The sequence below is a fragment of the Microcebus murinus genome, chromosome 2 (assembly GCF_040939455.1).
Source record: "Microcebus murinus isolate Inina chromosome 2, M.murinus_Inina_mat1.0, whole genome shotgun sequence".
Lineage (NCBI taxonomy): Eukaryota > Metazoa > Chordata > Mammalia > Primates > Cheirogaleidae > Microcebus > Microcebus murinus.
In genome coordinates, this window is record NC_134105.1 from 94,157,775 (window position 1) to 94,229,455 (window position 71,681).

The following is a 71,681-nucleotide window of genomic DNA, read 5'->3' on the forward strand; positions in this document are numbered from 1 at the left end:
CCAGCTAAGAGTAAGGAGAATTACTCAACATACACTAAAAAAGGCTCTTTCTCCTCATTGAATAAAATGGAGTATAGCTTATAAAGGCAAATATTTACTGAGATCATATCATGTGCAAAATACTATGCCAAGTTCTATGCCAAGTACTATGCTAAGTTCTTTTATAGCAGGCCTTTCTATAAAAGAAGATAGTAATTTAAGTGGTCACAGTACATGGATGTAATTAAATTTATAAAGTGATTTTGTGCATCTTAAAATATTTTATTTATTAGAATATCACCAAAATGTTTAATGCAGTCATATAAATATCTGATAATATCTATTGAGGCTCATTTATGTGTTAGGTTCCGAGGCTTCCCTGGAGGTACAGCATAGACGTGGTCCCTGCCTTGGATTGTTCACTCTCATGGGCTGAATCACATCACAGATGATTATTTCTGTCTGCTCAAATCTGAGTTGTCAGATTTGAGTCATCCCAGGATTAAAGGAAATCTTTGAGTCAGCCCTTTGTAACCCTGGCAAACTTTAACACATTTGCATATTTAAGATTGATTTGGATCAAGCTAACCTTTTTCCTTCTTAGGATGAAATCTTGGTTGCTAAGTAAATCAGTAACAAACACTTCTGCTGAGAAACGAGGGCAAGTGTTGTCATATCTTTCCAGGACTTCTCATATTGATGGTTGAGGGTTTTGAACACCTTGTTAAATTGACTTTAAAACATAAGCTCTTAGTTCTCACAACAGAAATTGAGCCAAAGCTAGCTTATGTTTTCATGCTTGCATTTGGCGGAAGTCATGAGAAATGAGGACATTTATTTCCGGAGGAAGGAGGAGAATCTGAATTAACTTTGAATTTACCTGGTGGCCCTGCATAGTGCCTTAGGCATACTATTACTCAGTGCATTTTTAGTAATCCAATATCTAATGAGTCAGAGATCTATATCTACAAAGAAAGCTTATCTTCATCCATCTGTCAGGTAGGAACTGTCAGAAGGCCTGTGTTTGTGGGACTGCTCTATATTCCAGAACCTTTGCTCAGAAAGAACTATTAATATATCACTGAGTAAGGAATTAGCTTGTGTTCATACAACACCTCTCGTTTCCTGGATGGGGCATCCTGGTAAAATCAGACCGTAGTAGCTGCCCTGGGCATATGCTTCCCGTTCTTCTTCTCCCAGGATTCTCAGTTGGCCCTGTGGCTTGTTTCTGTATGTGGCAGGCATCCCTGGGTCTTAGGGCAAGCAAAGATTCTAGTTATGACATTTTGATCAGCTGCAGTCTGGTGCAACCAAGACAGGGCAGCAACAGGAGCAAAAATGATGAAAGTTTATTGCCTCTGCTGACGGGAGTCTGGGATAACCCTAGAGCATTAGGAAAGGCGTTACCAGCAGAAGGGGACTCCTGAGTTAATGATTATAGTGAAAGCAGAAGTAAGGACAAAAACAAGAGCCTGTGGGAGGAACAACAGGAGGACTTCGATGAAGTTGAAAAGGAGGTGGAGAGAGAATTCTGAATCGCCAAGTTCAGAGGAAGACGCTCTTGTTCTGTCTGTGCAAAACTAATAGTTTGGCACCACTGACAGTGGTAAGAGAAGCCAAGGGAATAAGATTCTGAAATATTTGGGAGCATTTGCTATAAAAAGAAGATTTCAAATTACATAAAGAAGCAAATTGAAAATCAAGGGAGTTTTGAGGGGGGATATCAGAGGGCCATTGGAGAGGATGTAGCTTTACAATGTTTATGTCGGGCTGTGGATTTGGAGGAGTCTGTAGAAGCTAGAGTGAAAGCCAGGACTAATGAGGCAGGCGGAGCCATCGATGTGGCTTTCGCATCAAAAGATATGCAAATGCTGGGGCCACAGAACGCAGTGGCTGCTGCCAAGGTGGGTTTGGAAGGACACATGCCTTTAGAACATTGCTCAAAAGTGAGCTGTGCTCGCAGAAGGACTGTGATTTCTCTAGATTATCTGATAGCAGACTCGGTGATGTTTACCAGCTTCAGGGAGATCAGGCCATTGTGAAATTTTTTTCTGTAGTAAAACTAGCCCAAGCCAGCCAGACTGGGAATTTACTGCCTGAGTTGTTTTCCAATGTGAGTTTTGCTGGCAAAACCAGACGTGAGTGTTCCCTCGACTCTCAAGAGGCCTGTTTACACTGACTTTATTTTTACTGCCAGCTTTCAAGTGGGAAGAGGGAAATTACATTTAAAGGTCAGCAGGTGAGCAGAAGGATCCCTGCCCTGCCGCGTGTATGTGCCTGTGTGCATGCGTGCCTGTCCCTGAGTGTGTACACGTGTGTGCCTGTGCCTGTGTGTGTGTGTGTGTGTGTGTGTGTGTGTATTCCTGCTTTTCCAAGTGCCAGCTGCGTGCCCTGCTCTGGTTGACAAGACCTGATCACTTGTTTGTATGCATAATGATGGGTGCCGGGCTGGTTGTTTGGCAGTTTCCTATTTGTTTATTGTAAAGAAGGTAAATCAATCTGCAGGATTTTCTGGACTAGAGAGCAAGGGATATTTACTGTCAACAGGATGAGGACAAGGAGATATAAGATACTGAGCTCCAGGGTGCATCTACTGTCAGGACTAGAGCATAAAAGGGTGGGGAGAAGCCAACTACAGGGTATTTCTGTCTTGTATGGAGCTTTAAGTCTCTGGGTGGGAAATACAGCTTGGAAAATTGCCCTCTGGTCAAAGCACCAGTCAATAGAACTAATAGGGTAAAATTAGGTTGGACTCAAATGTACTTTCATCAACTTTCCTCTTTAAAATTCTTCTTTTTTTTAATTTCCAAAAAGATAACAGAAGGATTCTCACAGTTCTTTTCATTTGAGTGAAGAATTGAGAAGGCAACTCTGTGGTCCATGTACACATTTCCAGAGAAAGTTAGCAACCAGACACTAACAGCACTGGGAAGGCTACCCACAAGTGTTGTGCTCCACCGAGAAAAAAAACAAGAAGTTGCTGTTCTACTCGGGATTAACCAAGAAGCCATGAAATCCCTTCCTGCGGGGAACTTAGAAGAAGATTGCCTGCTGAGTAAGGTAAGTTACCACAAATCCTGGTCTCTCCCATGCATCCCTCCTCACCTCCACCCTTCCCAACCAACCTTGATCCAGAAAGGATTCCAGAAACCAAAGGCTGCCAGCCCAGAGAGCGTCTAGGGACTTGCATTTCAGTCTTCTCTTTGAGGTTCTAGTGCCCAGAGGCGTGTTGGGTACTAACTTGAGTATAGATTGGAGAACTGGAATCTGGGTTGCAATTCCAGCTCTGCCACTAATCCTTGTGTGGTCATAAGTCACTTAACCTGCCTGGGCCTCAGCTTTCTTTGTAAAATGGGAGTGATAATAGGACCTTAATGGGGTCATTGAAAAAGAACAAACAAATGAAATTAAGGTAAAGCTTTTTAAAAATTGAAACTGCTAGGTTTTTTAAATCATATTTTTAGTACCCATCAATTAAGAATGAATTTAATTTCTTCTAGGTAGAGTCATAGGCTCTCAGAATGTTAGAACATAAACTGACCTTAAATATTATCTAAATTAAGTCTTTTCATTTACAGATGAAGCTACTAAGACATGATGTTAATGTTAAAACTAAAACATTGAAACTAAGAGGTAGGAACTAGTGTGTGGTTTTCATGCCTTGACAAGTAAACAAAGCAGAGATCATGATGATAGTTTTAAATAAAGTGTATTTCTTAGGCAAACCATTAAGAGAGATAAATAAGGAAAACCTATGATGATAAAAATTATAGTAAACAAAGTGATTTCCTATTATCCCTCCTGTTGGGTGCTCTAAATGGAACGGTGTTGGCTGGCAACTTCCTATAGGTCCTGTATTTTTGGTAAGAAAAACTTCCAAACTTTTTAGGCTGGCATTTGAGTAACTTTAACTGTTCTATTTTTCTACCCTCTGCTTTCCCTGCATTTCCAGTAGCAGAGATTCTAAACAGTGCTTCACATGCTGACTGCAGCCTGTCACATGTCTTGTTTGGCCTGAAGAGTATTTTTTGAGTTTTTCCAATTTCTTTATAAACATTTCAAAATAGTGAGATTTTTACATAGAAATCTAGTTTACTGTCTTCTCTGGAAAAAAAAAATCAGGATGTCTGGCAACCCAAGGTCCTGATTTTTGCCTGGAAATCACAGGCTGGAGCTGAGTGTCCGTTAGGCAGAGCACGTGCTGCCCAGTCCTCAGGACTGCTGCAGCCCCCTGGGTCTGAAACCTGTCCGCTGCCTCCCACCCCCACCCCACCCATAGCCTTCCCTCTCTTATGTGTCTGCTACCCCATCCCTGTAGGGGGTCGAGTCTCCCACTCATCTCCCATAAGAGCCTGAGCAGGTCTGAGGCCTGAGCTCTCCTCTCCACTTTTTGGGCTCCTATTCATCCTTCAGACTCAATACAGAGTCCACTTTCTCAAGGAAGTTTCCCCTGACGCCCCAGCACAAAACGTTTTTGCCCTCCCATAAACTCTCATCATAATTATTACAAATACTGTTTTTTTGGCAATCAATTGTATGTTGACTCCTGACACCTGTCCTATTATTGTCTTATTTCGTGAATTCAATATTACATCATTTCATTCTTTATACATTTCTGGAGGGAAGATGGTATCTACTGCTAAATCGTGAAGGTCCTGAGGTTTCAGCCTAGTCTTTTTCAGTCCAACAGCCACATTTCTTCTGTTAAATATCTCTATGTCTTTGCAAACACATTTTGAGCACTTGCTTTGTGCAAAACACTGTGCATGGTTTGAGGGGAGACCAAGGTATAAGATGTGGTCTGCTGGCCTGGCACAGTGGCTCACGCCTGTAATCCTAGCACTCAGGGAGCCGAGGCAGTCAGATTGCTTGAGGTCAGGACTTCGAAACCAGCCTGAGCAAGAGCAAGACCCTGTCACCACTATAAATAGAAAGAAATTAATTGGCCAGCTAATATATTGGCCGGGCATGGTGGCGCATGCCTGTAGTCCCAGCTACTCGGGAGGCTGAGGCAGGAGGATTGCTTGAGCCCAGGAGTTTGAGGTTGCTGTGAGCTAGGCTGACGCCACGGTACTCACTCTAGCCTGGGCAACAAAGTGAGACTCTGTCTCAAAAAAAAAAAAAAAAAAAAAAAGATGTGGTCTGCTAACTGAGAAAGAAATTCTGTGCTTTATGTCTTAAGAATAGCGCTGTCCCACTTGCACATAACTCCAAAGGAAAAAGGAGGAAGTTCCACGAACAGACAGGGAAATGCATAGTGTAATGTATGGCAGACACAAGGGCTGCACCAGAGATTTCAACAGAGGAAAACAGAGGAGCATTAGCTCTGATGGGAGAGGTGTCTTACAGAAAGAGGAGTGAAGACGAATGTTTGAGGATGTGTAGGGTTTTCATACGTGGAGAAGTACAGGAAAGGTCTTCTAGGCTAATGGAACCCCATTCAAACATATGAGGTGGATTTCATTCCCAGGCATCTTTTTTTTTTTTTTTTTTTTTTTTTTTTTTTTGTGGGGTAGGCAGAACAGTGCAATGGTTACAAATATGGGCTTTGGAATGACAGTGCCTGGGTGTGTGACTTACTAACTCTGGCACCCTGGGCAAATTATTTAACTTGCTGAACTTCAGTTTTCTCATCTGTGAAATGGGAATAATGATAGCATTCACCTTAAAGGATTATTGGGGGCTTCGAATGAGCCCACCCTCATAAAGTGCCCTGGACACAGGGAGGACTCAGTAGACTTCACTCCATTGGGGTGCTGCTACAGCTTCTGCTCCATCTGGGTCTGCAAATGTCTTGTGTGGCTCAAGCATTTGATGCATTTGGGTCATAGAAGAATTAGTCTGAAAAGAAGGGATATGATGGTGGAAAACTATGGTCTCATCTATACCTATCACTGAACTTCAGTCTCCATCCCTTTACATTATTAGCACCTGGAAGACAGAGATCTTTCTGGCTTTTGTTTTGTTGTGTGTGTGTTTTTTGTTTTTTTAAAAAACTGATTATTGGATCTAATGCAATTCCAGAATTAAAGGTCTGACTTCTTGTTTTCTGGAAGGAAGTCCTCAGCCTTTTTCCCCTAGCGGCACCCATCACAGGTGACAGACACCCAGGCCACATGCCCACGGGGGTAAGCAGGCCTGTGTGACGTTCCTGGCTATTACCACCGCTGTGATCTCCTTTGTCTCAAGGAAGCGTGTCGGAATGCAAGTGAGTCAGAACAGTGTTATTACAGGGAATAACCTTGAATTCCCAATAATTTATATTTGAAACAGTAAATTATTCACGAACTTGAGCTATTAATAGTAGCAAATGACTTGTGGGACAACAATGAGCCAGACGCTGAGGCTGGGGAGGAGGAGGGAAGAGTAGCCCAGGCTGGGATGTGTGCATGTGTACAGGCGTGTAGACACGCCTGGAGAGAGGGAGGCCCACGCAAAAACATGGCCCTCTTAAAAAGTGCCCCACATGACTACTTTTTGCATAAACTCTGCTTAATTAGCATAACTGAACCTGCATGCTAATAAGTATGGCGTAGCTTTCCTGGGTTCGGTACAGCAGAAGGGTTGGACTAGGTAACCTAACCACACCCAGCATTGTGTGGCTCACTGGTTTAATACAATTCATTTCTGCTTTTGCTCTGTCACATCTATAAATGCAGCCTTTTAAAAAGAAAAACTGCACCTTTGTTCATTGATTTAATCAGCAAAGGAGGTGAGTGAAACTTGAACAAACCACTGAGGTCAAGTTTTGATTATTAATAAACGTACTTTTGATTCCATATTCTTAAATTATCCTATTTCCCCCTTAAATTTGTTTCCAAGTTTTGGCATGAAATACATTTGGTGACAAAGCTACCTCAAGGCTGCAGCTGGATCTTGCTTGCTTCCCGAAGTATGAGAGGCTATCGGGGGATTCCGGGTTGGGCTGGCAGTGAGTCTCTGCTTGAGGTTGAGCCTCTCTCTTTTATTGAGATCACTCTCTGTAACACTGCCTCAGGCCACCCACCTGCTTTTCTGCACCCAGAATTGGAATCTTCTCCCCACATCTTTCTAGGCTGTGGTCAGGATAGGTGGAGGGAAATAGTCCAGGGGTTCTGGCTTGTCATACCATGAGAGGGACAGGAACTACATGAGACTAAGCCTGGAAAACCCCCAGCACAAACCACTTCTGGGGCTACTGAGTAGCACAGTGACTCTGTAAAGGTAAGAGCCTATTGTGGGAAGCGTGGCCAGAGATGTAATGTGCCCATTACCTGATGAGAAAGAGGCTTCCACCCAGCCTCTGAGGCTTGGGCACTGTGGGAACAGGCTTGTCCCAGGCCGGGCTCTCTCCCCACAGCTCTGGTCCAAGTGTGGCATCACTGTCCGGCCCTTGCCGTGTTCCCTTTCTGTGCTGGTGGGATGCCAGAACAGGTGGTGATGCCCAAATTAATGGAGACTTTGGACTTTTTACTTTATGAGCCTTAACTCCAAATTGAGGGCGTTTTCAAGTTCAGAGAAGGATAAAGGTAAATATTATTTCTGGTACTTCTATATGCAAGGGTGTGGCACAGCGCAATGGAAGGAAGAGTTGGGGAACCTGGACACTCAGTCTAGTTCCACTTACAACTGCCAGGGTTAAGAAAGCCACCTTGTCACTCTGATGCCAGACAAGACGATTTCTGAACAGTCTTCCATTTCTAAGATCCTGAGTCTAAATTACAGCAGAAGTGGTGGAGGAAGAAAAGCAAAACCAGAATTTGTAGTTCTAGGTCATGGAAAGCATTCTCTTATTCTGACTTTCAACTTTGGAATGGAAAATGGATATTAAAGATGGGTTAATAGTCCTGTGTAATGAGTGAGAGATTATAGTTCTCTTTTGGGAAGTGTGTGATCTTGTCTTGCCCAGTAAGACAATTTCACCATCAAATGGGGCACAAATTATAGAAGAGATTTACAATAAAGAACTTTCCAACAGGCTACTCATCACATGTGTTATATGCATGTATATGTACATGTTCATATATGTACACATGCACACAGTCTCTTTATCAGTTAAATCTGAATTGATGGTGTTTATATAGTGATGAATCTTTTGGTTGCTTATTATCTCAGGAAACAATACATACATACTACATACAATATATATGTATGTAGTCACCACTATGTTATTAACATTCCAGTTTTGTGGAATCACACGAGAGGACGTGGAAAATTAGGAGGTTAGTCTTGGTGCTCAACACATTCTGAGAACCTAACTGTTGGCGAATACCGTTTCCCAACCACTCTGACTGCAATGTTCTATCTAGTTAGCTCTTGTATTATTTTTTCCCACTGCATCTGATCAGACTTCTGGTCCCTGAACTTGCCCAATGTTCCCTAATCTACAAAACTTGCTTTATCCATCCCTATTGAGGCTGGAAAATAGAGCCCACCAGCCTACCACTGAAACCCTCCCTTGCTCTTTCACCTTTCTCCAGCTCTCACCTGCCCAACTCCAATCTTAGCATCTTGTATCTTGCCTCTGGAGGGCTGGGAGCTGCTTAGGAACATCTCACAACTGAGCCTGCTGCATCCCATAGCCTCACAGACTCTACCACAGCTAAGTCTTGGTGCTGCCTGGCCATCTTTACCCATGTCCCGAAACAGTCCCTCATTCCTTAGAGGAGCCATTTCAACAGTTTATCTCCTGAAGTCTCCCACTTTCCAGCCCACTCCCAGCACACTGCCTTGTCTCTTATTCCATAAATAAAACAGATACCAGACAGGAAGTTGCTCCGATTCCTACCATCCCTGCCCTTTCTATGTCTGCACCCCTTTTCCTTTCTTTCTTTCCGACACACAAGGTGAATTCCTCACTTAAGTCTCTGGATTTGCATGACTCCTCTGGCTGGGAAATCCTTGCACAATGGTTTTGTTCTCTGCTGCCTCTTTCTTCTCCATAGACTCTTCCCTCAGCAGGGAAACATGTTCAGGCCTGTGTGTCATTTTGGAAAAACCTGTTGGCGTCCCTGTTGCATTGTCTTGTTTTTTTCCATAATCCAACTTCTTGGAGGAGTTGCTTACCTCTGTCCTCACTTGCGAGTCTCCCATTCTCTCTGAATCCACCGCTTAATGCCTTCCACTCCCCCACTGCCAATGCTATTGCCTGCTGCCCCTGAAACACACCGATCCCATTCTAGCTGCCAAACTCTATGGACATTTTTTGGCCTTATCTCACTTAGCCACTTACCATTAATTTTGTTCTTGAAATTCTTCTTCCTTTGTTTGTAAGACTTCTCGCTGTTTATTTTCCCAACTCACTATCCTCCTCTAAGGCAACTGCTGCTCCAACAGTATCATAGGAACAGTTGGGATTCTCTCTGTGTTCCTTGTGCCTAACTGGATACCTGCCGTTTTCTCTTTCTAGAATAATCTCCATGCCATTTTCTTCCGAACTAACTCCTGCTAATCTTTTAATATACAACTCTAACACATTACACCCCCAAAATGGTCCCCCAACCTTCAGGCTACATGAAGTGTCCTTTTTCTGTGTATCCATAGTCTCCTGTGCAAACGTCCACCTCGCATTCGATTGCAGTGATTTCAATTCCCAGTTTATTTGTCTTGCCTTGTCAATTTATCTATAAACCTCTTGACAACATGTGTGCAGAGAGCCTGGCACAAAGTGGATGTTCAACAAAAATCAGTCGCATGGAGTTGAACCACAGCACATAGGGAAGCCATACCCTGGGGAGGACTGTTAATTATAAGCTTAATTATAAGCATCTAAAACCATCTTCCTTATTTTTTTGTTGTGGCAAATGACCTGCCCCTCTGTGACCTTCTACTTGCATACTCTGAAAGACACAGAGCCTCTGGAGTTTATGAATGTTCAAGAAGGGTACCCTTGGTCCCTTCTCCCGTGGCGGATATAGTGGGGTTGTCATTAAAGGTATTGAGAGCAGTGTGTGGCTGCTGGTGGCAAAAAGATGTTAAAAGCTGGTATAGACATGATCACCATATGCAAAGTTAGGAAAGACATGGAGATTTTGAAAAGACCGATTCATGCATATCATGTATTTCCAGTGAGACTGTAAGCTCCTTGAGATCAAGAGCCTCATCTGATGTTTCTTTTGACTCATTGCAATGTTAGCATCTAGAAGTTATTAACTTATTTTTCAAAGACAGTCCTCTGTGTGAGGCTATATACTTATAAAACAGGAGTCAGCCTGCAGACTGGGTCAGCTGTCCCTGTTGTTCCCAGTGGCACCCCACACTTCCCCATGGTGACATCTCCACACTTGTATTCTATATTTATGTCTGCTGTCCCTACTACTGTGAGTACATAGCTATGTCTGTCTTACCCATCGCTGTACCCCAGCAAGTAACAATACCCAGCACAGAGCAAGTGCTAAGTAAATATTTATTAATGAAATGACTCCATATGTGATATACAACATATGTGCAAATAGATGCACTCTCACATTTGTATTCCATGTGCATATGAGGTTGGCGTGTTGGTTGATGGGAGGTATGAAGGAGATCTCAGATGACTGGACAAGTTGATGACTTAGCTTAGGAAAACCCTAGAAATAGAAATCTCTCTTTTCTTTTCTTTTCTTTTTTTTTTTTTTGAGACAGAGTCTCACTCTGTTGCCCAGGCTAGAGTGCATGGCATCAGCCTAGCTCACAGCAACCTCAAACTCCTGGGCTCCAGCGATCCTCCTGCCTCAGCCTCCTGAGTATCTGGGACTACAGGCAAGCGCCACCATGCCCAGCTAATTATTTTTTCTATATATTTTTAGTTGGCCAATTAATTTCTTTCTATTTTTAGTAGAGATGGGGTCTCACTCTTGCTCAGGCTGGTTTCAAACTCCTGACCTTGAGCGATCCGCCCACCTCGGCCTCCCAGAGTGCTAGGATTACAGGCATGAGCCACCGCGCCTGGCCTAGAAATCTCTTTAAACCATAGAAATCTCTTTAACTTGTGCTTTTTTTCTCTAGTTATCTTGACCAGTTTATGGGTGTCTCAAAACTACTGTGGAATATGTAGAAACAGCCGACTCAGAAATAATATAAAGATCTGTGGATGGGCGTTGGATGTAGATGTATCAAATATTGCTTAAAAATCAGCCCCTGGCTGAGGGAGACTGTGCAGGAGACTCTTGTAATGGCACCAGCCTGCAGGTGCCTCCTGCACAAGGTGACAAAGAGCCACCTCCGTTTCAGAAAAAACTTTTCCCACTTCTCCTTTCATTTGGAGTTTTCTGTCTCTCCTGGAGTTTACTAAATTTCTGTTGTGTTTCCCACAAACATCTATTTCCTTGAAGTTTAAGTATCTTATTGGTGCTCAGTTTTCTATGGGAACTTTCCAGTTCTCAGTGACTCGCTGTGCAGCGGCAGCAGGACCATAAATGCGCACCTTTTCTTGCAGATGTAGTAGCAGAAGAGGGTTGAGCACAGAAGCAAAGGGAGCCAGCACTTGTTGGCACGTGGGAAGCAACCTGCTGGGTGTTGACACACGTTAACCCATTGAATAGCCACTGACCTGGGCAGCAGGTGTTGTTATAGCACCATATAGTCTCACCAAGGCTCACAAACCCTCCGTGACCATCCTGCCTCTGCTTCCCTTCCCAAACTCCTCTCCAATCAATTTCCTTTTCCCTTCCCAGGCTCCAGCCACTGTGGCCCTTGAGCACTGCCAAGCACTCTCTGCCTTTAAGGGCCTTGGAATCTGTCACCTTTTTAGGGAAGCCCCTTTAGTCTCTAGACCCATATCCTATTTTATTTTTCTTCACCGGACTTATCACACCTCATGTTACACACACATACACACACGTATCCTGTATTTTTTACTAAAGGGTAAGTATCTATATTGTTTGCTGTTGTTTTAATCACTGTTGTGTCCCCAGCACCTGGACAGACACCTGCCACATAGTAGGTACTAAATAAACACTGAACAAATCCATCTAGTTGAATAGAGAACATTGAGGCATTGAGTGTTATCTCGGTCAAAGTCAGACCTAAGTCCATCTCCTCTGGAGTGTCGGGAAGGCAGGATTTTTGAGCTGAGCTCCTCCAGTCATGGCCACCCCGCAGCTGTGCCTTTGTCCGGTCACTTCCTCATGCCAGTGTCCCGGGGTCCATGCAGGAAGTAACCACCTTTGCTGATCGTTTCATGCCCAGGTGGACTCGAGGCGCCAGCGGATCTCCCAGACTGTGGAGGAGGTGCAGAAGGTCATTCATCAGTTGACCACAGAAATCAGCCACCAAGACATTAGATTTCAAGCCGTGCCACACTCTGACACATACAACAGGAACATTAAGGTAAGCAGGTCTCACCTGTCTCCAGGTGCCCAGCAGCCCACTCGGGACACGTGAGAGGGCAGAACTCGGTCTGTGATGGTGCTCGCTCCGCCAAGCGGACTCACGACATCTCGTGTTTCTGCGTGTACTCTTAGCCTTTGCCATTTCCAATCTCATGTCACAGATGTTATCTCATTTGAGTCCCCACATTCCTCGATGATAAAAACTGCCCTTTGAGAAGTCAGATGACTTGATCAAGTCACATTAGGCATGAAGGCCAGAACTCCCCCCGAGGCTTCCGATTCCAAAGTGCGTTCCACTGGGATGATGAAGTTCAGTCAAGCACATGTCCATTTATCAAGCAACTACGTGATAGACTGGGGACTGGGTAGGGAAACCGAGGGCATTGGTAAGAAAATAGATGAAAGTGATAGTCGGTGGGCAGCAGGTGGTAGAAGGAGGAAAGCGGCAAGTGGCCCTTAGGGACTACAGGGCGGCCTCGCGCTCCCCCTACCAAGGAACCCCACAGAGCATAAGCCACAGGGCCAGCATGTGACAGCCAGCATTCGAGTGACATTGCAGTGTGGACAGAGCTGTTCTCACAGAAGTTACGTCACTGGAACCTGTAAACAACCTTGTGGAAAAGACAGTACAGTCATCTCTAGAATCCGAACGTTCTTTTTTGTCGTTGTTGTTTTAGACAGTGTCATTGTTACTCAATCAGAGTGCACTGGCGTCATGGTAGCTCACTGCAACCTCAAACTCCCAGGCTCAAGTGACCCTCCTGCCTCAACCTCCTGCATGGACTATAGGCTCGCACCATGCCTTCTAATTTTTCTATTTTTTGTAGAGACAGGGTCTCGCTCTCGCTCAGGTTGGTCTTGAACTCCTGAGCTCAAGGGATCCTCCCGCCTCGGCCTCCCAGAGTGCTAGGATTACATGCGTGAGCTATTACTACACCTGGCCACCCCATCATTATTTATCTCAATTTTTCTTACGCCACCTAAGAATCTGTTTTGCCTTGTATTACATTTATATGTATTCTTGGCCTAGCTCTCACAGCAGACTGTAAGTTTCTTGATTGTAAGGATCATGTTTACCAATTGTTTTATTCCTATCACCCAGCATGCTGTGCGGCACATGGTAGACACTCAGCTTCTGTTGAATGAATGAATAAATGAATAAGCAAAACAATTAGTCCTGAGCAAAAGACCATTGCTGACTTAGTACATCTCAAGGTTGATGGACATAAGAACCACCCATGAGACTCTAGGATTTGTGGATTTTTAGACAGTCATATTTTAGAAAATTCATTCCAGGATGAAAATTGTAAAACTAGACTGAATCCTGGAATGTAACATGAGAATATCACCTGCCCACCTCTACCGCCCCAGGCCAAACTAAATTGGACAAATACAGACCAGTGATTAGGAATAGAGACATTACATCACTTTCCTTAGCACTATACCTGAGGAAACTTCCTTCTGTGCTCCCACTTAGAATTCACAGCTTAAAATATGTCTTGCATTTATATATGCCATGTCTTACAGATTAAGTTTTGAAAATACTTACAGTGTAGCATTTAAAAATTGCTTTTATCTTGAATCAAATTAAACAAGTATTTATTAGGCACCATTTATATGCCTAGCAATATGATAGTAATGCTTTTGAATTCACATGCAAGCAGAGTATAGATGCATAGATGTATATAGAGTATGGATGCATAGTATAATGTATAGATTTTGAATTCTATAGTTTAGATGTATTTCCCTCTTTCTACATCCAGTCACCTTTCTATGAACACCATAAGTCATGTGGACCCACGATCTGAAACATCAAACTGTTTGAGTCTGAGAATGAGAGTCAGTTGAAGCTGAATTGGTGTTCATCCCTGAATGAGCCAATGGCTAGGCCGTGGGTGAGGGCTGACCGAGTTAGCATGGTCAGGATTTCCATGAAGAGGAGGTAGCGGACTTACGGGCGGTGCGGCGTGCAGTGGATGGCCACAGACACAGCCAAGGACCCCCTCTGTCAGTGCTGCAGTCTCAGCCACCCGAGCTACCCCTGAGATCACTGGCCTGATTGATTTCCCCGAGTGCTGCTCAGCTAGTTCCTAGAGAAAGGGAATAGGTGGATTCTGATTGTTTGCTTTTCTCTGTTAAACATTGAGCCATTTCAACAGCTCTCATTATCTAAACAAACAGGCTTCTATCTCACCTTTGACTTTGTAAGGAGAGCTACCATGAGTCATCAGGGGAAAAGAAAGGGAGCCAATTTGCTAAATTGTTTCATCTCTTCCCCCAACCCTTCCCACCCTTTATTCACATGAGAACTTTCACCACCCCACGTCATTCTTGACCGAGAGCCAGCCCAGAATGGAAAAATATTCATTGAAGGAGCTAGCAAAAGACTTACAGTCTGGCTCTTCTATTTACAGGCCCTGGGGGGGGGGTGGTGTCTCTGAGCCCCTCTGAGTCTCGGGTTCCTTATCTGGGAAGTGGCAGCAAAGCCCACCTCACTGTGTGTTGTGGAGATCAAATGGGCAAGTGCATGAGAACCACAGTGCTTCCTGTGCTTGGAACTTAATGAACTTGTTGGATTCATGAAACCAAAAACTCAGAAAGTGAATGCACCTGCCTGAAGCAATACAGTGAGTGGGTCAGTGGCAGAACAAAGATGTGACCCCCTTGCAACAACACCCAGGTATAGGTCTCTGTCTACCTTGTCACACTGCTGAGGGTAGAGTGGCTAAGTGAGCTGCCTGGCTCCACAGGTTGGCTCTTCAGGACTTCTGTTACCTCCCACGTCTATGAACTCACACTTTCTCTCTCTCCTTTCCTGACCCCAGGTTTTGGCCCCCGGTCAGTTCCTCGTCACAGTCCCAATAAAAGGCCTGGCTGGGTACAGGGAGGCCAGCGAGCAGCGCTGGCGGTACTACACCCTGCAGGGTGCCAGGCTGCCCTGCCCCCTGCCGGCCCCCGAGGGCCTGCAGCAGTGGCTGGAAGTGGAGCAGTTTGTGAAGAGCCTGTGGCAGTGGCATGAGGCAGACGTGAACATCGAGGGGGACATCGTGCCCGCCAAGGTCCTCCAGGTGTTCCGGAAACTGGTGGAAAATGCAATTAGAACCTGTCACCTCTCAGGTGAGCTGATCAGGGGGGAAAAGTGCAAGGGAAACTGGTGGCACTTCTCTTTTGCTCTATAAAACCTCTGCTTGGGTGTCACTTGAACCCCTCACCCCTAATTTGACACAATAATCATGCACTCTTCACATCTGTTCCATCTTCATGATATGAATTAGCTTTTTTTTCCTGCAGTGACACACAGAAGGTTGGAATTCATTCTCACAAAACACTCTCATGGGTTTAAGTAGATTACTGTTCTGACATAGATATGACAGGCTGTGGATTAGGCACCCTTTCCAGGATGTTAGCTTAAAAACTTTAGTGTACTTTTTGAAAACAAATCATTCACAAACCCCAGATCTTCAATATTAGCACCATAGCCCGTCTGCCTGCAATACCACAGTATGCTGAGGTGCCATTTTTGGAAACTACAACTTGTACCAAAATACAAAATCCAGAAGCAATAAAGAACTGATTAAGTTTATAACCCCAAAATCTTGAGCTACTGTACTATGCAGCATACCTGTGTGCTGTGTGTGTGCGTGCATGTGAGCATGCATGTACCTTTTTTGTTCACACCAAGTGAGAAGGTGAATTTCAAATGAGGAAAAAAATTGATAATTTTGTTCATTATAAAAGAGTACTTAGAAACCAATAAGAAAAAAGATGGGCCGTGCGCGGTGGCTCACGCCTGTAATCTTAGCTCTCTGGGAGGCCGAGGCGGGCAGATAGTTTGAGTTCAGGAGTTCGAAACCAACCTGAGCAAGAGCGAGACCCCGTCTCTACTATAAATAGAAAGAAATCAATTGGCCAACTAATATATATACAAAAAAATTAGCCGGGCATGGTGGTGCATGCCTGTAGTCCCAGCTACTCGGGAGGCTGAGGCAGCAGGATCACTTGAGCCCAGGAGTTTGAGGTTGCTGTGAGCTAGGCTGACGCCATGGCACTCACTCTAGCCTGGGCAACAAAGTGAGACTCTGTCTCAAAAAAAAAAAGAAAAAAGATGAGCTGACAAATAGAAATAATGACCAAAAACAAAAAACAAATGAATCACAGAAAAATAATATAAATGGCTGGTCAAAATAAGAAAAGACATTCCCTCTAATGTGTATTCCAAGACACATTAGAATGTACTAATGTTAGGTACGTTAAAATACCCAACAGGTTAAAAGAGATGAACAGTGTGACTGTGCTCAGTGGAGGGCTGGGCAGGGTGAGACGGGTGTTTTTGTAAATTGTTCTTGAAAGTGTAAATCGGTGCCTCCTTTTTAAAGGACAACTTGGCCATTTTTAATTTTTATCATGTGCTTACTTGAGAATTCCACAATTCCAGTTCTGGAAATACGGTTTTACAAGTACACAAAGAAACATGCTCTAGGATAGCCTCTGCCGTAGGTTTTATAACAGTAAATAACTAGAAGTAATCCCAATGACCAACAGAGCAAAACTGGGTAAACTAAGTTGCGTTACCTCTACCTAGTCGACTACTGAGCACCCTTTAAAAAGAACGAGGCGACGGGCATCAGCACACATGTACACAGGGTCATGACGAAATGCACGTGCCTGATAAGTAAATGAAAAACCGCCAAACAATATGAGATTGCATTTGCGTAGAAATAGAAGGATGCGTTTGTGTGTACACTTGCTTGTCTAGGCAGAATGGTTCTGGAAGTTTCCATGATGGCAATAGTTCATGTTTAATGGCGTTTTAGTAAATTGAGGATGCTTAGCTGAATCATTTAATTTAATCTTCTTAACAACCCTACAAAGTAAGAATTCTCTCTCTCCCTGTTTCACAGATGAAGAAACTGAGATTAAGGAACTTGCTTAGATTAAGGAACTTGCCAGGGGTCACTATCCAGTGAGCAAAGCAAGCTGCAGAAACAGGCCGTGGGCTGGTCCAGTCCCAGCTCACCTCTTACGCTGCGACGTTATCAACAGTGAAAGTGCAAAGCAGACATTCAGACCTGGCCAGGCTGATGAGGTGCTTTCAGTAAATAATGCCAAAGTACCAGACATCATTGTGTTCCTGTCTGGGCAGCTCTGATGAGATGCAGACAATGAGCCCTTTATCATACCCTGGCCAAGGAGAGGCATGTTGCCCTTTGAACAGCTTCACACAGTTAATGAGCTTCCATTTTCTTCTCTGAGCAAGGGAAAGCAAAATAATAGATCCCAATTCAAGACAGCTCATCCTTATCTGTAACGAAGGCAAACAGACAAACAAAAAAAACTAGTGTATCTTCCGAGAGAAGTGGGAGCAAATTAGAAATGAGGGAATTCTAGTGTGTGACCTGGAAAACTTTGCCAGATACATTAGTTTTCTTTCCCTGTCTTTGCCTGGTTGGAAAATGAGGCCGTGGGGGCTTCTTCCCACTCACTTGACCCTTTAAAAAAGATGTTGTGATGTGGCTTGAAGTCTGTTACAATTATACCGGCTTATAATGATGATAGCTACACCTGAGGCTGGGCTGGATGGGTGGATGGGTAGAAACAAATATTATCTAAGACACTGCGACTGAGATAAAAGACAGGTGAAGCCGAACTCCACCAAAGGCATCTAAACGATAAGGGGCTGACACTGTCCCTAACCAGCAATAGAACATCTGAGCAAAGACCGTATATTCGCATTACTGCAAAACCAACATTTAGGTGTTTGGGTGGAATGGAGAAGAATAGAGAAGAATGGTTAGATTTTATTTTATAGTAGCAAATATAGACGATCCCTTACTTATGATAGTTTCACTAAGATTTTTTGACTTTATGATCATGCAAAAGCCATACACATTCAGTAGAAACTGTACTTTGACTACTCATACAACCATTCAATAAATGACAGGAGATACCCAATACTTTATTACAAAATAAGCTCTGTGTTAGATGATTTTTCCCAACTGCAGGCTGATGTAAGTGTTCTGAGCACATTTAAGGTAGGCTAGGCTAAACTGCAGTGTTCAGTAGGTTAAGTGCATTAAATGCCTTTTCAACTTATGATATTTTTGACTTATGATGGGTGAATCAGGACGTACCCCCGTTGTAAGCTGGGGAGCATCTGTACTGTACTTTTTCTTTTTATTCTATGGCTCTTTCTTCTAATTGAGGCTTCTGAAAAGAATCTATTGATTTAAAGAAAAGGGAGGGTGGGAGGGGAGCAAGGGATAAAAACTTATGTATCCGGTACAATGTACACTACTCTGGTGACAGGCACACCAAAAGCCCTGACTTCAGCATTATACAATTCATCCATGTAGCAAAAACACTTGTACCTCCTTAATATTTTAAAATAAATTATAAAAGGAAAAGAAAAGGTGCGATAAAAACTTTGGGATTTGGGGAGAAAGAAAAAAGAGAAACTCACCAACAATAAACCTTTCTCGTAACGCTGTAAAACCCGGGTTAGTTGACTAATGGTCTGGTGTTGATGTAAATGCCCTGCCCTTGATGTGCCACCGACATTGGGAAAGTTACCCCACCGGTTGCAGAGAGCTGGTCAGAGCAACTGCTCACAGATTGCTTCTTTGAACACTTGTATTGAGCAAGCCTTTCTCTTCTCATTGTCCACTTGGTCTTTTCCCGTCAGGTAAGGTGAGCATGCTAGCAAACCGCGCTGCAGTTTGGGTTGCCGTGGAAACATCCGGAGGTCAGGTGGAGCTAGAGCTGGCCCCCGCGGTGGAGATCCCCACCACCTGGTCGCAGAAAGCCCGGTGGCCTCGATGTCTGCAGCGCTGGCCTTCCCCAGAGAGGGTGAAGTGCATCAAGGTATCCGTGTCCGGGACCCCAGCTCCCTGGGCCAGTGTTACCGGCAGCTTACCCAGTCCCGGCGTTACTGACTGCCCACCAGCTCCCCAAGGACAGTGGAGGTGTCACTAGATCAGCAGTTCTCAAAGTGGGGCCCTGGACCAGCAGAGCGTCACCTCAGAACTTGTTTGAAATGCAGATTCCCGGCCCCCCTTTGGACCTGCCGAACGAGAGCCTCTGAGCAGGGCCCGGCAATCTGTGTTAATGAGCCCTCCGGGTGAGTGGCTCTGAGGCCGGCTCAGCCTTCTCCTGCGAACTGCCCACGTCCAAGGTGGCGTGTGTTCTCCCCGGGTCCCCTCTTGCCCCATGTACGATGTGCTGCCTGCCCAGTGACAGGGTCCCCAGGCTAGTGGACTGCCTCGGAATTGGCTTTCCACTTCAGCAAGCGTTGCTCATCTCCTTTCCCAATATTTTTCTCTTTTCCCAGTCATTTGGGTTTAACCTGCTGGCCCGTTCGAATTACCACTGGGAGCTGAGCTTCCTGCAGGCCGAGCAGGTGCTGCTGGAGCAGCTGGACGAGGACGGGGGCTGCCGCAGGAAGTGCCTCCAGGTCATGAGGCAGCTGAAGGAGGATGTCTGGTGCCCAGGGAAGAGGCCCGTCCTCACGTCCCACCACCTGCAGGTGAGCGTGGGGCCCAGCCAGAGCCACGCAGAAGGGGGGCGGGTATAAATGCAGGATGGGCTCTAATATCTATCTTTGCTGCCCCACAAATTATTGCTCATTATGGAAACAGATGAACTCAGGCTGTGTGTCCACAACACCCCTGCCCAGGGTAAGATCTCCTCTGCCTCCCGCCCTTCCCTTTTCCACTTTCCTCTCCTCCCTCCCCTCCCCCCCATCCATCCCCTCTCCATTTTATTATTTTACTCAACAAAGCAAGGTGTGCCCACTGTGGGCCAGGAACCCTGCTGGGATTCAGAAATAAATTACAGAATGTGGTTTCTGTCTCACACCTCTAATGAAGTCATGTTTTCCCGGATGTTATGACCCACTCGATTCCCGTTCTAGCCCAAGTGCAGCCACTCATACACACACAGACGCACTACACACGGGGCGGGGGGTGGGACCAGGAAATGGTGAGGTTATCACATAAACATTGCCACAGACCTATTCCAGGCTTTGGACTTCCAGGTTCCAAATCATCAGGCAGGGATTTTCCCTTGCTCTGCCAGCTCCTGCCTCCCCTTGCCCCAAACCCGACATCATGCATTCACCAGTGTGTTCACTCACTCACTCACTCACTCATTCAGCAAATGTTCCGGGAGATTCCTCTGGGCTGGAGGCGTCTGGGCCAGCACCTGCTGTGTGCTCAGTACCTGGAGGTACAAGGTGAACACACAGATGTGGCTCCTGCTCTTGTGGAGCTTCTGGTCTGGCAGGGAGGGGAGACATTGGGTCACATGCCATTAGGTGTGTGGACATATCATCGAGGGGAGCACAGGAGGGGACAGTCACGTCGATCTGCAAGGGCTCAGAGCAGCAGAACCTGACCTGGCCCACGGAACTGGGGGGCTTCCTGGAGAGGTGGCCTTTGGTCACCCAACTCCCTCTTTCTCACACTGTGGTCCACACAGAGCAAAGGGGACTGTCCTGTAACAGCTGTGTGTGGCATGCTGGGGTTGGGAGGGGTCTTACTCTCGCAGGACGTCACAGCCCAGCCTAGCTAGGCCTGCCCAGGAGCCCCATTCCTTCTCCCCGCCCCTATTGGGGCAGCCACCTGTCTGTGTGTTGCCTTGCCCCATACACCTACCTGTTCCTCCCTGCAATTGATGGACAAAACCATCTTATGGCCCCATGTTACTCTTTCTGCTCTAAAGTGACCTGTTGAGGGGCAAGTACAGGTCAGTCTAGTTCACCGAGCACACTGGCCTCACCCAATGGTCTTGATCACGGGGAGAAGGATGAGAGTTACCTCCAGTCCCTGTACCACAGCTTTGCACACAGTGGCTCAGCAAACATTTGTTGAGCGCATGAAAGAGCGGCTTCACATCTTATTCAACATTTCTTTTTTTTTTTTTTTTGCACAAAATCACTAGTGTTTGTTTTGTGCTCTTATCTTTCCCGATAACCTGTCTTTCTTGACCTGCCAAAGAATCTCTTAAGATCTCGTCTGTCTAGGCACACTGGAGGCTTTCTCTGCAGTTTCAACATCCTCAGCACATCCCCAGACACAGTCCCCTAAACACACACCAGATAGTCTCCTGGGTCAAGGGCACGTTCTTTCAGAAGATACTCAGATGTGTTTTGTGGATTTAGCTTGCCTTTCTATAAGCCACACTCGGAAGAGGCAGAGCTGAGAAGCATGCACTAAAAAGTCTGTCTCATGTCAAAACCGCATAATCTTAACAATTAACTTCTTTGTCCCTCAATTAAGATGGACAGACACACCATTAGGTGGCACGAAAATTTCAGGAAAGATTGAATAGAGCCACTACAGGCCTCCCAGCCCATGACGGCTCTCAAAACTGCATCCCACCCAGGGGTGTGCTTCTATTCTGATAGCTCCTGCATCACCCAGAGGATTTTAAGGCAACTCATTAAAGGTTTTGTGTTTCAGTCCTCCCTGACCCACCTACATGGCATAATAGAATTGTGCATTCTAAAGGATGGGTAACTTTAAAAGGAGGGTTATTTGTGGTTAAAAGTAGGATAAATAGAACAGTGCCAACTGCCTTTTCTTCTAGTCTTCCGTCCTTGGTCCCTGGGCTGAATTGTCTCATATTTAGGTGCTCACTCCTGGGAATGGATGTGTCTGGTGTCAATGTGGTTGGACACCATCCTGGATGACGGCTGAGTGTGCTGGATCCTTACCACGTCTTCAGCCTGGGGAAAGTGGAAGAGGTTGGCTTATAAAACAGCATTAGGAAGCATGTGACATTAGTAAGCATCTCACCTTAGGTCTGAGGCTGTCTTGTCAGGCCCTACTGCCCAAAGAGGCTGCTCCTCAAGACTGTTTCATGTGAAGCAGAGCTTATCTTTCATTGGCTTATGTATCCCTAAAACCCACCCAAAGGCGCAAGGCTTTATTATAATTGGCTTAACCATTTCAGTTTGCTTAGAGAGATAGAAGCTTAACTAACAAGAAGAATAGCATAAAATTATCTCTGACTCATTTATTTAGAATAATATAATCTAAATCAAAACATACTCAACATTTAGCTGTGAATCAATAACTGCTCTAAAGGATAAAGACTATATAAAAATACTCAATATGTATACCATAATGTTAATTAATTAATTCACTTATTTGATAAACATTTATTGACTGCTTCTTATGGGTACTAGTGGCATAATAGTGAATAAGTGTAGTCCACTGCTGTCATGAAGTTTATAATCTAGTAGGGGAGATGAGAAAATCAAATAATCATATAAATGTAAAAACTACTGTCATCATTGCTTCTTATGAGAAGTCCATGGCTAAGAGAATGTGTAATGGATATACTAGGAAAATCTGGTCTGATGGATGAGTTTTCTGGACAAAAAAGGAAGGAAGTTTGTTCTTGGCAGAAGAAGGAGGATGTGCAAATGCCCTGGGGTAGGAGAGAGCATGAAATGAGGTCAGAGGGAGAGAACCAGGGAGAACATGGGGCGTGGAAAGGAAGGCAAGGGCCAAACCTTACAAACCAAACCACGTTAAGGATTGTGTTTTTAGCTAACAAACCAGGGGCAAGATTTGTATTATAGACAAGAACGAATGTAGATTTACATTTTAAAAAGATCGTGTTGGCTGCAGTGTGGATGATGACAGGTGGGTGTGACAAGAATAGCTGCAGGCTGGTGAGACAGCTATTGCAGAGGTCTGGTGAGATGTGGACGGGTGTGGACGAGGATGGCAAGACTGGAGATGAAGATAAGTGGGAAGATTTGAGAAATACTGAGGCAGGAGGATGGCAGGACTTGGTTGGGGTGGTTCGGGAGAGGTGCCTGCTGGGTCTGTGTCTTGCAGAACTGGCTGGGGAAGCAGCTCTGGTGGTGGATTGGGTTTGTGCGAGAAGCCATGAGTTCAGTCTGGACATGCTGAGACTGAGGCAACTCAGATATTCAAGAGACACGGAGGTCAGAGGAGAAGCCTGGGCTTGGAGAGAAAAATTGCAAGTCACTGTGGTAGAAGAAACAGAGATGAGGAACGAGTGCAGGATTAGAGGAGAAGAGGGCCTAGAACAGCACCTCTAGAAACTACACCTTGCAGAGGCAGGCACAGAGCGAGAGCCTGCCCAGGAGTAGCTATAGTTCGGGGAGAAGGTCTCGAGCATACACCGGCTTGGAAACCAAGTGAAGGATGGCTCGAGAGAGACTCAGGTCAGCTGAAAGCTCGGGTGAGCTGCAGGCTGCTGAAGGTCTGCTGGCTTTAGAAACGTGGAGAGCATTGGGTCTTAACGAGAGCAGCCTCTGAAGATTAATGGCAGCAGAATCCACATGGGGGTGGCGATTGGAAGCAGAGATGGGGAAGTGGACATGACAACAAATCATAGAGCTGACTCTGGAGCTGCCTGGGTGTGCAGAGAGGTAAGAGTTAGGGCAGGAGGGGGATGTGGGATGGGGGGAGCAGGGGAGCTTGGAACAGGCTGCAAAGCTGCCAGCATCACATGCAGTTCCCGGAAGGCAGGCTCCCGAGCCCTGTGGAGGGACCGCCCTGCTAGGGGGAGGGGCGGGTGCAGAGAGGAAGAGGGGAGGATGCCACAGCAGGTGAGAACTGTCTGGTTTGGAGGGTGAGGGCTTCCATTTTCCCTGTAAGGTAGGAGGCAAAGGCATCTGCCAGGAGTGCTGTATTGCAGGTTCAAGGAGAGCCATGGTCATTGGAATATCGGAGGAGAGTGAGGGAGTGAATTAAGGAGGAGGCGAGGGAGGCCAGCTGGTGAGACTCAGCCCCACCTGAGACTGGCTCAGGCATTCACGGCAGACCCAGGCCACGCTGGGTGGCTCCTTGCTCCCTCCTTCCAAGGCCACATAAGCTCAATCATTGTTTCTGAAGATACACTCCCCAGTTGCCCAAAACCATGGCTGACACCACCTCTTCCTTCCACAGACGGTGCTCTTTTGGACCTGTGAGAAATACCCGCACTTTAAAGACTGGCAGGTCTTCAGCAAAGCATTCCTGCGCCTGGTGAGGAAGTTGCACAAGTGTGTGAGCCAGCACTTTCTGAAACACTATTTCGTCCGAAACAGTAACCTCCTTCGGTGCGCGAACTCGGGCGAACTGGACGCAGTGGCCCAAAAGCTGGCCTTCTTCCTGAAGAACCCCCAGATCAGCCTGCCCTGAGTGCTGCCCTGGCCTGGGTGGCCCTTGCACATTTCATTCAGGCTTGACCTCATTTTCTGGATGGTTCCTAAGCCAGGTGCCAGGATCCTGCCCAGGAGAGCGGAAGCACATGCACAGGAAATCACGTCCGAGCAGCAGCACTTAAGAGGGGAAGCTGTGCCCACGATGTCTGACCCAGGCCTCCCTGGAGCCAAGCGAGCATTTCAGCCCTAGCTACCTCTCTTGGGGACACCTGTCATCAAACTTCCCCAAGCTGCAGATTCCGAACTGATGACAGTTCTGAATTTATTTTCCCTTGCTCAGGCTCGAGCGTCTGACAGGGAGGATGGAGACAGAATCCCTGGAAGGCTAGACATTAGCCTGCTGCCCAGGAGTGCTCTCCAGCTCACTGGACATGGGCTCACCATGCCTCCCACGGAGCAGGCTGTGAGCCTATGGCACTGTGCTGGTGCCTTTCCAAGGGATGGCCTTGGATCAACACTAGGTGTCGCTGGCTGGCTGGGTGGCTGGTGATTGCGTGGGCCAGCGCCTGCAGCACTGATGGAGCGATTGCACCTGGTGTGTAAGCGCAGGTGCTTCCTGCAGCCCTGCAGCTTTCCTGGGCCGTGGGTCGTCGGCTTCCTGGTGTTCTCTGAGCAGAGAAGGAATGATTTTGATGGTAAGAGTAAGTCAGAGATGACAGCGCAGATCTGTCTGCCGCCTGAACCCAGCCACAGCCCTCTCTTTGCTTCCCATGCCATGGCGGGACTTCCTGATATTTATGCAAGGAACTCAGTACTGTGGTCTGCGTGGAATGACCTTGGCGTGGCTCATCTCCCAATACATTCCTTTACCCGCTTCATTCACTCACTCATTCATTGGTAAATAAATGTTCATTCGGGCACTTGGAATACGGCAAAGATGGACAAAGACTTCCCATGGTGGGGATAACACCCAATGGTGGAGACGAGCAATGAACAGCAGATTTGTAAACATGATGTTACAGGTGGAAGAGAATGCTCTGAAAGAAACAATGTTGAAATAGAGTCACAGAAAGGTCCAGGCAGGATGAAAATGCAAACAGTTAAAAGGGAAGGAAAGGTGACCGAGGGCAGGCCTGGAGGGGCTGGCAGGAGTCGGGTCACTTGGCCTTGTAAAGCCCGTGAGGAATCAGTATTTTATTCTAAGATCAAAGGTGTGACATTTGGCCTCTCCTGAAGCAGAGGGGTATCATGGTCTGACTTGCATTTTAAATGAACGTTCTTATAACTGCATAAAGAGCGTTGGGGCTCACACGAGAGCCAGGGGCACTGCAGTCCCTGGAGCCTCCCATCTGCAATCCCGCCCAGCCCCAGAAAGCAACGCATCCTGTGCAGCACAAGTGACCAGGAACTCCCAGAGGTCCTGGTGACACCTTGGTTTCTTCTGGCATTTTCTTAACTGCTTCTCAACTCAAGGGGCTCCTTTATGACTTTTGAATATTTCCCCCCAAATGTATATAACAAAGTGAAATTTCTAAAGCATGAACTACTGATTTTGTTTTGATGGAAATCCACATTTGGAAATGAAAATAATTATTTTTCAAAACTACTGTCACCGAATGGTGGGGGCCCTAGGTTATCACATAGGAAATCACCGTTTTAAAATGTTAGGGGGGGAAAAAGGTCTTTCCAAACATACAATAATGAACAAACTAGTGTTTTGTTAAATCATCAAAAAACTTGCATTCTCATTCTCATATTCTTGTATCTTGGGAAACATCATTTTTGAGAGGGTGGCAAATGTTTTTTTTTTTTTCTTTTTATGATGAAAACATCTTTTGTTTTCAACTCCTGACCTCCAGCAATCCGCCTGCCTCGGCCTCCTGGAGTGCTAGGATTACTGGCGTGAGCCACCTCCGGGCCTGATGAAAACATTTTAAGCAAGTTTTAAAACAGCTATGTCGGCCGCGCGGTGGCTCACGCCTGTAATCCTAGCTCTTGGGAGGCCGAGGCGGGCGGATTGCTCAAGGTCAGGAGTTCAAAACCAGCCTGAGCAAGAGCGAGACCCCGTCTCTACTATAAATAGAAAGAAATTAATTGGCCAACTGATATATATATAAAAAATTAGCCGGGCATGGTGGCTCATGCCTGTAGTCCCAGCTACTCGGGAGGCTGAGGCAGAAGGATCGCTGGAGCCCAGGAGTTTGAGGTTGCTGTGAGCTAGGCTGACGCCACGGCACTCACTCTAGCCTGGACAACAAAGCGAGACTCTGTCTCAAAAAAAAAACCAAAAAAAAACAGCTATGTGGCCACAAAATGTCAAAAAGTGAAAGTGATTGTACCATTGATTCAGCGTGTGTGTGTGTGTGTGTGTGTGTGTGTGTGTGTGTGTGTGTGTGTGTGTGTGTGTGTGTGTAGAAAGAGGGAGTGACATTCGCCACAATTCGCCACAGTCAGATTCCGGAGACTCTTAACCTTTTCCCCAGGAGATCTGGGGGTCTCCGAGGAGGTAGGGCCGTCTGCAGATTCCTGCGCGTTCCCACTTATGGCCAGCAGAGGACAGCAGAGACCACATATGAAAAGATCCGGGTTCCACCCATACTTGTCCGCAGAGCCCGGCAGGTGTCACTCGTCTCAGCCCAGCGCTTACACCTGGCTCCTCCAAAACAGGGAACTAGGGACAGTGGATTCCAGCTGACGCTAAATTGTTGATTTTTCCTGCCATCTCAGCCCAAAACTAGCCTTAATGAAAAAAGTTCAGATATAAAAAGGGAGCTTATGAGGAGACAGTCCATTCTGGGGCCTGGAGCATTCCGCTTCATTGTTTGCGGGGACAGACTGCACAGCTCTGAGAAGTCTGATAACATGACTCCTTTATTCTAGTCAGTTTTTTTTTTAATTCTCCAGAAGAGCTTTTCCAACCTTCTGCCCTCTTCCAGGCACAGGACTAGCTTTACAGAGGAGTGGTTGGTACTCAGCCACTGCAGTTGACCTGCCAGCGTTTGCGTCCCTGTTCCGACACTGTGCTGTCCCCCTTCTCTCAGTCTTCCTTCTCTCCAGAACAAGCACTTTTATGGCCTGAGTCACTGGTAACTCCCCTGAATTCGTATGTTGAAGCCCTAACCCCCAGAACCTCAGAATGTGACTGTTTTTAAAGAAGTGATTAAGCTAAAATGAGGCCTTCGGGGTGGGCCCTGACCAATCTCACTGGCGTCGCCATGAGGAGAGCAGAGTGCGCGCACAGAGGGCGCGGGCCGCGCGTGCGCAATGGCGGCGCCCACAAGCCCCCGAGGGAGGTTAGCCAAGCCGCGACCCTGGACTGCCGGGATCCAGGACTGTGAGGAATAAATTTCTGCAGTTCAAGCCTCCCAGTCTGTGGTCGTTTGTTATTTTCCTGTGGCCCCGGGAAACTATACACAGGTATCATGAGAGAACGCGTGTCCCATTGCCCTGGTGAAAGGAAGAAATGGAATCATGGATGTAAAAGGCTCTTAGTTTGGTGTCTGGCACCGGCCAACTGCTGAATCATCGTTTATCATTTTAGATGCCTGTCCCTCGTGGCCGTTTGCCCACCTCTGCTGTTCCTGATAACCGTGCCCTTCCACATATAAATTCCTTATAGAGGAAATAGAAATGATCACAAGGAAAATGTGCAGAAAATTCCACTGCAAATTCCATATACCCATTTTCCCTTCCTCCCTCTTGCTATAATAGAGGAAGCACCTCTCCTGAAAGGCCAATTTCTCCATATGCACATGCTCGGACGCCCCCCAGCTCAGCCTCTCACAGTTATTCCCCGTGGTGTCGTCCACACCCTCCTGCAACTGCCGCCTGACTCTCTTCTCCCCCTTACTGTCCGGCTTCCCGAGCTATTATACCTCCGTCCCCACTTACTCATCACGTTCACACTTTTTTTGGTTGTGAAGGATATTCATACCTGTGAGAGTCTAACCTGTTTCAAGAATAATAATAAAACTAATATACCATACCTAGGTGAAAAGAATAGCACATTGCCAGTTCTTTAGAATTCTGATAGGTACCTCTTCCCTCCGCTAGCCTCCTCCCTCTCAGACATTGATGATCACAGGTACCCCAAATTTTGTGATCATCATTCTGCTGCTTTTCTTTATAGTTTTACCACCCACCATATTTCATTGAACTTAAGCTCCCAACGTTGTGAGATGCAGCATTATTTCACATCTAAGGTAGAGTACTGCTAATATAATTGTAAGACATCACCAGCTATAAGATGCATCCCAATTTTGAAGAGATTAAAATGTCAAAAAAAAAAAAGTATGTCTTAGAATGAACAAAGTATGACCTGCATTCATCCCAAACTGTTTTCAGTTTTGCCCATTTCTGAGCTATATATGAATGGAATCATACTGTATGGAGTCTTCTGTGATTGCTTCTTATGTCCACGGTATGTTTTTGAGCTTTCCATGTATATGCATGTGACAGTGGTTTGTTGCTTTCATTGCTGCATACTATACCACTGTAGGACTCAGCCACACTTTATATGTTACTGTAATTGGGCATTTGGGTTGTTTCTACGCTTAGTGATTTGAACTATGTTTTTGTGCACATTCTTATACATGTCTTCTGATGCACACAAGTCTGTTATGGGTATATACATAAGAATATTGGGTTCACAGAACATATGCATGTTTAAATTTACTATGGAATGTCAAAATATTTTCCAAAGTGATTACACCAATATAAGTTCTCTATTTTAATGTAAGAGAATTTTCAGAGACTTTCTCCATTAGATTGGAGCATATTTTGCATCTTGTTTAAGAATTCCTTCCCTTTTTTAAGGTCATAGGGATGTGTTCCTATATTGTTCTCTAGAATTTTATAGTTGTGCCTTTCACCTGAGTTAGGAACTCCTATTCTATTTCAGTAATATTGGTAAAATCTCTTTGCTTGAAAGTTTTGATATAATTCACCTAAAAAACTGGCTAGGCCTTGTATTTTCCCTGGCAGATGGTTTTAAACTATTAATTCATTTTCTTTTAGGGATAGAGATGTTCAGGTTTTCTATTTCTTCATTAGCAGGTGTTGTCAATTTGTATTTTACTAGGAATTTCTTCATTTCGTCTGTTTCCAAATTTACTAGCATTTACTAGCATCATCATATTTTATTATCTAAATTGTGATGATCTGTATTTATCTTTTTTGATAAATCTGTTAGACATTTATCAAAGAATAATTGTTGGTTTTGTTGATCCTATACATACTATGTTTTCCATTTCATTAATTTCTACTCATATCTTTGTTTTTTTTCCCTCTACTTTCTATAGGTTTATTCTTATGTTCTTTTTAATAACCTCTTCAACTAGGTGCTTAGCTTAGAAATTCTCAGCCTTTCATCCTTTCTAAGTATATAAATTTCCTGTTAATTCCATCTTAGTGAAATTCCATAGGTTGTGGTGTATTTTATTTTCATCTTACTTCAGTTCTATTATATTTATTGTTTAATTTCTACAATTGTTTTAAAAATTATTGTTTCCAAACGTTGAGTTTTCTAGTTATAATCTTGTTATTACTGATTTCTCACTAAATTGCAATTATAATCCTAGAAAATGACCTGAAAGACTTCAATCTCTTGACATTTATTGAGTCCAGCTTTTTAGCTTAGCAAATGCCTCATTGTTCTATGTGCATATGAGGAAGGCATACAATTAAAAGGGTTTTTTCCCTCATTCCTTTTTCCTCTCACTGGTTTGGCAAGTCCATACCCTATATTTGTTTCTTATATATCTATATGTGTAGTTACCAAGGCTATCTACATATATAGACTAAATTCTGTAGATTAAAGTAAGAAGTTAATCAATATCTTTATTCTCCTTCCTAACAAGGACCCTGGAAGGCTTTGGCTCCTTTCACTTTCCACCCCCATTATCTACTGTTGTCATCTAGGATTTGGGTTCCAGCCTGTTTGCCATACCACTACACATACACATAAATAAGAGAGATATTTTACCACTATTAACTTATAAAATTTTATTTTTTATCTTATTCACCACTATCTTCACTCACTACTTTTTCCTGCCTCTCAGACTTTCTATTAGGGATCATTTTCCATCCCCCTGGAGTACATGCTCTAGCATTTCCTACAGTGACAGTATGCCAGAGTAAATGGCTTTTATTTGTCTGAAATTGTCCTTACTAACTTTAATTCTTGAAAGATAGTTTCAACTTTAGGTTCACACAATTTTTGTCAGTATATTTAAGATTTTTTTCACTGTCTTTTGGCTTCCGTTGTTGCTACTTACAACTCAGTCATTATACTATTTGTTGTTTCTTTGCAGAGTATCTGGCTTTTCTTTCTAGCTGCTTTTAATATCCTTTCTCTTGCTGTCTCTGTCTCTTTTTCTATTTTTCTTGAGATTTGTTAGGCTTCCTGAATCTGAAGAATTATTTCCAGCAATTATGGGAAATTATCAGCACTTAACTCTGAATATGTGTCTTCCCCATTCTCCCAATATTCCATTATAGAAGGAAATCCAAAGATATATCATAAATGCTATCATTCTACCCTCTATATCTCTTAACTTCTCTTTTTATAATTTGCTGCTTTGTATCTTTCAGAACTACATTCTCAATAATGTCTTTCTTTCTTTCTTTTTTTTTGAGACAGGGTCTTACTCTGTTGCCAGGGCTAGAGTGCCATGGTGTCATCCTAGCTCACAGCAACCTCAAACTCATGGACTCAAGCTATCCTTCTGCCTCAGCCTCCCAAGTAGCTGGGACTACAGGCATGTGCCACCATGCCTGGCTAATTTTCTCTCTCTCTCTCTCTCTATATATATATATATATATATACATATATATATATATTTTTTTTAGTTGTCCAGCTAATTTCTTTCAATTTTTTTCTTTTTAGTAGAGACAGGGTCTCACTCTTGCTCAGGCTGGTCTGGAACTCCTAAGCTCAAATGATCCTCCTGCCTCAGCCTCCCAGAGTGCTAGGATTATAGGCATATAGCCATGGTGCCTGGCCTCAATAATTTCTTTAAATCTATCTCCCAGTTGACTAATTCTCTCTTCAGCTGTGTCTAATCTAATGTTCAATATGTCTATTGAATGTTAAATTTGTAATGTTTCAGTTCTTATTTTTAGGAAGTCTATTTGGTTATTTCTCAAATCTGCCTGTTTGCTCTTTAAGGTCTCTTATTTCTGCTCTTGTTTTTCAGCTTCTCTTTTATTTGTTTAAACATAATTATTTTATATTCCATGTCTAAAGATTCTAATATCTGAAATCTTTGATGGATTGTTTCTGCTGTCTATTTTTTGTTTGTTTTTAATTGATTGTCAATAATAGTGCTTGTTTCTTTGTGTGTTTTGTAAATTTTTAATATTAACTGTTTATTTTCCTTAAAACTTTATCTGTGGGAATTTGTTTGAGGTCTGGCTTAAAGTTGAGGTACCTAAAAGAATTTTCTTTTAATTCTGCCAGCTACTCAAGAGCATAACAAAGCAAGACCATTTAAATTAAATTTTATGTTTGTGGTTTTTCAGGCCAACAGATAGATGAATCCAGGCAGAAAAAAATTTGAGGCCATCTTGTAGTTACAAATCCTTGGAGAATTTTTTTCCCTCTACCCAGTGCCAAAGTCAAGGTAAGCAAATTGCCTTCTTAATAGTGAGCTTATTCTTCATTCACCCTTATTCTGAGAATATGACCATCTGAGCCAAATTTATGCAGGGGAATCCTACTAGATTCCCCACCTTGGGCAGGCTATGGATGTTAGACTAGTACAGCTGCCAATGTAAAGTTCCAGATCTCTAGAGTTCAGTAAACCCCTCAGGGCAAAAGCCAGCTTTGCTCTTCACTCACTTGCCAGGGTTCTTAGTATCATTTCATTTCTGGAGTTTGTGTATTTCTTACTTTCCTTCTACCTGAGGGATGTATTTATAAAGGTTTTAGAATACAGATGTCCAGACTCGCATCTTAGCTTTCAGTTGAGAGCTCTTTCAGTTTAGTATATCCTAATCTGCTATACTGCTGGGCACATAGCCTGACCCAAACCAGCCAGAAACTTCCTTTGCACGTAATCTCTGCCCCACCTATATACTAAATCTAACGCCACTTCTCAGTTCTCATTCTACACAACTTCTCAGAAACATCCAGCAGTGGACCTCTCCTCCCTGCATCACTCTTCTCTGGGCCCCTGTGACACCACTTTCTGCTTCTCCTTCAGCTCCTTCTGGGTCTCCTTTATGACTCCTTCTCTGCTACCCCTAAATGTTGTCATTCCCCCCTCAAGGGCTTGGTCCTGGGCCCGCTTCTTCTCAGACTCTACATACTCAGCCTAGCAATTCTGCCCACTCCTTTGGTTCCAAATTCCATCCATAATCCAAGGGTGCTCAACGGCACAGCTCTGTGTGGCCAGGTAGTTTCTGAGGACCACCTCCACCTGATGTGTCACAGGCAGCTCCAACTTTACAAGGGTCTGCCTTTTCCCCAAAGGTGAGCACCCTGGATTTGCTCAGGCAGAATCACGTAATTCTTATAGAAACCTCCTCAAGCTGATGCTTCATGGGCCATTAGTGGATTTATACATAAAGGCTACATTTCTAATTTTCCCCCGATTGTACAAAGGGAGGGCTTTTATCAGAAAAGAAGATAAAAGCCCCGCAGCTCCCCACCACCGCAGAGTGCGGACAGAAAGGAAAGAGACAGATTGGTTAAATGTGGGGGAAGGACAAATAAAATGAAAGGAAAACTAAAAAAAAAAATGTTAAGATGAAAAATAGGGTGGCAAATATAGCCTAAAGAGAATTTTTTAAAGGTCAAATATAGCAGATAATGTCTTTGCTCTCATGACGGGCTGCAAATGTCCTGCAGGCAGTACCAACAATGCAATGATTCTGCTGATGCGGTGATAGGGGGGAGAGAAAATCAAATACAAAATGTGATTTTATGATATCTCTGTAACCTGACAAAGGCTCAGGGACATCACTGAGAGTCTATGTGAGGGGGTGGAGAGAACACGCGTGGACTGTGACGTGCCATTCTGATCTCCCTGGGTGGAATGAAGGAATGAGGACTCATTTCCCAGTTGTGGCCCTTGGCTGTCAGCCTTCTTGGGATATGGCTTCGGTTGAAGGAAACTGCCTCACCCAAGGTTGCTCCCTTTCTGGAGGTAGCCAGAACCCAAGGATTGATCCATGTGGGTGTGTAAGGCCTGACCCTTCACCCAGCTTGGCTGCAGCATAGCTGTTGCCTCGGCCCAGCCCTGCTTCCTTCCCCTGCCTCCGTACAGGTTTCTTTTCGGGGAACTCCCTACTCAACATCCTGCTGCTCCTCCCATCGCAGAGCTGCCGTCCAGGGATTTCCACCCATGACACCGTGGACAGTCTACAGGCATCGTTTTGAGACAGGCTCTGCCACTTGGAGCTTAGTGATCTAGGGCGAGTCCCTCCGTTTCTCAAAATGCTTTTCTTCGCCTGGATATCTGGCAGGATTATAAGCATTGGCTGCCCGGTCTACAGTCAGACAGCCCTGGGCTGGAATTCCTGCTCTGCCACTTGCTAGCCGGTAACTGATTAAACTTGGCAAGACCTCGCTTCCTTGTCTATAGTATGGGTAGAGATGATGTCCTTCATCCCATTGTCCCCCTGGTGTGCGGCACACAGCCAACAACCAACAACCCTTCCATGGGGGAACCAATGACGTTCCCAGCAGGCTGCACACCAGAGCCCAGAAAAGCATCTTGACATGGTGTCTGGCGTCCCAGGGATTCCTTTGCCTCCACGTACCTCTCAGAATTTGGGTGCTCTTTCAGTTTTTCAGATCATGCTACTCATCTGCTCACATCCTCCAGTCACCGCCCTTTTCATTCATACTAAAATCCCAAGGCCCTGGATGACCCGGGGCCCCGGCCTCTCCAAACCCACTTCTCCTTTCTCCTGATCCTCTCCAGTCTCGCTGGCTGCCTCGCTCTTCTGACACCACTGCAAGCATGACTCCCCCTCAGGGCTGTTGTACTCGCTGCCACTCTCTCTGGAGACCCCTCCTTGATGTCTCTATGTCTCTGCAGTATCACTGGCCCCTGGCCCCGCCCCAGTTGTGACAGGCTCTACCCTCCGTCCCTGCATTCTTCTGCTCCACAGCGCTTGGCACCACCTGGACCGGTTAGCTGTGTAGCTATCCTCTGTCTCCCACCGCAGTGCAAGCCCCGTGAGGAAGGACTTCATCTGTATTTTCAGGGATGTATCTTTAGAGCCTGGCACATAGTAATGCACAAGAAACATGTGTCAAATGAAAATGTTTGCAAAACTCCTTCAAAAACTATCAATTTAGATCTCCGATTTCTTGGACCTTCACATGTGCCTATTTTTTCTTTCTTTAAAGCAATAGGATCATAGAATTTTCTAGTTTAAAGAGACAGTAAAGGTCTTTAATTTTTTTTTTTTTTAATTTAGAGCGGTGAAAATGAGGTCTGTACAAATGGAACAACTGTCTTGGGTTTTAGAGTTAGTGGTGGCTCTAGGCCAGTTCTCTCTTCCCACCAAACCACAAACTCTAAGGTGGTTTGCAGTTGAAAGTCGGAAATTCTTTTCCTTTCAGAAGCCCTTGAAACTTCTAAAATACAAACCTAGGAAATGTAGGCAGAGAAGTCTAGGTCAACCTGTGGCTGGTCACGCATTTTTGGTGGCTCTTCCCCATCTGGTCCCTCTGCTCTGACTGGGTCCCCCACCCACGGGCTCTCCCATGGCTGTCAGGACAGCAGCAGCTGTGGGACCCCGCATGGGACACAGGGACTCACTTTGCTTTTTCTCGTCACCCTCAAAGAGAATTAAAAGAGTCTGACATTTCTTTTCTCTGAATACTGAATATATTGGCAGATGTAAAAGAACATGGATGAATTAGGAAAATCAGCCTTGATTGCCACAGAAAAGATCTGGTGATCAAGTGGGCCAGCTCTTCACTCTATAGAGGAGGAGGCCGACGTCAAAAAAGAGAGGAGAGGAAATTCTTTGTCAAATCAATGGCATCCGGAACTGAACTCGTGCCTTCCCCTCTCCAAGCTGCTGGCCATGTGCTTAAGCCAGGAGCCCAGGAGTTAGGTTTGAGCCTTCCTACCCATCACCCATCACCCACCACATTCAACCCACTTGGTACATCCCCAGGGATCTCCTTTCTCAAGGTGGCCCAGGTACGGCTCCTCCCACCCTTCAAGCCAGCCCACCCCAGGCCAGCCTGTCATCCTTTCTCTTCCAGACTTCCCACTCTTGCCACCCACCCCATGCACCCCAGGCCCTCACACACAAGGGCCAGAGTGGTCTCTGCAACATGCAAACCAAATCATGCTTATTTTTCCCTGCTCTCATCTCTCTAATAGCTTCTCATCACTCTCAGAAAAAATTCAAACTGCCTGCCATGGCCCACAAGGGCTATGTGATCTGACTCAGCCGTTCTCTCTTCCCTCACCCACTGCCACTCCCCTTCACTCCATTCCAGCCACACCACCTGGCTGCCTTGCTTTGTTTCAGGCACCCACATTCATTCCTGCCCTGGGCTTTGTAACTGTTTGCCCCTCTGCTCAGAAATCCCTTGTCCCATATGCTGGCATGTCCTACTCCCCACTGACCGGCTGGCTCCTCCCTAATCCAGCTAGTCCCCCATCACTCTGCCCCTCACCCTACTCCACCTTCCCTGTCATGGGCTGCTTGTTCCCCTGTTAGAACGTAAACTCCACGCAGGTAGAGAGTTTGTCTTGTTCGCTGTTGTATCTCCTACACCTAAAACAATGTCCAGTGCATAGTAGGTGCCCAATAAATATTTGTTAAATGGATAATTGGATGAATGAATGAATGAATGATTTTGCTCCATGGCATGTATCTGCTTTGTGGCAAGGCCTGGACTTGAACCCAAGTTTTTGTTGTTGTTTCTATTTTTTTTTTTGAGACAGAGTCTCACTCTGTTGCCCGGGCTAGAGTGAGTGCGCCATGGTGTCAGCCTAGCTCACAGCAACCTCAAACTCCTGGGCTCAAGCGATCCTTCTGCCTCAGCTTCCTGAGTAGCTGGGACTACAGGCATACGCCACCATGCCCGGCTGATTTTTTCTATATATTTTTAGTTGTCCAGCTAATTTCTTTCTATTTTTAGTAGAGACAGGGTCTCACTCTTGTTCAGGCTGGTCTCGAACTCCTGACCTTAAGCGATCCACCCGCCCCAGCCTCCCAGAGTGCTAGGATTACAGGCATGAGCCACCACGCCCGGCCTATGAACGCAGGTTTTCTAATTCTCAGGCCAGGTGCTTTACTCTACAAAGTAACATTTTGAGGGGCTGAAGAATCACACATCTTTAGTTGCAGAGAAAGAAAAATTACCTCTGGCTCCAGAAGCCTGTTTTCCGGGAAGAGGCCTGGCTCTTCTCAGTGTGCAGAGCACAGCTTGGTGCAGCAGAGCCTGAGAATGCACACTCATGCTGCAGAGGGCCGGCTCTGCTTCTCAGCTCTGGGCAGCCCCCCGCCCCTGCAGGTATGGACGCATCCTTGCTGTAGCAGGATTTCTAGATACACCTAGCTTAACAGGGACCCAACATGCAATTTGTGGACTGTGTGAGACAGACAGACACACACACACATACACACACACACACTTTGCATTTAAACAAAGCACATCACAGAGGAGTTCAGACCCTCACCCTCCCTTCCTGCCAAGCGTGGGGACAAACAGTAGTGGTCTTGGCAGAAGGTCTCTGTCCTATTCTCTTCGTCTCTGAATCTAGACCATTCATTTCCTCTCATTCAATCAGCTTTATTTTTGGCTGTGTGACTTTCTTTTGTGAGCTTATATCTTATGTTCTCAGACTTTGTAACCCATGAATCTCCTGTCAGGACCCAACCCATGAATGCCCAAATACAAAGGACCAAGTGAGCCAGCCATCCATGTGAGAGAGAAAGTCACCATAAATGAAAAGAACACTTTCACAGCCTAATGGAGCACTCTTGCTTATACATACAATGTCACCTCCCTCTTCAGGGCACAGTGGGATATTAGGATATTAGGTTGAGCACCCAACACATTGGGGTGCTCACTAAGGAGTATCCCAACATGCGGTTTCAGGCCTGACAGATAAGGCGAGCAAGGAAGGCGGCCCTCGGAGAGAGGAGTGGGTGTGGGTCACTTGGCCGACTTGGGGCACAAAGGGAGCTGAGCCTGAGTGCCTGTCCCCTGCTGTTCAGCACAGCCCCTCCTCCTCCTATCTTGCTCTTCCCTCTCCTCTCCTCTCCTCTCCTGCCTCCCTCCAAGATGGTGTTTGCCCCACCGTGAGAGGTGAGGGGTATCAGGAAATCTCCCTGCCCTTGACGCTGTGTCTGGGGGCGCCATTTGTGCCATGAGCCCTTTGTGACTAGGACACGGGCTCTCGAAGGAATGAGGCGAGTCAGAGAGAGGGGAGCGGGCGCAGGCCCCCTCGGCAGGGCGCCCGGTGGTGGGGGTCGAGGAAGCTTGCCGGCTGCTGCCCCAGGGGACATACCCGGGGACAGGGGCTGGCGGGGGCGGCCGTGGCGCGGAAGCAGCAGCAGGGGGCGTCCGCGGCGCCTCGCTGCGCCGAGCTCCGAAATGGCTGGGGAAATTCCGCCGGCGGAGAGCAGAGCCGGGCGTAGGGAGCAGGCTGGGACACTGCGGTCCTCTGGAGCCGCAGCCTGGTGGCCAAGTCCGGGCGCAGCTCGCGGGCGCGCGGCCAGGCCGCCTCCGCCCGCGCCGGCTCTCTGGAGGCGGAGGACGCGCTGGCTGCGGCCCCCACCCGAGCTCTGCATCCTTGGGGTGACCCTCAGCCCACCCAGTGCCCAGAATGGCTGTTCGGATCCTCAGGTCCGACCGTGCTCCCTGGGGTCCCTCTTTTCAGTGGGCAGTGTTCCTTGCAGGGTAGGGGGACAGCACAGCCATCCCAGCACGGTGACTGACTCATCTGGACACATCTGCGCTGCTGCAGAGCGCTCGGCCTCCTTCCCTGCAGGATCGGAGGGCTGCGGGAGATGGAAGAAAGCTGTCGTGCTCTCTTGGACGCCTTTGCCTTAGATAATGGCCATGAGGGAAGAAAAGGGGAAAGTTGAAGCCTCCCCCCCACCCCCCACCCCGCTTCACGTCATAGTAGGAGGGTCCAGAGGAGGTGGGTGGGCGAGAGTGTTGCAGGAAAGGAGAGGACGCCCACATTTGCAGGTACTTCCTATGTGCCTGGCACAGATGTCGGGTGCTTCACCTCACTTAATCCTCTCAACAACCCTTTGAGTCAGGCAGACATCGTAAACCCATTTTGCCCATGAGCATTTGGAGGCTTGCAGAGAAGAAAGAACTGCTCAAGGTCACCGGCTGGATGTGGGCAGGGCCGTGTTCTTTGTGCATTTGTCCTAACGAATTCCGCACAGTGCAGGGACGTGGAGTCCAAGCAGGTGAGGACCCGAGTTCCAGGTGGAAACCTCAATCCGTCCTGCTTGGCCTGCAGCGACATGAGCTTGGCAGGAACCATGGGGGGGGGGGGGCTGGGCAGGGAGGGACCCCCAGGGCACTGTTCCCTGCCCTTGACAGAGTGAACACGCCCCACACCTACATGGGTCAAGGTCCTCCCGGGAAGGGGAATACATGGAGCGCATAGGGTGATGCATGGGACAGAAAGATGGCCTTAGAATTGCCCTGGGCTAAAATTTTCTAGTTGTACCTTTGAACGCTGTAAAAAAATCCTCAAAACTCACTTTCTCAAAAGTTAATCATTCACTCTTTCCACAGGCCAGATGACCTTTGTGATGTGGTTGGGGTTTTGTTTGCTTTTCTTAAAAGTCCTGGAGTTTGTAATTGGACCAGTGTCCTTCAGGTGAGAAAGAAAGGAATCCGGTGTCCATTAAAAGAAAAGGAATTTGTTTTCTTTTGCCCTCTATCCCCCCAGGAGCTGGGAAACATTTTCTCAGTGAGAGGTTATGAATTGAGGACTAAAAACAAGTTGATCTTCAACAGCTGTGGCCCTTGTGGAGCGCTATACACAGGAGACCGTAGGAGAAAATAACCTACCAAAACCAGAAAGCAAATAAAATCCAAGTCACCATCCATCCTGCACCTGACTCCTTAGGCCCCTGCTCTCATCTGGGTGGCAGCTACGTTTACCAACAGGGAGGGTTACCTTTATTCATTAGTATAGCACCCTAATCAACTTTGCACTTAGAGAGATCCAAGTGAGGGGGTTTCTATTTTAATATTTCAATCACGTAAGTTAGTTGACCTCTTATAAGAATTAGGGAGGGCAAATCAGCTTTGCGAACTTGGGCAAGTCACCCAACCCCTTTAGGCCTCAGATTCCCCTCCTGTACAGCAGTAGAGGGATCAGCTCCAAGGTCCCTTCTGCAGCCAGTGCTCTGCAGGCTATAGTCCTGCAGGCTGCCATAAAAGGCTGCCCATCTTGGTTGCATTGACTATTTTTGGCTCAGTGATTAGAAGGCTTGTTGGGCCACACCTATATCTGTGACATTCTGACAGCAGGCTGGACGGTTTCTCTAGGCACCCCACTGGGCACTCACACTTAAGATGCACAAACCAAACACGTCATCCCTCCCTTCTTTTCCTCTTCTCTGCCTAACTCCTTGGACTTCCCTTCTCTCCTCCAGGCACCCAAGTAGGGAATATCAGTTTCTTCTTTGATGTCTTGCTGTCTTTCAGCCTCCACACTCAGTCAGTTCGAGACTGAAAATTCTGGCTGTGGAGTGCCCGTGTTTTTCCTAGTCCAGCAGCCTCCACCCAGTTCAGGGCCTTGCCCCCTCTCACTGGGGCCCTTGCTAGCATTCCCACACGTCCAGCAGGCTGCCCTCCTTTCACTCCCAGCTCTGACACACTTGAAGTATCACTGCAGGTCCATTGCACTCACCCACAGCACTGGCCTGCCTCTCCCCTACTGCAGAAGCTTGAATGGTTTTCTTTTGCCAGCTGAGCAAACACTTGCCATTTGGGGCCTCCGTGACATAGCCCCAACCTCAATTCCCTCCCCCACACTCGCTGCACTTCAGCCAAATTCAGTGTCCCTCATACACAGCCAGCTTTTCTCATCCGTCTCCTCACCCTTTGTGTTATATCCGCAACACGCACAGCTCCCAAACCTGCCTATAAAAACCACTTCATCAAGACCCAGCTCACATGCTACTTCTTCCAGAAGACCCCCACTAAGGATCAATTTCTCACTTACTCACTCAGCCAACAAATATTTGTGGAGCACCAACTATATGCCAGGTTCTGTTCCAGGCCCTAGGAATTCTATTTGAATAAGAGGGACAAGTTTCTACTCACAGGGAGTTTGCTGTTGGTGGGTAGCAAAACATCAAGCAGCAAACCAATGGGAAAAAGACAGATCCCAGTCAGTGCAGTGGAGGAGCTCTTAGATTCATTGGCCTTTATTACAGTCTACCTGTAATGTGCCTTTTTGTAATCAAGCACTACCTTGTAAACCCTCTGAGGGAAGAATCTGAGTCTCATTTATCTTTGTAACTTCAGAGTCTAACATCATCACATCTGTGCAGTCGCCCCTAGGTGTGTGTTTGTGGAAGGAAGGGAGAGAGGGAGGGAAGGAAAGGGTTTGGAAAACATTTGAACAAATACTCCAGGCCAGCAGTGGAGCACCTATTAATATCCTTTTACTTATCTGAGCATAGTGGCTCATGCTTGTAATCCCAGCTCTTTTGGAGGCTGAGACAGTAGGATCGCTTGAGGCCAGGAGTTCAAGGTCAGCCTGGGCAACATAGCAAGACCCTGCATCTATAAAAAATATGAACAATTAGCTAGTTATGGCAGTACATGCCTGTAGTTCCAGCTACTTGGGAGGCTGAGACAGGAGGATTGCTTGAGCCCAGGAGTTCAAGGCTGCAGTGAGCTATGATCATACCACTGCACTCTTGGGCAACAGAGCAAGAGACCCCGTCCTCAAAAAAAAAAAAAAAAAGAATAAAAAATATTTTTAAAAATTTCATTAAATTCAGAGTTAAAATAAAAGGCAATTCTCATCTTGCCTTTGCCAACTCTACAATCCCTAGAGGTGGCTTTCAGTGTGACCTCACTCAAGGTAGGAGAGGCAATGTAGGACAGAGAGAGGAAGGACACAGATCTGGGACTTAGTTCCTGCTCCACCACACAATTCTTGAGAGGTTTTGAGCAAGTTCCTGAATCTCTCTGAGCCCCCTCTGTACTATGGGGATAACAAAATCTGCCTCATACATTTGGAAAACCAAATGAGATAGCTTGTGAGAAATTAAGGACTTCGTAATCGTAGAATTGATTCGGGATTTTCATACATCCTTGTATTAGCTCTGTTTGGAGGACACAAAAGTGGGCTATCTGCCCCCCCCAAAGCAGAAACCCTTTAGATATAGGGATATTTAAAAATATTATTTCTAAATCTACCTTTCTGGATTCTTAAGGAAGAAAGAATCCTGGGATAACCTCGCAAAGTCTAAGAAGCAACTGGGTTCGTTCTTATTTCCCATCCCTGCAAAATATATCCTCCTAGGGTTACACCAATTCCAAGCATAGAATTTGTGGCTTCAAGCAATTGCCTTCCCTAAAAAACATGCCCTGCTGCCTCATGCTCCCAGAAAATATGGCATAAGATGAAGTCATCTCTTGCCCTTGGCTGTCATTTGCTAGTGCCAATGTGTGAAATGTGGTTCTCCCAGACCCTCTAGTCATCAAGCACAGATTGCAGAGACACTGCAGACTTCTCTTTTTGTGCCCACTGGCCTCTTCCAACACCATCTCAAACTCGGTTTTACATCTTCCATGCCTTCCAGAATTCACTCGTCCCTGCCATCCCCATGCCACGCCTGTTCCCACGGGGGTTGTAACGACCCCAGATGACTTAGCTTCTGGCTGTTTCACCAGAATTAAGGCTTTTGAACCACAGTATCACTCCAAACAAGATGTGATTGCAAGAGGAGGAGGACTGTGTTGGTGACCACTGGGAAATAAACTTGCCCCTTGCTTGTCCAAAGTTTCTGGATGGGCTCCAGAATTTTGGCAAAAGTTTCTGCAGCACCTTGAGCTGCAGAGTTCTCCCTACTCTGGACACTTTCTCTCTAGTGGACACAGAAGTTCACTTCCATCGCCACCTGGGGGATCAGCACAGAGCCAGGGGAGAGTTGGTGGGAACCTCAGTTGACAGGGGCCTTCGACCAAGGGCCTGGACCTGAGGCTTGGCTCAGCTTATCAGTATATATGAAGGCACTTCTCTAAGACTCAGATTCCTCATCTGTAAAAATGGGACCAGTAATACGTACTTTATGTGGTGATGGTTGAATTATGTGAAATGTATTGGAAAGTGCATCGTATTGAAAGTCTAGTATAGGGTGGACACAATAGCTCACACCTGTAATCCCAGCACTTTGGGAGGCTGAGGCGGGAGGATCCTTTGAAGCCAGGAATTCGAGGCCAGCCTGGGCAACATAGTGAGACCTCATCTCTACAAAAAAAAAAAAAAAAATTAGCTGGGTGTGGTGGTGTGTGCCTGTAATCCCAGCTTCTTGGGAGACTGAGGCGGGAGGATTGCTTGACTCCAGGAGTTCAAGGCTGCAGTGAGTGTAGTACCAATGATGCTAGTTACTATTATCACAGAGGTAACAGACAGACACACAAAGCAATCAAATTTTTCAACTTTAAAAATTAATATACAGGGCCAGGCGTGGTGGCTCATGCCTGTAATCCTAGCACTCTGGGAGGCCGAGGCGGGTGGATTGCTCAAGGTCAGGAGCTCGAAACCAGCCTGAGTAAGAGCGAGGCCCTGTCTCTACTATAAATAGAAAGAAATTAATTGGCCAACTAATATATATAGAAAAAATTAGCCGGGTATGGTGGTGCATGCCTGTAGTCCCAGCTACTCGGGAGGCTGAGGCATGAGGATCGCTTGAGCCCAGGAGTTTGAGGCTGCTGTGAGCTAGGCTGATGCCACGGCACTCACTCTAGCCTGGGCAACAAAGCAAGACTCTGTCTCAAAAAAAAAATTAATATACAGTAAAATTGGTTTATGTGTGCATTTGTATGTGTACTGTTCTATGAATTGTTATACAGGTATAGATTTGTGTAACCATCACCCCAACAAGAATATAGAAGAGTTTTGTTGTCCCTTTCACTCACTGAAAAACTTTGATCATGGTGTATTATTATTTTAATACCTTGCTAGATTCAATTTGCCTTTTGTGTGTGTAGGGTAAGAACATTTAACATGAGATCTACCCTCTTAACAAATTTTTAAGTGTATAATACAATATTGTTGACTATAGACATGATGCAGAATACCAGATCTCTAAAACTTACTCATCTTGCATAACTAAAACTTTATACCTGTTGAATAGTAATATTCGGTTTCCCTCGAGGGATATTGTTCTGAAGTTTTTGTTTCTTCTACTGTCTTTTTTCTGGTTTGGGAATCAGTATAATGCTGGTTTCATAAAATAGACTGAGAAGTATTACTTTCCTTTTGATTTTCTGGGAGGATTGTTATTATTTCTTCTTGAAATGTTTGGTAGCATTCATTGGTGAGACCATCTGAACCTAGGGATTTCTTTTCCAAAGGATTTTTTAAATATGAATTTAATGTCTTTAATCATTATAGGACTATTCAGATTATCTATTTCATCATAGCTGAATTTTGCTAGTTGACATTTTCAAGAAATTGATGTATTTCATCTAAGTTGTCAGATCTGTATATGTGGAATTATTTATAGTACTCCCTTAGTATTTTATTGGTGTCTGCAGGGTCTGTAATGATATCCCTCTTTCATTCCTGATATTAGAAATTTGTATCTTCTTTCTTTTTTAACTAAATGTTTGTTAATTTTATTGATCTTTCAAAGAACCATTTCTTGGTTTCATTGATTTTCTTGTTTTTCTAATTTTAATTTCAATGACATTTGCACTTATTTTGTTATTTCCTTCCTTCTGTTTGCAGGATTGATTTTGCTCTTCTTAATCTAGTTTTGTAAGATGGAAGCCTAAACGATTGATTTGACACCTTCCTTCATTTCTAATATAAGAATTTATTTCTATAAATTTCCCTCTAAGTGCTGCTTTAGCTACCTCCATAAATTTATATGTGTTTTCATTTCTATTCAGTTCAAAATATGTTCTAATTTCCCTTGAGACTTCCTCTCTGGCTAAAGGATTATTTAAAAGTGTTTTATTTAATGTCCAAGTATTTTGCGATCTCCCCACATACACTTTTATGACCACTAAACCTAGGAAAGCTACAGGAATCTCATGAAGCCATTATTGAAAAAGCTAAATAAATTATTGAGCACCTGCTGTGTGTAAACCACTAGGCTAGGTGCAGTGTGGGGTGCCAGGCTGCATGAGTTTTCGTTTCAGCCTTCAAAGAGCTGACAGTCCAAGAGGGAGACCAAGATGCCCGTGCAAACAAGTGGGGTGCGTGGTGGTACGTGGTGCAGGGCTGCACTATAACAGGGGTTTCTTCCAGCGGATGCAGTCAAAGTCAAGGGTGTGTGGTAGACCTTGAGAATAGGTCGGATTTCCATAATGAAGGTTTTAGGGGAGGGCCATTTCTAGTTAGAGGGAGTTTTGCCTGGAAGCAGCGGTAGCACCTGTGCTGTGGGCACCTCTCCCTCTCAGTGCCCTGCCAAGCCTGCTGCCACTTGGCACACTTGGCCTGCTCCGTTACACACATTTGGAGAGTGAACGCATCGGATTCACTAGACTGAGGCTCTTCCAAAAGTTGAAGGCACCTCCCAAAGACTTTAGAAAAACAGGTATTTTGCCTTGCTTTCTGGACCAGCAGAGGTGACGCTGGGAAGGGGTGGCGAAGATAAAGCAAATATTGAAAGAGTGTTCTACTTCCTTCACGTCCTGCAACCTCACAGGTATAGTCTGCCCTTCTGCCTTGTCAGCAATAGAGCTCAGAACCTGGAAGTCAGGGACTCAAGACAATAAAGTAACTCATCGGCAGAACCTGGAGCACTCTGCCATGCCATGAAAGTGGACTGAATTAGCTTTAGGGTATTGGCCTCTCTGGCCTCCAAAAGCCAGTGAGATGTCGTAGTCATGGAAGCCAAAGGAGCTTGGAATGGCAAGGGGCGGCAGAGGCGCCATTTGCTTCAGCTCTGAGGACACTGGCTCATTGCAAGAGAGACCAGAGTGGGAAATAACAGGGAAAAATAGCGCCCATCCCTTTGAGGTATGTGAGAGCTCAGCCAACAAGAAAGAATTCTGGGAAAGTGAAAGTTAATGAGCCAAAAGTCCTTGTAACGAAGGCTTTTTTCATCCTTCCTGAAGTTTTTGGTCATATTTTAACTTCTTCCACATTTTTCTTCAAAAACTGACCTGAAGGATCTGCTTTTAGCTCCTAGGAAGAACGGACTAAAAACCATGCTTCTGAAATTTTTGGAATTTACATTTTTCCCGTCAGTTTATTCTGTACTTGCATATTTTGTCTTTTACTACAAAAAGATTGTGCATATGCTGGTGATTTAACAAGCTGGAAATACTTGTTTTAAGTCTTCTAGCAAAGATTAAAATGACTAGATTTAATTTATGGAAAATTCTTTTTCTTTTTTCTTAAGGAAAATGATTAATATCTCATTGAATTTCCTTGGATAAATTCCTTAAATTCTTGAAGTCTCAGTTTTCTTATCTGGAAAACAGAGAGCATCATACCTACCTCATGGAATTGTCATGATATAGGAAAAATAGCCATTGAAGAGTGCCTATCACAGGTGGGCAAATGTAGAACCCATGATACAGATATGGACTGCATGAATAAATCAACCACAGAATAAATCAGCCCAGTGCTTTATGGAATCCTAGCATGGAACTTACAAATATTGCTATGAAATCAGAACTAATCATAGTATCTTAGCATCTGGCCCCAAAATGAAAGGTCGATATGACCTGTTTTCTTGTGCAAATAGCTAGTTTGTTCTAAAAAGGAATAATTCTAAAGCAGAAAGAAGTTTTATGAAGAAACAAATTCTGCTTTATGTAAAAACAAGACTTTCTAAGGGATTTTATATTTATATGGTGCTTAATAGCTCATAAAGGACATTTACATGCCTCATCTCTTTCGGATTACCAAGATCACCCCCAGAGAACAGGCTGGAAAGGGATCAATCACTTTGGTTTCACAAGCAGGGAAATGAAGAGGGAGAGAGAGCAGAGAACTCAGCACAGCCAGTAAGGGCTGGAGGTGATCCCAAACTCAGTGCTTCCCGTCCGGTCCTAAGGTCACTTTGGCTTAGGGAACTATGGTTAAAGCTATTCAAAAGGATGATTGAACCCTTTGGTTCTTATGAGTTTAGTCTTCTGTTTTCCCACATATGAAGTATCTATAAGCACTTGAATAAGGGTTTAGATTCATATTTGATTAGTTTTCACGATTCGAGTACGTAAAGTTTTACCGAAGTGACTGAAGTGCTTGCTCATGGTGTGAAGCAACTCCAGATGCATGATGGGGTTGAAGTGAAGGAGTGAGAGTCCAGGGGTGCATTCCGCAGGGCTGCTCTGAGTTATTGGACAGAATGCTGCTGTGATCTGAATGTTGGTGCCCCCCCCCCATCAAAATTAATGTGCTGGAACTGGATACCCAATGTGATAGTAGTAAGAGATGGCACCTACTGGGAAGTGATGAAGTCACGAGGGCTCTACCCTCATAAATGGGATGGGTGCCCTTATAAAAGAGAATGGCGGGAGCTGCCTTGCCCCTTCCACAGTGTGAGGGTGCAGCAGCCAGCATCATCCATGCGGAATGGGTCCTCACCACACACTGGATCTTCTGGCACCTTGATCTTGGACTTCCCAATTTCTGTTGTTTATAAATTACCCAGTCTGTGGCATTTGGCTCTAGAGGGCCAAGTAAGCAAGCCTTTCTGTCGCCCCATTCCTGCTGCTTGGCCTTGCATTGCCGTGAAGCCTGCCAGCACTCAGCCTGAAACAGGGCTTTCAGATGGCTCTGGCCTACCCATGACAGATTCCAATCCATTTTAAGGGATCCCTGTTTCAGTTCAGAGTCCTCAGATGATCCTCCAGTTCCTCCCCTTCTGTCCCTTACTTGGGGGACAGACCTCAGAAGACACAGTAAGCTACAGAGGGTCTTGAGGTAGGACACCCCTCTGCCAAGCCTCAGCAGCACTGGATTTGGAGACATGGAGGCCTGTCTGTGTGCATTGGCACTGTGCCAGGGAGTCCAGGAAGAGCCGAATAGGGTCCTCGCCACAAAGGTCAGGCATGTACTCTCATCTCCCCTCATCCTTACTTCGTAAGCAATTGCTCTGTGAGGTCCTGATGCCCTAATGTCTTGCCTTATGCCATCTGTATGAGCCCTAGACCTTACAGGAACACAGGCAGCAAGTGTTATGGCGGTGGGGTTCCGCGGTGCCAGTTGCCTATTGAGAGAATGGTGATGGTCCGTCTGCTCTCCCGCTGGAGGTGCCCAGGGGTCAGCCTGAGCGCACAGCCATCTGCACCTGAGAGCTCAGCAAGCGAGAGCTCTGGAGTGAGGGCATGAAGAACTCCTTAAGTCAGGAGCCACATGCTCCCCTCTTTCCCCTAAAAGGGAAACATCAAATACACCTTAACAATGGAGACAAATATCCAGTCCTCTTCACACCAGACTCACACTTGACCCTGGACAGCTTTCCTTTGCCTCAGTGGCCCTGGCAATTCAACAACTCTCTGAAATTTCTTAGGAACCAGGTAGTCCATTGGTGGATCTCTGCTTCTTCACATGAAAGAAAATATCTCCCTGCACGCGCAGTCCGGTCCCAGAGCTGAAGCCACCCTGGAAACCGGGTCCGCAATGCAGTGAGGGCTTGTGCTGGACAGAAGAGGAGTCTCCTCTTGCTCTTCCCTTGCTCTCCCTCTGGTTGTTCTGTCCCAGCTCCTGGGACTTCCTTGGACACAGACAGAGCCCGCAGGGAGGCAGGCAGGGCAGCGAGCAGCAGTTGGAAGCAGGCAGGCCTGCAGACCCCTCTCGACCCCTCTCTCCGTTTCTCCTGTGACAGCGCAGTGAGCAGAGAGGGCCCCCTCCAAGGTTTCTGATTTGGTGGTGGCCTCGGAGGCGGGCGACCTCTCTGTGTGCGTCACAGGGGCGCTGAGGGTGCAGGGCTTTGCTGAGGGTGGCAGCTCCCTGTCACTCCCCCGGCTCCAGTCCTGCCTTCCCCATGGCACGGCAGCCTGGCGCTGGCAGCTGGCAGCCTCGGGCACTCAGCCCTGGGCCCAGAATATGCGGTCTCTAAGTGCTCTGGGCTTCTTGAGAAGAAGGACATTATCTTTGATATTATTATATAATAATGAGAAAATGTTCCTGTGTGCTGTGGCTTTCTGGCTGAGCAGACCGTGCTCTGTGAGGAAATATGGTTACAGGAATTATGCTCTTATTTATCTTCACTCCAGAATATTAAAGCTGACAGCACAGAGACACAGTCTGGTCATTTCCAGATCATTTACCTCCCCAGCCCCGCCCTGCCCTGTCATCAGCTCCCCTGCCTCCTGCCCCCGGGCCTCAGGCCCTTTCTCTGTCCACTCACTTCCTAGGAGTGCACTTTTCCTTACTGAATTCTTACGTTAGTCCCAGGAGGTAGGTAGAATAGTGCTCTCATTCTACGGTTGAGGAAACTGAGGCCTAGAGAGGTTAAGTAACTTGCCCGGGTTCACACAGCCAGTAAGTGGCAAAGCACAGATTCAAACCCAGGCAGACTGGCTGCGTACTTTGTGCTTCTAACCTTATGCTATTCAGCCTCCAGGTCTGGTGCTTTTTCTGTGTGGCTCTGGGCACAGAACAAACTGTAACAGCATCATGATAACTGGCACCCTGAGTAGGGGGCACCGTGGAGCCAGGGGTGCCGGTGGGCAGCCCAACCACTCACCTGTGTGAGAAGAGGAGCCCCCGTGGAAGCCTCAGGCCGTGCAAAGGGGCAAAGCTGTCCTTTCCCCAGGAGGTTACCAGAGCCTCTCGGCAGCTAATCGCAGTGTGAGTGTCTGAAATGCCTGCTGGGAACCCAGCACCTCCAGAGCAATTCCTGGGATTCTCAGAGCTTCCCAGAACCAGCCTTGGTTTGCGCAGCTGAGCTATGGGCAGCCAGCCACGGGACACCCTGGCTCCGGGCCAGCTCTGGGGGCATGGCCAGCAATGGGCCTCGGGGCCCTCCCCAGGAGCGCCCAGCGAGCACGGGCTGGAGTCTGTCACTGTGCACCTCTGGGCATGGGCCTGTGGGTGTGAAGTGACGAATGTGTATCTCCCCACAGTGTGTTGTCAAGTTGTATCTTCACTCGAGTGTAGGGGGCGCTTATGTGTAAATATGACATGTGCTAATATGAGCATAAAGCGTGTCAAAGTTGGTGTGTGTGGAAGGGGGTAGGCTGGAGGTGTACAGCTGTGTGCCCACGTATGTGCATGTGGATGCATCCTCTTCGTGGTCTCAACACAGTTGTGGCTTACAGCTGCGCTTGCATGTCACAATGTAACATGGGCCCTGCCTTGCCGAGACAGGTAGCTTGGCGCTCTGTGGGCTTGACTTTGTTCCCGTTGGGTGTGACTTCTGGTGGTTTTCCCCTGACTCTCTCTGGTTCCTGCTCGCCTCTCTTGCACCACCCCTGCCTCCCGGCTCCTCTGGCCACATCCGAAGACAGCTGCCAACCATTCGATTCAGAGTCATGTTTTGAGCCAATGAAGACAGTAATCCCGGAATCCCTGGAGCCATGGCAGGACTATCCCGCCTGCTCCCCAACCACCATCTCCTTGTGACCCAAGCCGCCTTCCGCACCCAGGTGGGCATGACCCGTGGGAGAGGGCCCTGCCCTCCCCAGCATTCTGCCTCGGATTGGTTCGAGTGGGAAGCACGGTGCTCTCTCATATGCGATGAGGCTCTTCTCGAGGTCCCTGGGGATTTCACTTATAGCCTCCACATTGCTCCACAAATCTGGGAAAACTGGGGACTGTGGGGACCTTTAAAACTTGCATATGTCCGGAGTTTAACAGAGAAGGAGATACTAAGCCGCTGGCAGGCTCCTAGGAGAGGAATAACACATGCAGAGAGGCAGATGCGGGAGATGGTTTCCGCAGCCTGGCAGGGAGAGGCAGCTCTTGGCACCAGCTCTGAGAGGCTTGATGCAATGTCACTCCCTCTGCAGCAGCTCTCCCGGTGCCGCCCCGTGCTCCCCTGCACGGCCCCCTGCCCAGGTCTCCCCTTTGTGCGACTGGCCCTCAATGCTGCTCTTTAGCCAGTAGGGCTTAGGCAGGATCCCTCCAAGTGGAGACTTTCTTACGATGAGGAAAACAATCAGCAAGCTCTGTGACCTTGGACAAATTACTTAAGCCCTCTGTGTCTCTGTTTTTTAATCTGTAAAGTGGGCATGGTCAAAGTCTATGCCTCACAGGGTTATGGTAAGAATTAAATGAGTTACTCCATGTCCAGCACCTAGCGCAGTATCTGGCTTGTGGGAAGCACTTAGTAAGTGTTTGCTGTTAGGAGATTATTCCACAGGTCGATCTGGCCTTTTCCCTGGGTCTGCTGGAGGGGGGAGACCCTTTCATTTCTGGAAAGGATTCCCACTGCCCTGGTGGTCCTGGGTACATCTAGGATGCCTGGTAGACCCAGCCCTGCCCTGCCTTCCTGTCCTGCAGGTGAGTGCGGCAACCACGACAAAAACCTGCCCTCCCAGGACAGCCTGCCTCTCCCTGCTCAGTCATCTCTGAAGTCTTTTCTTAAAGGTCAGCAGAGCAGAGAGACCCCTCTAGCATTTGTCTCTGGTGATAAGGCCAGCAGACACAGGCTCTAAAAATAAACCTTAATAAGATTTTAAGTAAACACTTTCTCTACAACAATTCAGATCACGATTCTGTTTCTCTCCCAGAGCAATGTGACCTATAGCGAAGCCCATTCCCGCAGAGGAGGAAATGTCAGAGGCTTCCAGAGCGCCAGGGTGAACTCAGATAAGGCTGCTCTGCCTCTGGCAGGCGTCGCAGGCTTAGTGTATGACCCCCGCCCCAGTGCCCCCCAGGATGCACCTGCACTCTGTGCACCCCGGCCCCCTGCAGCCCGCTAGACCCAGGGAAGAGCCGAGCCCTGCGGGAGCGGGTCTGCACTGCAGCCAAGCAGGGAGAGGGAAAGGTGGCTTTGCTTTGTTACATTTCGCTTTGGCCCCAGCACACGGCTCTGGCTCTCCCAGGTGGTGTCTGGGGACCACCGAGGCGATCGAGTTTACTGGGGGTGGGGCGGCCAGGACGCCTGGAGCAGCGCAGGGCAGTGTCCTGGTCTCCCAGCCAACACAGGCAGGCAGGCTGGGGAGACAATGTCAGCCAGGGCGCGCTGCTGAGATGTCTTTCCCGCTCCTCCTCCCTCCGCCCCACCCCAAGGAGAAAAGGTCAGAGGGGTGCTGGGGCGGCTGTCTGCAGCTCCAGCCTTCTCCTGGGGCATTCCATAAAGCGGGGGAAGAAGGAAGAGAAATGGGGGGAGGGGGAACAGGAAGGTGAAGGAGGAAGCTGGGGAAGGGGAATCAAAAGGAGGGCGGGGATGGGGCGACAGAGGTTGCGCCACGATCTCGCCCACGGCTCTGCGGCGGGTCGGGGCCCACTGTCCCCTCGCTGGGGAGGGGCGCAGGAGCAGCGGGCGGGGCGGTCTGTGAGGCTGGGGTGGGAGCAGAAGGAAGGCGAGGAGGAGAAAAACAAAGGGGCGAGGGCGCCCCGCGGGGGACCGGGACAGGGCTGGATGCGCTGGGAGGGTGGGGGCAAGGGCCCGGAGCGCGTGCGCAGCTGGCTCTGCAGCGCCTCCTGCCGGCCGCCCGGGCTCCCCGCCGCGCCCGGCACGAGCGCCCCTCCCGGCGGGTTTCATCCCTGTCCACCACTAGTGTTTTCTCCTGGCTTTCAACTGAATGGTGGGATTGGTTTCACTGTTTCCTTTCTGGGGCTGTGGTTGAGGCCGACTGTCCCAGCTGGAATGAAATATTGTTGTTGTATTCTTGCCTCTGTCTCTGGTTTGGGATTTCAAGATAGAAAAGATGCACTGTCTCATAATTAATTTAGGTGACTGTCACTGTGGCCACAGCTGGCCCCAGGCAAAGAGCAGAGCCTGAGCTATTGAGGTGAGGGAAAGGAAATAGTAACCACAGCCTACACGGGGCCAAGTGAAATCTGTCTAACCCGCCGCCGCCGCCACGGAGCGCTGGAGCCAGTGGGGCGCTGTGCAGGCCTCCCCGCTGCTCACCGTGCCTCCCACCGCGTGCCAAGCCTTTGTGGATGCCGCCTCACTTAACCCTGGCATCTCCCCGCATATTAGCTAGTGTTGGCCCCATTTTACAGATCGGGAGACTACAATTCAAAGAGGTTAAGTAACTTGCTCACGGTCCCAATGCCAGCAGCAAGAAGGGCTCGGATTTGAACCTGGACGTACTGACTTTGCAATGTTTTCCTGCACCCCAGGCAGCCCTCCCTGGACACAGCCCCTCCTGATTCCTTTCTTTGAAGTCCCAGCATTCCGGTGTTCTCCCCACCCTCTTTCCCCTGCTACCGGCACCCACTTGCCCTCTCTACCCCACTTCTCCCTTGTAATGTGTTCCATGAGAAGGATCTGGAACTACTTCACGCTAAGGTTTCAGTGACTCATGACAGCTTAGAGTGCCTCCCTCCCGCAACATTTGACTTTTAAGTAGAATCTCTAAACCTCCAGTTAAAGGAAGATATTCTTAAGGGGATTGATTTAAGTGACAGCCAGGAATGTGGAGCAATATCGTGGGAGCAATAAGCCACTTTAGGAGGGGAGTCTGGGAAAGAGGGTGGACAGGCCCTTAGTTGAGAACCTACTGTGCGCCCGGTGCACACTGCCACACACTTCACAAATGTTGCCCCCTTTATTCCTCACAACTGCCTACCTATGAGGTGGTTGCAACTTTCCCCACATGTCGCAGAGGAGGAAACCAGGGCCTTCTTGGAGATTAAATCACTTGCCTGAGGAGATGCTGCCAGTAAGTTCCCAAATTGAGATTCAGACTGGTTCATTCAATCACTCATTATGCATATTTTTTATTCTTTAAATATTATTTTTGTTGGGTGCAATGATATGGGACGAGATATAATCCTTCTTCTCCCCCTCACTGCTAATGTTCCCAAGGGGGCAAAGAGGTCGTGTAAACCAATCACCACAGTAAGGGGGTTGTGTGGTAGCTGCCATGGGGTACCATGGGTGGGCCACAAATGCTAACACATGGCCAGTTCTACCTAAAGGCAGCAGCAGAAGAGGAAGAACGAGGGAACTGGGCCTACCTCACCCTCTCCCGGAGCACTGTGTGGAGGGGACCACAGTGGCTTCAGATGGGACCCCTTAAGATGTCCCTCCACTCCCCTGCTGTGGGACACCTGACTTCATTGCAGCATTCTGAGGATTATTAGGTCATTATGAAGTGCCTTGTACTTCTCGGATATTTGGGCAGCTTAAATGTACAAAAATCATCATTTCTCTTTGTCTTCTCAGTTCAACAGAGGATGATTTTAAAATATACTTGACTTGAAGAATAAGGATAAAAAAGAAAATGTGGGAGCCTGAGGTAAAAATGGAAAATAGATGAAACTCAAAGTATTTTCAAGGTGTCTTTTTCTCTGTGTTTCTATTTTGCAGGTTTTAAAAGCAGAATTAAAGTGTAAAGCAGAGGGAAATTTCTCTGATGCAGCATTTACATAAGAAACACATTCAGAAAAAGAGGCTGTGTGATTCTAAAAGTGTCCTTATTATACTGCACTAAAAATCTCCCTTGGGATGGGGGAGGTTTAAATTAGTTGGAGAGGGAAGGAAATAAAATCCCCATTTTCAAAATGCAAATCTCTTCCAAACTGAAAATTCCACCTTAGGAAATGGCCACACTGTGTTCACGGGCAGACAAAGCTCTCATTGTGCAAGGGCTCCACCTTCCCAAGCCTTCATCACAATTCACCCGCTCCTCCTCCATCCGCTGGGCAAGTCTCAACGCCGAGCATGGTGCCCCATCATAGACGTCAGCACAATTCACAAGGAGGTTCTTGTTTTTAGAGGTTGTGCATTTTGCTGTAGAAATGTGTCCATAGGCCATTCAATTGCCTTGAGAAATCAAAGCCTGTGGGAATAGCACAAAATGTCATGGACCTCCACAAACCCGTATGATGTCTGTGTGTATTTGCATATAGTTTCTCTGATATCTATCACATATTTGCATGTTAAGCTGCATAGAATTTCACATACAAGGATGATGCTATCAATGCAATGTTCTGGTTATCTACTGCTGTATGACAAACTACCTCAAACTTAGTGACTTAAAGAGCTACCAATTTTTTTTTAATTTTAGCATATTATGGGGGTATGAGTGTTAAGGTTACTTATATTGCCCATGTCCCCCTCCCCCCTCGAGTAAGAGCTTCAAGCATGTCCATCCCCCAAACGATGCACATCTTACTCATTGTGGTTGTATATACCCCTCCCCTCCACCCCCTCCCACCCTCACGACTCCTGATAAATGTTACTCCTATATGTCCACTTAGGTTTTGATCCATTAATACCAATTTGCTGGGGAGTACATGTGGTGCTGGTTTTTCCATTCTTGAGATACTTCACTTAGTAGAATGGGTTCCAGCTGTATCCAGGAATATACAATAGGTGCTATATGTGTGATTTTGTGGATTGGGAATTAGGGCAGGGCTAAGCTAGGTGATTCTCCTGCTCCAAGGTGGCAATGACTGGGGTCACTTGGTGGCATTCAGCTAGTGATGAGGCTGGTCTTGAGGGTCCAAAACTATTTTACTCCCATGCCTGGCACCTTGGCAGGGCTGGCTGTAAGGCTGGATCCCATGGGCCCCTCTCCATGTAGATTCAAAGCCTCTCCATGTAGTCTATCAGGTAAGATAGTCAGACTTCTTGTATATGACAGTTTAGGGCTCCAAGACCAGGTATTCCAGGACACATAAAGACAAAACTCCCACTTCCCATTAAAGGATTTTCTTTGCAGTCCCAACATTCCCAGTTTCTTCTCACCCTCTCCCCAAGCCCCTCAGCCCTGCCTTAGACACCCATTTACTGTGCTCAGAACTGGCACGCTGTTACTTCTGCTGCTGTCTATTATTGGTCAAAGCAAGTTGCAACACAGCCCAGAATCATGGGCAGGGAAAATAGACTTCACCTGTCTAGGGGACAAGGATCAAAGAGTTTGTGACCAGCTTCTAATCCACTACACCCAGTGACAATAGGGTTTACTTTTAGACTCATTTTTCTATAGATAAGAATACACTGGGTAGAAACAAAGAATATGAGACTTGGAAGAGTCATTAAAGATTGACTAGGCCAGATTCAGGGGCTCACGCCTGTAATCCCAGCACTTTGGGAGGACAAGGCAGCAGTATCACTGGAGCCCAGAAGTTCAAGACTAGCCTGAGCAAGAGCGAGACCTCATCTCTACAAAAACCAGAAAAATTAGCCGAGTGTGATAGTGTATGCCTGTTAGTCTCAGCTACTTGAGAGGCTCAGGAGGATCACTTGAGCCCAGGAGTTCAAGGTTGCAGTGAGCTATGATGACACCACTGTACTCTAGCAGGGTGACAGAGGGAGACCCTGTCTCAAAAAAAAAAAAAAATCATCTAGTTCCCATTCTAATTTTATGGATAAGGTAACTGAGTCTTAGAGAGATCTGTGTCACAAAGCCACCAATTACAAAAGCAGATCTCAAACTCACATATTCTAACCCCGGATTCAATTAAATATTTACCTGCTGAATGCCTACCTAAGTTCATAGCCCAGCATTTACACCAAAACTAGAAATGCAAAGTTGAGTATTATGTGGTTCTTGGTGCCCAAGAGTTTGTAATTGAGCAGAGGAGAAGGGTCAAGAAATAACCTCCGTATTGATAAAATAAGAATTGCATATAACATGCCATGAAATTCCATGGGAAGATAGGTCTAATCTGGCTAGGGAGTTTAGCAAGGGATTTCTGGAAGACCCAAAAGTTTGACACAGGCCTTTAGGAATGGAGGAAACTTTTGACTGATGATACTGTAGCAGGGGGATGTTCTAGCACATTGTGAGCAAAGGGAGAGAAACAGGATAGCCATGGAAACGTGTGGTGGCAACCTGGGGTGTGTGTAGGGCAGTGGTGAGCAGGAACGCTGACCCTCAGGAACCCTGAGGGGCCAGTACTTAGTTCTGTCTCATTCGCCCTCTCAGACTTAGTCACCGCAGAGCCCAGGGGTGCACATCGTGCAGGTGTCTGTCCAGATTCTGCAGCCAGCCCGTGGTGGTCTATTGAGATGCTTTACAGTTAACTCACCTACGTGAGTGGGATTGGCTTTCTGTTCTAGCCCAGCTGTTCTCAACACTGACCACACATTACAATTTCCATGGGTGCCTTTAGATTCTCTGAGATGAGACCTAGGTCCTGCTATTGTTTGTTTCTTTTAACTCCCTGGATGATTTTAGTGTGCTGGAGCCATTGTTCTCAAACACTAGTGCACATCAAAATCACCTGGATGGCTTATCCAAATGCAGATAAGCAGATGCCACCTCCAGAGTTTCTGGTTTAGAAAGTCTGTAGAGTGGGGCCCAAGAATGAGCATTACTAACAAGTTCTCAGGCCATGCCCATGCTGCTAATCCCTGGACCGCACTTTGGGAACCAATGCTCTAGACCATTGACTTAACCAGTTACCCATCTGAACCCACTTCCTCATCAATTCCATCACTGAAAGAGAACTGAGGTTGCGGACTGCGAAGTACGAAGCCTTGCTACCTGCTACTCAAAGTGGGGGCCCTGGACCAGCATCATTGGCATCAACTGGAAGCTCGTTAGACATGCAGAGTCCTCCAGATGTACTGCATCAGAATCTCCTTTTTCTTTTTTTTTCTTTTTTTTTCTTTTTAGCTAACTACAGTGAAAATGAACAGAATCTCCTTTTTAACCAGAGTGCCTAGGTGGTTTGAAGGCATAGTACAGTTTGAGATGCTCTGCTCTCTAGCATGCTTAGTTCTCCCTGGTCACAACCTGAGTCTTCATAGTATCCCCAGCTCTCCGGATGAGCAGAGGTTCCCAGGCACAGCAGCTATAATGACTCAGCTGAGAAAGGGCACTAACTGAGGTGTCTGTAACTCACAGACCTCTCTCCTTGAGCTTTTTAATATGTGTTTTATACACATTGAATTTGGATAATAGCAGCTAGGTAACAAAATATGTTTGTTTTTGGTTTTTAGCCTCTTGCAGTTTATGAAGCAATTTCACCTATGACTAGTTCTACAATTATTAAAGAATATTGAAATACCCAATGCAACTACATGCAAAGGGAAACAAACTCTAATCCCTTAATATCAGGAGTATCTGCTATTTTATTTATCTATCTATCTTTCTATCTATCTAGAGACAGGATCTTGCTATGTTGCCCAGGCTAGACTTGAACTCCTGGGCTCAAGTGAACCTCCTGCCTCAGCCTCTTGAGTAGCTGGGGATGACAAGGGCAAGCCACTATGCCTAGCCTTTTTCTTTTCTTTTTTTTAATTTTTAAATTTTTACTATTTTCAATTTCTTTTCTTGGAGTAGCCCACTAATGGGTAGCCCAAGGCCATTTTCACAGGTTCAGGCCCAATTCTAGCTAGGATGAAGCTGCTATTTTGAATTCAGGTGTTGATCCCCTCCATCACACTATTTTGCTCCAAATTAAATGCCCCCAATTGGTCCTTAGTGTCCTGTCTAGGGGAATTTTTCTTCTCTTTACAATATGGAGTGGTAATGACCCATTCAGTTAAGATTTTACCTAGTAGATTTGGGACGTACCTTGCTTGGTCCAAATCAGCTATCCCTTGCATCAGTTATACCATTGATAGTCGACATGATAAGATCATGAAAGTCTTCCTAACCTTTCCCAACATGCAAGACCCCTTATCTTAGCTTCTTTGCCAATTCGTTCAATTTCATCCCTTTCAGAGGATGGATCCAGCAGAGGTCAATCTGTCAGCCCAGACTCATTGCCAGTTGGGTCTTTCTGTCTCCCTTTGCCAATTTCATGATCTAAAACCTAAAGAGCCATCTTGCACAGAAGGGAAAATAAAAATCACCTTAAGAGGTCACTTCAGGTATCTTAGCGGCACAGGCGTGTATTAAATGTCATGCTGGCAAGGTTCCAAGCAAGACGATTCCTCATGGAAATTCTTGCCATTTTCATAGGATGCTCTATTTTTCTATTTTTAACAAAAGAACACCATTGTCTGGGGATAAGAAAAGGTTTTGGCTTACATGAAAAAAGACATTTGCATCAATGCCAATAAAAAAGTGATGTCTCCTGACAGAATAATTGATTTTCTTGTCAAGGTGCATGTGGTTATACCATGGCTAGATGCCACCATCAAAATGTTCCTACCCTGGCTGATCAGGTTGTTTCAATTGAGTATATTATCTTGTGGCAGGAAGGAGAGGGTGAACTATGCCAGTAGGTTTATTTATGGGGCATACATGTGTGGTCAGCTTTGAGAAAAACAATGTACAAAAATTAGTGATTGGGAACTTAATCAATCAGGGAGGGACTATCTGCATTGCAAAAAGAACTTGCCACGGGTTTCATTAAATACTAAGGACCAGGGACTTGGAGAATCTGAGAGGAGATGGAGATGTTTTGAGGGAAGCTGGCTTGCAGGTGTCTCAGAAAAACAGCACCTACAGAGGGATAGCGTAGTCCAGAGTCAGTTTCTTGGCTTTGCAGGCCCAGAAGTTTAGTCTGGAAATACGGAGTTGATGGGGCTCTGTGAGACTGACTACCGCTAATATGACCCATAGATTCCAAGGTATAACTTCATTGTCAATTTGTTGGTTTGCCATGGAAACTCTCCTTTCCATTGATTAATTCAACAAATTTGATTGCATGCCTACCAGGTCTCAAATTCCCTGCCTTCATGCTATATGCATTCTGGCAGGGAGATGTATGATAAACAAATAAGTCAGTAAAGTCTATCAGGTAGTAATCTGTGCTACCAGAAAATTTAAGTAGATTAAGGGGAAGAGAAAGGGTTGAGGTAGAAGTAAGTGTAGGAGGTTGTTCCTTTTCCATTTAGGAAGGTCAGGGAAAGCCTTTCTGATAAAGAGACATCTGAGCAGAAACCTGAAGAAACTACACCCAGAGATACCTGCAGCAGGGTCCTCCCAGCAGAGCCCCAGCAGGTGGAAAAGCAGGTGTGTGTTTGATGTGTTCAGAGAACAGCACAGAGATCGGCACAAGTGCAGAGAAGTGAGAGAGAGAGGAAGGCATTGAAGTAGGAGCAGTAGCCCTGCAAATCCTTTGCAGACCTTCGTAAGGATTTTGGCTTTTGTTCTGAGTGAGATTTCGAGCTAAAGAGAGACATCATCTGATCTACATTTTAATGGAAACACTCTGACTGGTCGTGTTGAAAATAGATGGTGGAGGGCAAGGGACGAAGCAAGGAGCCGGGCGGGAGGCTCTTGTGCTAATGGAGCTGGAGGTGAGAGTCTGGGAACATTTTGGAAGTGGACCTGATGGTTTTTGCTGATAGTTTAGATGTAGAACGTGAGAGAGAACAGTAGAGGCAAGCATGCCTCTATGCTTTTTGGCCTGCGTAACTAACTAGAAGAATGGCGTCTCCATTTGCCGAGAGTAGGAAGAAAAGCTCGGCATGTGTGCGTGCTGTGTGGCCGGGGGCGGATCAGGACATCGGTTTTGAAGATGTTAATTTTGACATGCCTGTGATATATCTGGAGACAGCAGTGAGTGCCACAGGATACACGTGTCTGAAATTCAGTGGAGACATATAGGCTGGAGATGTAAATCTGGAGTCACAGCATGTGGGTGACATTTAAAGTCTGGACACTAGAAGAAACTGCCATAAGAGAGAGTGTAGCCATAGAAGTGTGACCTCCAACCTTTAGAGGGCAGTGAAATGAAGACAACCCAGCAAGGAAGCCTGAGAAGGAGCCGCCACAGAGAAGGGAGGAGAGCCCAGAGAGCAGTGGCCAGAGGCCAGGACAGAAGTGACAAGCTGTGCCAGATGCAGCTCACGTTGAGTAAGATGAGAACTGAGGCTTAACTGCTGGACTTAGAACCCAGGAAGTCATCACTAACCTGGGCAAGAGCAGTGCCAGTGGAGAGGTGGGGACAGAAGTCTGACTGGACTGGGTTCAAGAGAGAATAAAAGGGAAGGGAGTGGAGAGACAGTACGGAGATCTCAAGCATTTTGCTGGAAAGGAAAACAGAGAATTGAGGTGATGGTCAACCAGGGGATTGGGGACCAGGGAGGTTTTGTTTTGTTCTTTGTTTTAATTCTAGGATGGAAAACATCAGAGCATGTTTGCTGACAGAAAAGACTTGTAGAGGGGAACAGGTTTTTGAAGTGCTGTCCTTGGACAGGTGAGAGGCAATAGGTGCGGTGACAACTGAGGGCTTAGTCTCCAGTAGGCACATGGCAGTTCATCCGAAGTAGCAGAAAGGAAACCAGGGTCCAGGTGCGTGTTAGATGTGATGGCTGGGGCGTGCTCTCTTCTGATCGGTTTCCTTTGCTCTCAGTGAAATGGGCAACAAGGTTGTTAGTGGAGATGGAGGAACAAGAGGGGGCAGGTATTAGACGGACAGGTATTAGTTGGAGAAAAAAGATTAGGCAAATGGTTGTGTCTTGGACAGTAGGAGAGTCAAGGATCTGGAGCAGTGCTTCCTGAAGTGTGATGCTGGGACCCACAGCATCATCATTATTTGAGAACTTTTCAGAAATGCAGATTCTCAGGCCCCACACTAGACCTACGGAATCAGAAACTCCATAGCCAAGTCCAGCTTTAACAAGCCCTTCAGGTGACCCTGGTGCATACTTGAGCTTTAGAATCACTAGTCAGGAAAACATGGCAGGAGTGCCAGGCAGCGTCCTTGAAGTTGGTGGTCACCAGTTCACAGTGTCACCAGTTAGCGTGCTTCATCCAAGCCAGTGCCGATCATTCATTCCCGCTTCCGGCGATTAGATTAAAAATGGACGTGTTACCCTATTCTAGCTAACATGGCAGGAGGAAAAGTCTGCAGGGAAGGGCTTCTAGTTAAGATTTCTTCAATCTTAAAAATGAACCCAAGGAAGACACAGTCCCTTCTTGTCATTCGGCTTTGTGGTATAAGCATGTGGTGCCTGGAACTGTAGCACTGTCCCACCGCCGGGGAAGACACCTGAGGACAGAGCTGGGTGGTGAGGACAGCGCAGGATAAAGATGGGAAGAACGGGGATCCTGAGAACATTTTGAGCCACTGGATTTACTATCTGAGGGTGTCCCCACCTCCAGACTTACTGTTATGCAAGGTAACACATTCCAATGGTCTCACCATCCTCATCTATAAAATAGTGTTAGTAGTAGCCACCTCGCAGGACTGTTACAAAGACTAAGGGAAAATCGTGCACTTGAAAATAGCGTGTAACATTGCAAAGCATTATACAAATGTAAATTACAAATGGAATTTCCAATAGGGCATTTGTATTTTGATTCCAATTGTCCACATTTTGTTTATATACAACTTCCCAGAGAGTGAGACATCCGAATGGTGAAGGCAACAACGGCTTTGGCACTTCCTTAGGGTGCTCCAGTATCAAGTAGTCTGTCCCTGTGTTAATCCGACGGGACGCCAGCCCAGCCTTGGACCTCACAGGTGCACTCAGCTGTCGTAAACACAGATGAGTCTTACTCACTGGCTCAGCATGCCAGGGGCAGCCTGCAGCTCAGCTGGACCAAACAGAACTTGAGAGCAGGTGCAAAAGTGTAAATTACACAACTCGTAGCAGTGCCACCCTCAACCTTTGTATTTTTCCTGTTTATAAATGTTATCACAACTCATTTCAATTCTCCCCCTAGATCACAAAGTTCTTTCTGCTCGGGTGCCCCTTCTGTAACAAGCAATGCACTGCCCTTGCCATGGCAGTCTGCCTCCTCAGCGAGGTACAGACACGCCCTTCACCCTCCATACGGATTCCGTGTACCCTGACTGTATCTGCATCAGAGCTTGGTCGGGTCACTTCGTGTGACCTACCTCTCTTCTTGCCAGTGAGTTGTGCCTCTGAGGCTTTTGCCTGGGCCATCTCATGTTCCTGCCCATTTAGCAGCGAGAAGAGTTTATTTTCTTAGTTATGGCTAAGGCTCACTTTCAAAACCCCAGTCAGCCCTACTCATTACCTTTGAGCTCAGCTCAATGATCCCAATATACAAGTGTCATGTATGTACTGGGCTTTGAAAGAAGCAGTGCCCCTTGGCCTGTGTAACCTTTGCGTGTAGCCTGGCCAGGTCACCCTTGGCTGAGGGATCCTCTAGGTCTGCACCAAACAGGTGCACACTTAGGCTGCTGGCATACTGGACATTATTTTGTCATGTCACTACTTTGTTGGTACCACTTCATGGTTGGTACTGATTATCGTTGGCTCTTTCTCTGTCCTTGTGAAAAATCTGCCCAAAGGTAGCATCAGGAGAGACTTGGTGAGCCCACCCAGGGAAGGAGACATCATAAATCCAGGGACAGTGGTAAGAGGGAGGGACACTGGTAAGAGGGAGAGACCAGATTGCATGCAGTGTCCGCAATAAAAAGTTAACAATGAAACAATAAAACAATCCACTAAAGGAACAGGGAACACAGCTATACAGAAGGCAGGTGACCCATGGACCATTGGAGATCTGGCCTGAGGGACTTCAGCCTATCACGATTGGGTCTACCCACACCTGTTTGCAAAGGGCCAGTCTGAACAGGTTGGTACAGGTGGCGTCTGGGTGGCCACCCCATATCCTGGGTACCTGCAGAGACTCCTGGCTATGCTTCAAGGGACCAGCTAGCTCTTTTACAGAGTTGTGCCTGCAGTGAATAATGAACGGCTAAGACCCTTATAGATGACCTCAAACTGGGATCCTTTTACACAAACCGGGGGGGGGGGGGCACAGTCTCAGAATGGGTCTGGCATCTGTAGGAACACACTGGACTGGGTGGGTAGACTCTGTGATCTTCTGCTAGACCCTGAGCCCTGTGAGGACGGGAGCAGCACTTTACTCATCAGTGTCCCCCCAGAGAATGGCACGAGTCCATTCTCAGTGAAAGCTTGTTCAGTTGAAGGCCCAGACCAGGAGTGGGCAGACTTTTTCCATAAAGGGCCCAAGAGTAAATATTTTAGGCTTTCTGGGCCAGATGGTCTCTATTGCGGCCCTATTTTAACTGAGAAAGCAGTTACAGATAATCATAAACAAAGGAGTGGGGCTGTGTTCTGATAAAATTTTTATTTTATGGACATTGACATTTGAATTTCACATCATGAAATATTCTCCTTTTGATTTTTCAACCATTTAAAAATATGAAAACCATTCTTAGCTTGTGGGCTATACGAAGCAGGCAACAGGCGGGATTCAGCCTAGGAGCTGTAGCTTGCTAACCCCTGATCCGAAGCACCAAAGACGACATATTTCCTGTTTCCAGTGGGGGGTAAGCATAGGCCTTCTGTGGGCACTTTTTGGTTTCTTAATAGCCATTGAGAAGTGCAGGGCCCCAACAGTGGGATTGCCCCCTCCTGCCTAGAGCATGAGCGCCGACACACACACACACACACACACACGCACACGCACACACACACACACACACACACACAGCTGTCCAACACGTGACCATTATTCTGGACACCAGGCTGTGAGATGGGCAGACTCCAGGTTGCCATGGTAACCAGGCAATGTTGCTGCTTCTAGGTAAAAGAGAGGAAAAGTGTAAATTATCAGCAACTTGAGGTCCTCCACCCACCACCTCTCCAGCACATGTTAGGCCCGGGTGGGAGACCATAAGTTAGTGCCAACCTGGTGGAGAGAGATGGGTAGCAAAGAGAGATGAGTGATAAGAAAAAGATTTCTGATGTTAGCACTGCTTCCTCTTGAACTTTTACATTTTTTAATTTATGAGAATCTTTCACACACTTTAGATCATTTATTCCTCATAATTCCATAAGGTGTACAATTGACCTCCGAGGAAACTATAGTTGAGAGAGCTTTGGGGATTTGCTTACTTAAGGCATGGCCTTGAAGTAGCAGAGCCAAGATTCTCATCCAGGTATTTTTATCCAAAGGTTATTTGTTCCTTTATTCAGTAAACAAGTTTTGAGTATACCAAATGCCATGCACTGTGAAATAAAAATGAACGAGATGCGGTTCATGTGCTCAGGGCATCACCATCCAGCCCTGTGGTTCCCAAGCCTGCCTTGTCATTGATTTTCCTGGGATATCTCTTTAATGCAGATTCTCGGGCCCAGGCTTGCTGGAGTAAATCTGGGTCCCAGTTGGGACACTTTATGGGGCTAAGACCATAGGCCAAGCACCCTCCCTCACCTCTACCTGCTCTCACCCAGGGACAGGGAACAGCTGGCTCTAGCCCTCAGAGGACTCTCCTTCAGTCATGGCTGGTGGGGGATTTAAATCCCCCCCCCCGCCAGTCCTATAACATAGGATTTAGTGTTCGGGCCTGTTGGGGAAGCCCAGGGAGTCTCCAAATCCAACTTTGAACATTTTAATTTCCCATTCCAGAGGAGGAATTCTGCTGCAAGTCTCATGCTGAATTTGAATCTGGTGCCATGGCATAGTAAAGTGAGTAAAGCTTGGGATTTGAACTAAGAAGCCCCAGGTGTATGTAATGTTGAGCAAGTCACCTAAGTTCTTTGAACCTGTGTTCTCATCTGGGCGGTGGACAGTAATAGCCATGGCTCTGCCACCCCATGCAAAAATCCCAATAGGCCGGTGCTGTCCCAGTAGGGAGTCCTGCCTCCTTCCTAATTTAGATCTGCTCTTGGTCTTGGCCAGCCATGGAGTGGTGTGCAGTGTTCCAGGTCTAGCAGACCAAGAGTTCGCCCCTGGTTGCTGGATCACCTTCTGAGAAGAACCAACGTATGTATTCCAAAGCGTTAGGTGCCCAGACATCTTGCAAGATGAAGACATCCTGCATTTTCTTCCTGCAAGGAGTATTTGAAGTGAACTCATTCTGTGGTGGAATACAACATGAAACTCACGTTCAATTATTTAACACATTGACAGCCACACTAGAAAGAAAAATTGTTTCCTTGAGGCCACAGTGTTTTATTACAAAAATAGAATAGAAGCTTCGAAAACAAAACAATCCTTTCTCATTTAATGAAAAATTTGTTATTTTTTAATTGTTTTCTGTGCCTGAGTTATATGCAATTAAATTGTCAGTATTAATGGTAACAATAAGAGCATCAACAAGTAAGATTTTCACGAACAAGCTGCAGGGTTTTGCCAGGGAGCTACCATAACATGGATGCTACAGTGTAGCAGTGTCAGTTGCCTGCACACCAGTGGCTCCCAGGGTAAAGAGACGTATGAGTCACATATGCTTCACAAGGCCCTGGGCTCAAAATTAGCGTGAGTTAAATACAACTCACATGTCAGTTAATATGTTAAAATGTCATAGAGCTCAGTTTCCCAAAGTATTTCTTTGACAAGTGGTATTTGGGGGAAGATTTTAAGTTTACAATTTGTCCTTTTTTGTTTGCCTTGCAGTCCTTTTTTCAGACTGTTGGGTTTGGTAACCCAGGGTACATTCTGCAGATTGTGATGTAAAGTTGCAGCCTGCTCCTTGCCCCAGGCCAGAGGCCCTGCCCATCTCTCCTGGGGGCACCCTTTATTCTCAAAGCTCCGCCCTTCTTGCTAGGCTGCACCCATCTGAGCCGGACACTTGGCTCTATCTTTCTAGATAGGGGCTTCTGCCTTGTTTCCATTATTTGTCACTTCAGTTATATGTGTTTTCTATTTAATACTTAGATTTTAATTTCTTCAAATTGGCTTTGGAATTATTTATTGTGCTGCTGATGAACCTGTCTTCTGATCTAAAGTCTGAAACCCCTCCCTGTTGTAGGATTTACAGCCTGGCTGCTGTAGGTTCACAAAGCTTTTCCATTAAAAGTCTCTCTCTTCTGCCAATATTTATTGCCAGAGTCACTGTTTGCCCAGAAGCTACTGTCTGCTGCATCTTCTGGGAAATGAAATTTATATCTCCTGGCACTGATGGGGGTGACATCACTGAATGGCGTAAGCCTGGGCTGACCCCCCCAAGGATGGCAACGGTGGGGGTGGGAGGGAAGGGAGTGGGCTTACATAAACAGCCACTGCCACCTTGTCCTTGCCTCCCTCCCTGGGTTATCCTGCCCACCAAATGACTGACAGCATCATTATATATTAATAAAAATCTGTTAAAATTGATGCCCCTCCTTACAATTAGTACTGAGGGGCTGGGGTCAATAGTGGTAGAGTGGACAGAAGGGGAGTGTCCAGCCTTCCCTTTGTAGCAAGTCACCCTCCTATGAGCTGAGGGACATGTTTTGCTAGCTTCTGTTGACAGGTGAGCTTACTAAGTGGCAGTGAATCAGAGTTTTGCTAGTCCATGGCAGGCTGGATTAGAACATAGCTCTTGGGGTCCAGGGCTTTCTTCTCTACAGTGGCATGCGCCTTGAGGAGGTGTGAGTGCAGTGCTCAACCCCAGCCCCTCTCCTCTATGCCTTAAGCAAAGTCACCCCAATCCAATACAAGCTGGCCCAGGACAGAGACAGAAAATGCCTGTGCATCAGTCTGCTGCATACATTTGGCCTCCACCCACTCACTCCTCTTTTCCCCTATTTGCCAGCTTTCTTCTATGTCTCTTTTCTCCAGGGAGTATTAATGCCATGTCTACTTCCTCACCTCCTATTCACCCCTCAACCTACTGCATTCTCCTCCCCTTTTGTCCTTCTCACTTGCATTGACCAGTGATCCGACTGCCCAGCTCAATGGTCAGCTTTGGTCCAGAGCTGACATTATGGGTGTGGTGCCGGAGCAGTCACACAGGGCCCTGCACTCAGAGAGGCCCCACAAATGGTTTAATGCTCCACTGTTGCTGCCTTGAAATTATTAATAATTTTTGCACAAGGGTTCCTGCACTCTCATTTTGCACTGGGCTCTGTAAATTGTACAGCTGATGTTATTTGAGTCTTTTAAAAATGTTACTTCTGTACCAGACACCATCCATTGTCTCTTCAACATCCATTCCCCCTCTTTCCCTCCAACAGAATCCCAATTTTTTCAGTCACCCTTGGAGACCTCTTGATCTCAGTTGTATTCGTCCTTGGTAGCCCTTCCGTAGCCACCGAGGGTGAATCTAACTGATTAAAAACAGTGATGGAATCTCAAGACTTTGGGGCAGGAATTGACTCAGAGGGACCACATGACCTAGCGCTCATCAAAGAGAGGAAAGTAAAGCCTTATTCTGGGAAAGCCTTTGCATTTCAGGGGAAAATGGACAGACTCAGCTGCCAACTCCTTACCCTTTTGCCCCTCCCCACTTTTCCTGCTGTGGATGTGGACACAATACCTGGAGGTGCAGCGGCCATTTGGTGACACAGGGAGGAAACCCACACATTATGAATGGAAAAGAGAGAGAGAAGAAGCTAGGTGTCTGATGGCATTGTTGAGCTCTGCCCAGTCTGGCCTACCTGTCTCTCAACTTCCCGTCGTGTACCAAACAAACATCAACAACCATGAAAACCTCTCATCTTTTAAGTCATGGCTGTGGTATTTTCTTTTTACTGACAGTTAAATGTTTTGTAACTGCGATGACCTCTTGGCAACATTTACTACAACGCTGTCCATTCCCGCCACGTAAAGCATTCTTTCCTTGGCATTCGTGATGTTAATACTGTCCCGGATGAATTTTTTTTTTTTTTTTTTTTTTTGAGACAGAGTCTCGCTTTGTTGTCCAGGCTAGAGTGAGTGCCGTGGCGTCAGCCTAGCTCACAGCAAACTCAAACTCCCGGGCTTGAGTGATCCTTCTGCCTCAGCCTCCCGAGTAGCTGGGACTACAGGCGTGGGGCACCATGCCCGGCTAATTTTTATATATATATATATCAGTTGGCCAATTAATTTCTTTGTATTTATAGTAGAGACGGGGTCTCGCTCTTGCTCAGGCTGGTTTTGAACTCCTGACCTTGAGCAATCCGCCCGCCTCGGCCTCCCAAGAGCTAGGATTACAGGCGTGAGCCACAGCGCCCGGCCAGTCCCGGATGAATTTTATGATCACTTCTTCTCCCATCCCTCCTCCCCAGCTCAGTCCTTTACAGCGCTACCAGGCAGGATTTAGCGATTTATTCTTTAATTCGTCATTAGGTATTCACCGAGTACTCTTGTGGGTGAGGGGCTTTATACTAAGTACAGCAGGTGGAACCTCGAAGACAGGTGAGGCTCCTGCTCCGATGGGGCTTGCACTCTGTTCCTAGTCTACTGCCCCAACCACGGTGCATACTTCCGGGCAACCACGGGCACACTTCTGGGCAATCTCCATCCCTTCCTCAGCTTCCACCACATGCAGGAGCTCCTTCCCACTGATGTGCCTACTTAATCAACAGTTAACAGACCCTCCTGGAAAGGAAAGAGAGAAAGAGACTGGACTGTCCCTGATGAGTCAGTCATGAAATCATCTTTATTTTATATTCCCAGCCAAGGTATGAAGAGAAGAAATGAAAAAGGTGGCTACCTTTTCTCACTCCTAAGCTCCAATTTTATTTTTCTGCACTACTCAGATATAATAGGGGATTCTATTAATACAGTAGTAAATTCTCCTTGCAGAATCCTGTCATGTGTAGAATTGTCTTTTATTTCCCCTAAAAGGAATTGAAAGATCACATCAGGTTAGCAGTTACCGTATTGTCAGTACTGCCAGCCCCTTGCTGACACACGAACCATGATGGAAGACAATAAGAGAAGCACTAGCAAGTGAATATGTGTCTAATTCCCCCAGACCGCTAGTGAATGAAGACTGCTACTATTGATCATAGCAATTTTTTTTTTTTTTTACAAAAAAATGTACTTCATTTGGGACTAGTTTGAAATGAAAGAGTTTAAAATAAAATGGCAAGCCACGAATTCCATTTGTGTGAATTTGATCTAAGGATATAATCCAAATGACAGAAAATAATTTATCTATAAAGATAATACTTTATCCAGTGTTTACTTATGATAACAAAACATTGAGAAACAACTCTATTCTTATCCGTGTAATTCACTGTATTCTTAGATTAAAGGAAAAACACTATACAATCACCTTAAGAGATGCTACAAAAGCATTTGTTAAACTTCAATGATCATATCTAATAAGAGTTTTTAGTAGGCCAGAAATAAAAGGAAAGTTCTTAATTTATAAAGGATGTATGAAAATAAGAACCCACAACCAATGTTGTGCTGAACAAGGAAACAGAAGAAGCCTTTTCATCAGAGTTTGGAAAAATACCCTGCAGATACTTCAGAACTGGGACTATGGTTATGTGACTGAGGAAATTATCTGAAGTGAAAAATTTAAGAAAGTGCCCATAAACTCAATAATCAGTAAAATAATACTTTAGTGCAATATTTTTAGAAATCAAAATTAATGCAAAGAATCCTTGAAGAACAAAATATACACATATTAAAGACAGGATCAGTATCACTGATTTCTCCAATTGCTTCCAGCTCTACCATGGCTCTGATATTCACTAACATATTCTTTGTCTTGATTCCTGAGTTTTTTGGTGCCTCCCTAAGTTGTTCACCCAAGGCAAGTGTCTCCCTCATCTTATTCTACTTCCAGTCCTATGCTGCTTGCTGGCAATATTCTTGGAGTTTGGGTCAATTCAACATGACAACAAAGAAAAAAATGAGGCAAAAATAGTATTTAAAAAGAGGCAGATCTGTAACTATTTAGAAATAAGATTACAGAGAGGCAAATCCTGACTCTAGCCATCACTGTGTGTGTAACCTTTAGCTCGTCCCTTAACCTCTCAGCTGCAAAACAGGGATAATAATTGTGACTACCTCATATAGAGATTGCTAGAATTAGATAAGTTAATGTATGTGCTTAGAAGCCTGTCAAAGAGTAAGCACCATGTAATTTTATCTATAATATTTATCTACCTAGAATGTCCAAGAAAAACAAATGAAAGAACATTAGTACCATGTCAGAAAACATAAAAATCAACAGCTTTCCTACACACAAGCAATATCCAAATAGCAAATGTAATGTAGAAAAAGATACCTTCACGTAGCAACTAAAATTATTAGTTGCAGAATACATTTATCAAGATATGCATAAGACCTATGCGAAGAAATGCTAATACTTTAACAAAGATCATGAAAGAGACCTGGCTACAAAGAGTAACATATCAGATTTTTGCATGGAAACAGTATTGTAAAGAGACTTCTCCCTTAAATTAATCTATATTTAATATAATGCGAATCAAAATTACAGTAAAAGTTTCTAATCGATTTTGATTGATTCTAAAATTCATCTATTGCACCTGGATAATTTTGTGCCAAGATTGTGTCAAGTAAGTTTTATGCTACAAGATATTGAATATACTACACATTTATGGTAATTAAAACAGTGTTGTGCTGGCACAATAACAGAATATCTAAAAACAAGGCTCAGAAATATTTATGTATGGAAATTATCATTTAGCTATGGGAATTAGCATATGCCAAAATTATCATTTCAAGCCAGGGGGAAGGGTGAACAAATCAATATTCGGCACTGAAACAATTTGCTTTCCTTTTACAAAAAGAATACGTTAGATCCCCATCTCACATCATACCCTGAAATTAACATTATTTATGGATTTTTTAAAATTCAAATTTTTTTTTTAACATTTAGGACTTTGATTGATTCCTATCAAAGTCCTAAATGTTAAAAAAGAAAAATGAAAGTACTAGAAGAACATACAGGATAATTTAGTTTTCACAGGTATGTGGAACAGTGACTAGCACATAGAAATCACTTAATAAATATGTGTTGAACAAATGAATAAATAAATTAATCTAGACATGAGGAAGGCCTTTCTAAATAAAACACCAAACCCTATAACCATATAGTAAAAGATTGGCTGATTTGACTATGTAAACCTGTGCTTATTAAACCTTAATGATTTTGAATTTTAAAAAATCCATAAATAATGTTAATTTTCAAGCAAAAGTCTGGGACAAAAAAATTTTGCCATTGTCTAATATTCAAAGAACATATATACAATCTTACTTACAGCACTCCTATAAAGTAATAAGAAAATGAAAACAACCCAGAGGAAAATAGACTACTCAGACAAGAAGAAGAAATGTAAATGTTCAATAAACATATGAAAAGATCTATAACCTCAGTAATCAGAGAAGTGCAAATGAAAGGAAGATATCATTATCAGCATAAGATGGATAATATTCACTGTAATTGTGGGCATAGGGAGATGGGTATTCTCCTATAGTGTTGATGGGAGTTTAAATTGCTATAGCCTTGAGGAAAAGGTGTAGGGTGAGTCAC

General features: G+C 45.9%; 1 protein-coding gene and 1 non-coding gene across 2 annotated transcripts; both read left to right on the forward strand.

Annotated features, from left to right (window-relative positions):
* Positions 1-1,219: 1,219 nt before the first annotated feature.
* On the forward strand, positions 1,220-26,287 carry MAB21L3 (mab-21 like 3). The gene is made up of 7 exons (XM_012761805.3): positions 1,220-1,585; positions 2,794-3,039; positions 12,127-12,267; positions 15,095-15,386; positions 18,952-19,130; positions 19,597-19,791; positions 24,197-26,287. Exons 2-7 carry the CDS (start codon positions 2,860-2,862, stop codon positions 24,428-24,430), a joined length of 1,221 nt encoding a protein of 406 aa, XP_012617259.2. The 5' UTR covers positions 1,220-1,585; positions 2,794-2,859; the 3' UTR covers positions 24,431-26,287.
* Positions 26,288-33,197: 6,910 nt separating this feature from the next.
* Positions 33,198-33,283, forward strand: LOC142869834 (small nucleolar RNA SNORD35). The gene has a single exon (XR_012918386.1). It is a non-coding gene; the product is annotated as a small nucleolar RNA SNORD35 (small nucleolar RNA).
* The last annotated feature ends 38,398 nt before the right edge of the window (positions 33,284-71,681 follow it).

What these genes read in the sequence shown, in the direction of transcription:
- MAB21L3 (XM_012761805.3), top strand. Translation starts at nt 2,860, where the DNA reads ATGTACACATTTCCAGAGAAAGTTAGCAACCAGACACTAACAGCACTG. An exon ending in TAGAACCTGTCACCTCTCAG is followed by an intron (nt 15,387 to 18,951) that starts GTGAGCTGATCA and finishes TTTTCCCGTCAG; the next exon opens with GTAAGGTGAGCATGCTAGCA. An exon ending in TCACGTCCCACCACCTGCAG is followed by an intron (nt 19,792 to 24,196) that starts GTGAGCGTGGGG and finishes TTCCTTCCACAG; the next exon opens with ACGGTGCTCTTTTGGACCTG.